The sequence below is a fragment of the Neovison vison genome, chromosome 9, assembly GCF_020171115.1.
Source record: "Neovison vison isolate M4711 chromosome 9, ASM_NN_V1, whole genome shotgun sequence".
NCBI lineage: Eukaryota > Metazoa > Chordata > Mammalia > Carnivora > Mustelidae > Neogale > Neogale vison.
Window position 1 is genome coordinate 18,903,762 of NC_058099.1, and position 70,929 is coordinate 18,974,690.

At 48.4% G+C, this 70,929-nt stretch overlaps 2 protein-coding genes across 4 annotated transcripts; both read right to left on the reverse strand.

Moving 5' to 3' along the window:
• Window positions 1-10,319: 10,319 nt before the first annotated feature.
• On the reverse strand, window positions 10,320-37,411 carry TMEM268 (transmembrane protein 268). 3 transcript variants are annotated; one of them, XM_044265053.1, is made up of 9 exons: window positions 37,380-37,411; window positions 31,879-32,066; window positions 27,050-27,159; window positions 24,521-24,628; window positions 23,072-23,221; window positions 19,455-19,565; window positions 17,373-17,453; window positions 16,299-16,484; window positions 10,320-13,089 (listed from the first exon to the last, which is right to left on the reverse strand). In XM_044265053.1, exons 1-9 carry the CDS (start codon window positions 37,394-37,396, stop codon window positions 12,910-12,912), a joined length of 1,131 nt encoding a protein of 376 aa, XP_044120988.1. In that variant the 5' UTR covers window positions 37,397-37,411; the 3' UTR covers window positions 10,320-12,909. The 3 variants fall into 3 exon arrangements, with proteins under 3 accessions (XP_044120988.1, XP_044120990.1, XP_044120989.1); XM_044265055.1 differs by lacking the exon at window positions 37,380-37,411 and adding an exon at window positions 36,654-36,703; XM_044265054.1 differs by lacking the exon at window positions 37,380-37,411 and adding an exon at window positions 36,349-36,431.
• Window positions 37,412-44,309: 6,898 nt separating this feature from the next.
• Window positions 44,310-52,045, reverse strand: ATP6V1G1 (ATPase H+ transporting V1 subunit G1). The gene is made up of 3 exons (XM_044265056.1): window positions 51,862-52,045; window positions 48,116-48,216; window positions 44,310-45,112 (listed from the first exon to the last, which is right to left on the reverse strand). The coding sequence occupies exons 1-3, from the start codon at window positions 51,941-51,943 to the stop codon at window positions 44,939-44,941; spliced, it is 357 nt and encodes a 118-aa protein (XP_044120991.1). The 5' UTR covers window positions 51,944-52,045; the 3' UTR covers window positions 44,310-44,938.
• Window positions 52,046-70,929: the final 18,884 nt, after the last annotated feature.

Consider the following 70,929-nt stretch of genomic DNA (forward strand, 5'->3'; position numbering starts at 1 on the left):
AAGGTGAATTGGATGCATCCCTGCCTCCCTCACCAGAGAGCGAGAATCTCTCGCTCACATTCACTGCCATGTCCTTCACCTAGTGCCTGGCACCAGTCATCCTCAACAAATACATGCAGGACAAGTTTTAGAATCACAGATTGGAGTCTAGACTCTCACAACTAAGCAGCTAGTGAAAATAGTGTCCAGTCAACAAATATTGATTGAACACCTGCTATGCGCTTATGCAAAGACAGACAATGGCCATGACCCACAGAAGCCCGGGGATCTGTGGGAACACAAGAGAGGCCCCTAATTCCTCCTGGCTGGAAGAGATGGCTTCCAGGAGGAGGGAGCAGCCCCTGAGCTGAGTCTCCAGGGGAAGGGTGAGGGAGTGAGAACACGGAGGTGGAACAGCTTGCGCAAAGGCACAGTGGTGACACACTGAGAGCACATTCGGGGCACTGCCAGAAGCACCTACAGCTGGAGGGCCAGGAGCCAGGCTGGGAGAGAATGAGGCTGGCAGAGCTGGCAAGGCCAGACCACAAAGTAGTTTCAAGTAGTAGAACAGGGGAGCCAGTGAGGGACGGAGGCTGAGGATGATGATGGGATTGGCACAGGAGACAGATCGGCTTGTAGGTGAGCCAGGGGCTGGCAGGGAAGCTGTGTCATGGGGGTCCCAGCCAGGGCAGGGGGCGGAGGTTGGCAGGCAATGGAGGAGATATTCATGAGGTAGGATCACAATGCCTTGATGAATGACTGAATGTGGAAGGAAGAGGAGGGAGGGGTCAGTGGGGGGGTCCCCTTTTCTGACTCCACACAAAGCGAATAGTGGGACCTGATCCCCAAACTGGGGACATGGGAGGGAAAGAAAGAGTTTATTTATTTAGGGGAAATAGGGGAATAAGTAGGGAGAAATAAATAGGGGAGATAGGCCTAAATAGGGGGAGAAGGCCTCACGAGAAAAGGTGACTTGTACTCCAGGCCTTGGAGGAGGGGAGGGATGAGTTCCGTGGATCTCCAGGGAAGGGCATCCCAGGCCAAAGGTGCAGCTGGGACAGAAGGAAGGGGAGGGTGGGAGGAGACAGCAGGGTAGGTGAAGGTAGCTCTGAGATTATAGATTTTTTTCAGGGGAGGATCAGAGAAAGACTTCGACTTTGATTCTATGATCTGCCACGGGGAGACTTCGAGCAGAGGTGAGACATGACGTGACTTACATTAGTGTGCTGACACTAATGAAGACCAGGGCAGAAGAAGCGGGGACACCAGTCAGGAGGCCATTGCAATGACCCAGGTGAGACAGGGTGGTGGCCGGGACAGATGTGAAGTCAGTGCCCAAGGGGGAGGCCCTGGAATGAACCTAACGTGCAGGGAGTAAATACAGCCTCCATGACGGAAATTCCCTGGAGTGAGTCTTTGGCTATAGGGAAAGAAAGATGAGAACAGGAGAGGACCAGAGGACTAGAAGAGAGAAAGAAGTTTGGGAATAAGACAAGGATGTGCAACTTTGGGTCATCAGAGCTTGAAGGTATCCTTAGAGAAATGGTGCAGCCCAATCACTGCTTGTTAGATGGGTGCCTAGGCCCAGAGATAGACATGGATAAGCCCAAAGCCACACAGCAAATTAGTGGCAGAGCCAGGACTTGAACCAGCAAGGTTGAGCGGTGTTATCAGCTGATCTGCTGATTCAACAAGGCACCCCTACAAGTAAAGACTGGCAGGGTCAAGGCTCCAACTCCTTTCTATGGGTAAGACAACCGTGGACAGGAGAGGGAGGCATAGGTGGGCCTGCACATAGCAGCCCCAGGGAGCTACAGGAGGTTTGGGAGGGGAAGGGGCTTGATACCTTGGGAGAGGCTGGCCCTGTATGACCCAGTGCTTAAATAACAATGGGCTTCTGGGACTGGGGCTACAGAGCCAGACGCCGCAATGCCCTTTCCTCTTCCCACAGCCCATCAAGACATGGCATCAAAGATCTTCTGTTGTTGCTGCCAGACCAGCGAGGAGTCCTCTGCTACTATTGTCTCACATAGTACAAGGATATCCCAGCAGCCTCAGCCACGGACCTTCAGTAGGTCCTGGGAGGGGACATGTGGTAGTGGGCGAGAACACCAGACTTCCCTCACCCGGCTTCGGTCTCCCCAACCACCCCCTGCTGGGACACATCAGATTTCTTTCAGTCGTTGAGGGGTGTGGGACTTGTACCCAAGCCCATAGCAGTGTAGCCTAATGATTATTTATTAGATATGAGATATTACTTAAGCCCACTGGTGTTGGTCCTACACACTAGTTAAATTGAACTAGCTGAACTTGAGCATGTCACCGACCCTCTCTCTCTCTGACCTTCAGCACCCTTCTTTACAAACTGGGGAGAATGCGAGTACATTTCCTACCTTTCAGGCTGTTGGGAGGACGAGATGAGCCAACCTATAGACGTGCCTAGAATATGGCCCCACAAGGAGAAGGCACTCCACAGACGCCGACTGGCTATGTTCTGGGCAGGTCCAGCGAGGCTCTGCGAATATAACAAGTAGCCACAAAATCTCGCTCGCTCAACCCAACTTGGGGTGTTTTTAGCTCCAGCAAGCAGAACTTTTTTTCTTTTCTTTTTTAAAGCCATCCATAACATGAGCAGTCCCCACGTGGGATGTGACCCAGACTGTTCATCCACCCGTAACCCAAAGCCTTTACCGAGGATCAACCTTTTCCTTCCCCCTTTCAGATCTGAACACAAATCCTCGCAAGAATGGTCTCCAAAAGAGATACGTACACCACCCCACCAATAAGTGGATGCTGAAAGCGTGCAATCTCAGGAGACCCTGAAGTTTCTAGAAGGCGGCCCCCATGCTGTGCGGCTGCCTGAGCGGCTCCTCCGGGAGGATGAGTGTGGTGAGCAAGAGCTATGAAGATGGATTCGGAAACTCCCCTGGAGGAGAAGACATCTGAGCCACCCCTGGGCCACCACTGAGAGTCACTGCAGCCACTGCATGAGGAGCTGCGTCCAATTAAAATCTCTCGTTGCATCGCAGGACTGTGTCCCTCCTCCTTTCCCTTCCCCCAGCCCTGCTTCCGAGATTCCTTTGAATGTGGAGCAATTAGAACCAGGTATCTCTTGTAAAAGAAATGTGGTCTAATCATTCTCAAACCCGCTTAGTCCCTCCTAACCAACCCAGCAAGGAGGTGCTTAGGAGAGGCCGGGGAGAGCTAACAGGTGGCTCTAAATGGACACTGTAATACATTTTGAGAGCTTGAGGGCACCACGGTCATCTGCTATGTGACTCCACTTGGTGCTCAGAGCCATAGTGAACAGTGGGGCAGGTTGTGCACAACTCTGTTACCGACCAGCAGCCCCGGAGCGATGCATCGCTGGTGCAGAGTGACCGAGATGTTTGTGGAAACACAGAGCTCGCAAACACGAGTCACATGTCGGCAACCCCACGTGGCTCTGACTTCAGCCAGTGAACCGGCACAGAAGCATATCACCTCAACCTAACAGGACAATCGGGGGGAGCAAATGCATGGGCAGCATGTGGCAACCAACTTGGGGTTTGGGGGAAGGTTTCCTGGAAGAAATGGCTGCTTGAGTTTTCTGAGTTGAAAGGGAATTCGCCAAGCAAACGGGAGGGGAGATGGTATTCCAGAAGCGGGGAACAAAATCAACGATGCTGGAGAACAGAGGCAGAACGTGGTAAGGTGTGAGGGTAGCCACCTTCCATGTTTGGAATGACCCGAGTAAAAGCCTGAGCCAGGGTGGGACGGGAGGGGAGCGGGGCAGGGGATCATTAAAAGCTCCCTGGGAAGGAGGTCGGACCCTCTCCTGAACATGATGGGGGCACCAGAGATGAACAAAATGACATAGCCCTAGTTCTGATTTGTGCAACATGGACACGGTGAGTTGTTAAGAAGAGAGCTTCTCTGACTAGTTCTCCCTGGGCTGGCCCCCACTTCAGAGAGGACAGAAAGAAAATGATGTCTTATGCCCTAGCACTGCGGACGAAAATGCACGCCTACAATGGAAAGCCCATCCTGGCTGCAGTTTAAAGGACGGAGATCTGAAGGAGCATGTAAAGTCTGCCATGTCACTGCTTCTTCCAAGTGCTTTATAAATATCCACTCCCCGAGCATGATAACCCAACAAGGTTAGTACAAATAGGGCGCTGGTTTTACAGACTAGGAAACTGAGACCCGAAGAGCTTACAGAAGTCTCTGAAGGCTACACTAAAAGCAGTGGCACAGCTGAACCTCGAGCCCAGGAAGCCTGATTCTGGAGTTGACCCTCTGAACCAGTTATGCTGCCCTTCACAGTGACGGGGGAGAGACATCCAGGCATTTCTCTTGGCTCCCAAATGGACTATTGACATTGCCTGCTCTTCAAATAGAGAGCTGGGCCCTGGAGATCTTTTTCCTTTGGCAACTGGTGCAATGTTAAGCTTTGTCAGTAGGAGGCACTGGGGACACTGGAGGAAGAAGGGCTTTCCCTCCTGGTTCTGGTGCTCATCTTAGCCGGCTCCTGCAGCCCACACTGTGCCTCCAGTCATGTGGTCTTGGTTGTACGTGTGGCTTCCCGAGCACCCAGTTCCTGATGTGCAGAAGGTTCTCCAACATCAGGCACCTGCAGTGACGACAACTTTCCGGCACCCAGATCCTGCATGGTGGTAAGTAGTGCTTAGTAGGTCAACACCTTCTCCCAGTGCCCACCCACAAACTGGGAAGTCCCTCCTCCTCTCTGTGATAGCTTTCCCTGGCCCCTTAAAGTGTAGATTTCTAGAACATTCTATCAACTCAGCAACTCAGAGGTTTCTGTGCACCCAGGAAGCCACAGCTATGTCCTTCCCAACAAGGTCCAGATTTCAGCTGGGGACAGGGTGTGGAGGGCTCTCCCTTCAGGGTTGTTTCCAACCAAGGCGGGGGTGGGGTGCCTAGCTGTTCCTCCCACATGTTCTTCTTTGGCATCTCTTGACTTCTTACCTACCCATCCATTATTCAACTTCCCTGTTACACTTAACCATTCTTTCTACCAAACTTCCCATATTCAAATGACCATGTAGTTTTTGCCTTCTGATTGGACCCCAACTGCCACAAACACCTCAGGAGAGGAGGCCAGGGCAGTCAGCCAGTGACATGGCCTGAACTAGGCCAGCAGCCCCGGGATGGAGAGGAGAGTCGTGAGTGACTGTCAATTTCTCAGGCAAAGCTGGCCAGTTCCTAACTCAGAGCCACACAGAGAAGAAGATTCTGGGAAAGGAGGTTCTGGACTTCTTCTGCCACCCAGAGAACTGAGATGGGAGGTGGGCTTAAGACGAAGTTGACAGCACACGGAAGATCATTTCATCCTGCCCTAGGTCAAGCTGTAGAAGCCTATGGGATGTCTAGGGGGCCACCACCGGAAGGAGGCTGGAAATACATAGCCAGAAAGGATAAAACAACAATGGCGGAAGGAAGCAGGAGGGCTTGCGAACCGTGTGTGCGTAATCAGTTCACTAGGCTGGAGCTCCTGTTCCACTGGGGGAGACTCCCCAGGAGCGGCAGTCGGTGGAAAGTACGCTCCCCTGGGGCCTCTGTATCCCTGGTCCTGTTCCGCTGCCAGTTGTCACACTGCCCACCCAGGACCCACCCTCTGAACCAGATTCTTGTCCTATCCGTTCCTCCCCACCTGCTATGCCAAGGGCTCACCCTCCTTCCCCAGGGAGCCACCAAAGCACTTTCTGCTTTGATCATTTAGAAGTTCTCCCCGGAGGGATGAGAAGGGGCTTACATCTTAGCGGCTTGTCAGAGGGTTCTTGGCCTCAGGGTGATCTCTTTCTTTGAAAGATTTTCAAATAACAGTAAAAATAATAACAGAACCCACAGCTGGATTTGACCTCTGACTGTGGCAGACTAGCTTGTATCAGACCAACCCTCCTGCTGAGAGCAGCTTAAAAAGCTGTAGTTTGCGGGTTTGGTTGTTGTGGGGTTTTTTTGAGTTTTCTTACATCTGTTTGAATGCATCAGAGAGCTCCCAGTGCAGTGAGGAGTTGGACCAACGTCCTGGAGAGAAATACGCACTGAATGTCCTGACCTCCTCGAGGCACCTGCCAATCCTAAGCAGAGCCTAAGAGGCTGAAAAGCTGGGGTGAGCCTTCAGCAGACTCACAGATTGGGGTAACCAAAATTGGAGGTTGAGGGCTCACCCTGCAGGAAGAATTCACTCTAAAGGAGAAGTCCTGGTTATAAAAGTTTAAAGAACAAACAAACAAGGAAGAAAACATGTTTTCAGTTAAAATCCCTGAAGGGGAAGTCAGGGCTATCCAGAAATAGACCCGGCATTACTAAGACTGAAACCCAGAGTCAAATCTATCCCAGCCCTACTTTTCTCAGAAGCAAAAGTAAATCCACTCTAAAAGAATACCCAAATTCTTGTGTATCTCTTCAAATTGTTCAGTTTTTAAAAAGAGTCTAGCACTCAATCAAAAGATACCAAGGACACCATAAGATAAGACCGGGGCGCCTGGGTGGCTCAGTGGGTTAAGCTTCTGCCTTGGGCTCAGGTCATGATCTCAGGGTCCTGGGATCGAGCCCCGCTTCGGACTCTCTGCTCAGCGGGGAGCCTACTTCCCTCTCTCTCTGTCTCTGCCTTCCTCTCTGCCTACTTGTGATCTCTATCTGTCAAATAAATAAATAAAATCTTTGGGAAAAAAAAAAAAAAGAAAAGACCAATTACCTGAAAAGCAAATGAAACACCTTCACCGAACCAGAAACTGAAGTCGGCAAATATCCACTTTAGCATATTGAAGAAAGGGGCACCTGAGTGGCTCAGTCAGTTAAGCATCTGCCTTTGGCTCAGATCATGATCCCAGGGTCCTAGGATCAAGCCCCACATTGGGCTCTCTGCTCAGTGCAGAACCTGCTCTTCCCTTCTAACTCCCCCATGCTTGTGTTGCCTCTCTCCCTCTCTCTCTCATAAATAAATAAAATCTTTTAAAAAGTAACTAACTAAATAAATAACATACTGAAGAGAATAGGTGACAAGATGGGTAATTTCCTCCGAACACTGTAACCTGTATTAAAAAGTCAATTAAACATTTTAGGACTGGATCCCAGGCAAGCTGAAATGAATTCAACTGAAAGGCTTAACAACCAATGGTAACACAAAGGAGGGCGGGAGGAATGAGGTAGAGCAGACCACTAGGTACCACTAGAAGTTCAGACTGAAAAAAAAAAAAAGAAAAAAGAAAAAAAGCCAATGTTCAGGCTGAATCACAAAGAACCAAAAGCATGGGAAACGCCAAGAGCCATTGAGCTTTAGAGAAAAGGTGTCAGACACATGGCAGGAGAGATGAGAGCGAAGGAGGTCAAAGCTACAACAGAAGCAGCCAGGTCAGGAATTCCAGATGCCTGGGGAGCCCCCGCAGGAGAGAGAGAAAGGAAGCTATGCCTGAGTGCAGGTACCACCCCTGCTCAGGCCCCCAGCAGACAGCAGATCTGAACAGCCATGGACAGAGAGCTAAGTTTGCAAATGCAAACAAGGAAAGCCAGGGACATCTTTCAAAGTTGGTGTGGTTGTGGGGCTTTTTTGACATCTTCCAAAGTTTTAAAGAAAATAGCAAAGTGCCCTAGAATTCTTGAGGCACCCAGAATATGTTTCAAAATTCAAGACAAAACAGAGGCTTTCTGGCAAACAGAAACTCCACCTGTCACCCGAGGATCTGTTCTGGAAGGAAAATGCCAAAGGTAGTTCTAAATGTATGCAGTGCTCTCCTGGACTAAAGAAAAATTCCAAAAGTAGCTCCAGGAAAAGGACAAGAGTCACGGATACATATGGGGAAATGCAGAAAGACACAAAGTAAGAAAAAGGTAACATAAAGAGTAATGAAAAGTAAACACACGGATAAATCTAAATGAGTGTTGGCTATGAGCTACGTAATAATGTCTGTGGTGGTGTCAGACAGAGAACCGAGGGGTGTCTGGGTGGCTCAGTCCGGTAAGCATCTGCCTTCAGTTCAGGTCAGGATCCTGGGGTCCCAGAGTTGAGCCCCGTATTGGCTCCCCCCCCCGACCCGCTTGTGCTCCCCCTCTCTTGCTCTCTTTCTCAAATAAATAAATAAAAATTTTTTAAGAAAGAAATATCTATTTTTTTAAAGATTTTATTTATTTATTTGACAGACAGATATCACAAGTAGACAGAGAGGTAGGCAGAGAGAGAGAGGAGGAAGCAGGCTCCCTGTCGAGCAGAGAGCCCGATGCGGGACTCGATCCCAGGACCCTGGGATCATGACCTGAGCCGAAGGCAGAGGCTTAACCCACTGAGCCACCCAGGCGCCCCTCAAATAAATAAATAAAATCTTTTTAAAAAAAAAAGGCAGAGAATTGATTCTTTTTAATCCCACATGTCCACAGGAGGGGCACCTTAACTACAAAAACACAGATAAATTGAAAGTAAAAGATGCACAAATATATACTGTGTAATCTCTAATCCAAAGAAAGCTCATGTGTCAGACACAGTAGATTTTAAGGCAATATAATCTAATAAAGATAAGGAGGGACACTGTATAAAGGCAAAAGGGACAACCCACTGGGAAGTTCTAACAATCCTACATTCGTCTGCATGCGACAACAGAGCGAAACTTGTCGAAGTGAACTAAGAGATATGTTCACCTAAAAACATATACATAATTGTTCACAGCAGCATTATTCACAGAAGCCAAAAAGTAGCAACAACCCTGCTGGAGAAGGATAAACAAAATAGGATATAGCCATGTAATGGAATATTATTCAGGAATAATAAGGAATTAATCATTAACCATAAAGAATGATGACACATGCTATAACATGGAGGGATCTTCAAAATATCGTTACTGATAAAAAAAAAAAAAAAAAGGCTGACACAAAAGGACATAAAGGTGTGATTTCATTTATAGGAAATGTCCACAAGGAGAAAATCCAGAGATAGAAAACAGATCAGTGGTGGTCAGGGCTGAGGAGAGGGGATACGGACGGGGAGTGCCTACTAATGGGTATGGGCTTTGGCGGGGGAGGGGCAAGGAAGGGGATGAAAATGTTGTAGAATTAAATAGTTGTGATGGTCAGGCAATCCTGTGAATATACTGAAAACCACTGAACTGCATACTTTAAAATGGCGAGTTCTGGAGGGCGCCTGGGTGGCTCAGTTAAGTGTCAGACTTTTGGTCTGGGCTCAGCTGGTTCTCAGCGTGATGACATCAAGCCCTGCACTGGGCTGCTCATCGGCATGGAGTCTGCTTGGGATTCTTTTCCTCTGCCCCTCCCCTCACTCATGTGTGTGCCCGTTCTCTCTCTCCTGGAATAAATAAATAGATATTTAAAAGAGTGATTTTTAGGGGCTCCTGGGTGGCTCAGTGACCTGGCCTTCAGCTCAGGTCATGATCTCAGGGTCCTGGGATCAAGCCCCACATTGGGCTCTCTGCTCAGCAGGGAGCCTGCTTCCCACCTCTCTCTCTGCCTGCCTCTCTGCCTGCTCATGATCTGTGTCAAATAAATAAATAAAATCTTTTTTTTTTTAAGATATTTTTTATTTATTTGACACAGAGAGAGAGAACACAAGTAGGCAGAGGGGCAGGCAGAGAGAGGAGGAAGCAGGCTCCCTGCTGAGCAGAGAGCCTGATGCGGGACTCGATCCCAGGATCCTGGGATCATGACCTGAGCCGAAGGCAGAGGCTTTAACCCACTGAGCCACCCAGGTGCCCCAAAATCTTTTTTTTTTTTTAAGTGATTTTTATGCTATGGGAATTATATCTCCCATTTTTTTTTAAACAATGTAATAAAAACAATGTGTCAGAAGTAAAAGGCAAACAATGTACCATTATATTTGGAGATTTCCCTCCCTCAGTCACCGATAGAACAAGCACACCGGAATGGGAAAGGACACAGAGCTGAACAACGTAGGTCTGAGCCTGCTCTGGCAGACACGGGGAGCAAAGAGCACGAAGCAGCGGCAGGGAAACATGATCGCTGACGGAGCCCTGGCTTGCAACCACACTGCGGACCAGACCTTGTACTTCCCAAGCAACACCTAGGTTAATCCCTCTGTTCTCACACCCTCCCTTACCGATGAGGAGCTGGAGGAACGGGAGGATTAGAGACGGTGGGCAGGTGGCCCGAAGTCATCAGCTTGCTGCTACACTGTCTCCCGCCACTGAATTTTCAGAGAAACTGGACTAGAAGCTTTATTCACGTGAACACGCCCCACGGTGCTGGAGTAATTGAGGTCTGATGCAGACCGAATAAACATTAACTGTTAATGACCTAGTACATCAATAAATATACAGCTGGGGCACCTATGGTTTACAAGACACAGTGAGAGATTAAAAATATATACATAGGTATACAGATAGCAACAATTTATTGTGCTCTTACTCAGGCTTGCAACTCAAAGTTGCAAGTACTTTACATTTAATCTTCACAATCCCTGCCTCGGAGGTACACATCCTCATTCCACGCACGAGGAGTGACACCCAAGGCTGGAAGGACGCTGCTCCAAGCGGCAGAACCTGGATCTGAGTCTGTCTAGAATCCAGGCTCCGAGCCACACCCTCTGCTCCCCCGGTGAGACACCGCACCGCCCACACTGCCTCCGTGCCTGTCCTCGGCACACAGCCTTAAAACGGAGCTCACGTCCATTTATGGATTCTGATGCTCACACAACCCTGGGAAGGAGGCAAGCCAGAGATCACAGGATTTTCTGAACAAGGAAACCAAGGGGCAGATGCGGGCAGATGCAAAGGAAGTACGTGGGGACACACCTGAATTCTCCGCCCACCAGGTGAGACCACAAGACACTCTGCAGAGGAAAAGGCAGGAAAGAACCCCTCCAGGCGGGTCTGTAAGTCAGCCTTGAACTGGAAGAACAGCTGTTCTGTTCTTATTTCTTCTTACTTCTTACTTACTTTCTTCTTACTTACTTTCTTACTTCTTACTTACACATTTTTACTCTCTTAGGATATTTACCAGGGTTTTATGGGAGAGCAATAAAGACAGGCTTCAACAGATCCCATTCCCAGCCCGCATCTCCTCTGCAACAGGTGAGAAGGACCGCGATTGCCTGAGCACAGCTGCCCTCAGAGAAATCTCTAAAGAGAAATGTCTACAATGGCCACCTTCCCAGGGTGGGTCTACGTCCATGATTTCTCTTCTCTGGTTCAAAAAAAGCAAATGGTCAGACTGGTCTCTTACACAGCAAGTCCCCACATGATGCATGTTCACCAGATCCACGTGTAAAGGAGTAAACGGGCCCTTGGTCAGTGATATAGCCAATGGTCATGCTTCTAGGAAGCAGCCAATCCGGGATGAGAACCCAGGTCTCCTGCTCGCTAAGCGTGTGTTCTGCCCAAAGGCCCATCAGGTCTGGGCCACCTCAGTCATGCAAAGCTAGAGGACCTTCTACATGTAGATTAAAACATAACAGGCCAAGGGCTAGACTGCAACAGAAGAAGTCAGAACTTTGGCTTTGGAAGGGTAATTAAGGATCATCAACCTGTCCACCATCTACCCATTTTTATGGAGATGGGTAAATTGAGGACAGCTAGAAATGTCAGCCGGAACCAGAACCTAAGTCAGTGCCAACCTCATCATTCAATTGAGTAGAGAGCCCAATCTGCAAATGTTACTATGGAGATGACAAAGCACTCGATCCATGGGATCTTTTTTTTCTTTAGCAGGTCTGGGCCACGCAAAAAAGCTCTAAGGTGAGATCTTTGTCCTTCAGGAGCTTACTCTAGCTCGAAAAATACACATGTGCATAGGAAAACAGAATAACCTAAAATCTCAACAAAGGCAGCAGCTACATTAAGAATTTAAAGGAGGCAAGAATTTAAAGGAGAAGCAGGGCATGCTCTATGTTGAGAGGATTCCTGAAGGAGGGGTAAGTAACGCTAGGCTTTGAAGCATGCATAGGAGTTCAAAAGACACAACAGAATACAGGTATGTTAGTCCAGGAAAGAGTTTCAGCTTAGCAAGAAGTTTTGTGGGAGATGAAGCCAAAGCTACAAATGAGGGCTGGGTCCTGGAGGCTGGGGAACCTTTCCATGCCAGGGCAGGTCTTTGGATTTGGGCCTATGGACTAGTTGGTCTTCAAACTTACTTAGGAGCAGAGAACCTGGAAGCCCCCAAGCTCTTCATGGAACACCAAAAGTGACAGATTTGTGCTTCATTCCAGGACTGTGTTAGTGTCAGAAAACAGAGGACTGTGGCTCTAGGCCTGAAGGACAAACCCACAACCACAAGCATGCATGCCTTTAAACAAAACACACCCTCAAGTCAGACAGAATCGATCTTTTCCAAAGAGTTCTGTCATCAGTCACATGCTGCTGGCTTCTTTGTTGTCCCCTGGACATCTGTAGCAAACAACACAGGACCATTGTTTTTCATAAAATACAGGGCAGGAGAAACTTGAAAGTGGAGAACATTCTGAGAACTGACTTCTTTCCTTCAGATTAGGCATCGTAGAGGGTCAAGGCAATGCTACCAAGAGCAGAGTCCTCTCCAAGGCTCAGTTTCCCCATCTGACATGAAGTAGATGAGGATGGGAAGAGCATCATTGGAGACTGAGCTTTAGACGCATGGTGGGCCCAGTGGGGACCCTCTTCACATTTCCTGGGCTCTCCAAAAAATGAAAGGCCTGGGAGAGTGGCCTTCCGTCTACAGCACTAAGAGTACCAGCTTGGCAACCAGCAGCTTCTGGAAAGGCCATGGGTCAGCCTGGGACGTCAACAGGCCCTTCTGTGCAGAGTCCTGGAGCGAGCATGACACCCTTGCTGCTGACATGAGCGACACTCTTCAGAGTGCTTCTAGATGCTTCTAGATGCTTCTAGATGCTTCTCTCCTCACCTGGGGCTCGCCATCAGCCAGCTGGGGCTCCAAGCCTTCCAGACGTCTCACCTTCGGTCTCACAGGAAGCTGGGTGCCTTCCTCCTTAGGTCACCTGGCCAGAAAGGGGCAGCACCCAGGGCCCAGGATATGGGCTTCTATGAGCTGGCAGGGGCAGGGAATCCTCGCAGAGTCTGTGTGTCGTGTCCCCACGGCCTGGGGGAGTTGCGAGGTCACCAGGAGCCGGATGTAGTAGCCACCAAAAACCGCCAGCAGCTGCTGGGCCATCTCCTGGAAGAGGCAGAGGAACAGAGTGAGGGCCGCCGAGAAGCATCTAATGCACAAGGAGAAAGCCAAGTGGTCCTCACCGCCCCGGAGCAGCAGTGATGCTCATTGGGAAGAACCCTGTCAGGTCCTCACCTGCAGCTCTTAGGAGACGCCGGGAATGGTCTGGACCCCAGCTCCGCTACTCACCCCGTGGGGTGCCTGCAGTCTCAGCTTCCTCACCTCCAAAATGGGTGACCTCACTGCTCAAAGGCAGTAAGAATAAACACAAAAAAGCTATGGAGCCTCAAAGCACTAAAGAAGTGACCGCTGGGGGCGCCTGGGTGGCTCCGTGGGTTAAAGCCTCTGCCTTAGGCTCAGGTCATGATCCCAGGTTTTGGGATCGAGCCCCGCATCAGGCTCTCTGCTCAGCAGGGAACCTGCTCCTCTTCCTCTCTCTCTCTCTCTCTCTCTCTGCCTGCCTCTGCCTACTTGTGATCTCTGTCTGTCAAATAAATAAATAAAATCTTTAAAATTAAAAAAAAAAAAAGAAGTGACCGCTGATTTATACCAACCAATCACACGCACGTGTGCACTGTTCCCAGCTTCAGATGACCGCGGGACTACAAAGTGCACGAGGTCAAAGTGATGCATTTGAAGAAAATCCTTAGCAAATGGGGGTGGGGTGAGGGAATCATCCCCAGGATGGCAGGTCCTTCAATTTATCCCAGGCACCTGCTGGGTTTCTTGGGACAAGCACTCCCACTGTACTTAGAGTTTGCTTTTAAAAAGCAGAGATTTATCACAAGAAAGACAAATATTGTATCTATGAGTCTACTTATATGAAACAGGTAGTCATCCATTCAGAGAGACAGAAGGTAGAATGTGCTTTCCAGGGGCTGGGGGAAGAGGAAATGGGGGAGTCTGTGTTTCCTGGGTAGGCAGTTTCAGTCTGGGGAGATGAAGTTTCCAGAGATGTTTGATGCAGATGCTCACAAAACAAGGCAAATGTATGCAAATGTATGCAAATGTACCCTGAATTGTACATTTAGGAACGTTACGGTGGCAAATTTTCTATTATGTATATTTTACTGTGATTGAAAAAAAAAAAAAAGTAAAAAGAAAAAAAGTTTTTAAATTGGATTTAATGCATGCTCTTATTAACACATTTGATCTCTAAAGTTCTATTTGTTGGACTGGCACCTGGGACCCCACAGGAAATGCTCCGGTCCCGTCGGCCGGGCGCTAAGCGTGTTTCACAATCCCTGAGTCCAGTGTGAAAGTAATAAAGTAAGGTGCGGGTCACATCAGGCTGTTCATGTCAAGGGAGTCAGGATTTCTGAATCAAAGTGGCCATTTCTGCCTGGTACCTTCTAACAGACCCTGACAAGTCACCTCCCCTTGCTGAGCCCTTTTCTTCAACAGTCGAAGAGAGAAAATCACAGCATCCAGCTGGTTTAGCTGGAGGAAGGATTAAAGGAACTAATCAATAAAAAGCCTCCCGCCTCGTGCTCAATGTCGCCAATATCACCATCGTTATCAGTGTTCTAGAAAGCAGAAACTCCACCTCCCTCTGTAGGGTTGCTGGTTCCTTTAAGTCATCCTTGGTGCTAGAAAAATACTGAAAACCCCAAGGAGTCCACCACTCCCTAACTCAGACTGGTCTCCTGGCCAATCTTGTCTAAAATCAAGAGCATCAGAGGCAAAGAACTGCGGCAAGAAAACTGTACTTAGAATTCGCAGGGCTGGCTTTTGTTTGGGGCTTGGCTACCTTCTCCCTTGCTCTCTGACCTTGGGCAGGTCAGCTGACCTCTTGGAATCTTATTTTACCCAGCAGGAAGAAGGAAAAATAATCCATACCCAGGAAGGTACGTTGAAGGATTTTATGCATAAGAAATCTGTTAGGATGTAAGAGGTAAGGATAACTACTTCTCTGTCTTTCACACAGGCTGGTTTCCTTTTGAAATATGACGGTCTGTCTGGCCCATGCTGAGACCTGGGCACTGATTATATTTTCCTTACATAAGTTACAGGGGGAAGCTACTTTAAAAACATGTGCACACACACTCAATATTCATGACAGGATATCGTATTATCATTGCTTTGAATAAATTTGGAAAAAATAATTTAAAAAACCCATCAGATTTAACAGGCTATGTCCTATAAACCCAGGCATGCCACAGCAAAGTATATGACCTTATCAATCTTTTCTGCTCTTTAAAAAAAAGTCAGGGGGCGTGGGGTGCACCTGGGTGGTGCCTGATTTGGCTCAGGTCCTGATCTCAGGGTCCTGGGATCAAGTCCCACACTCCTGCTCTGCATGGAGTCTGTGTGTTGCTTTCCCACTGCCCCTCCCCACCGTTCGTGTGCTCGATCTCTCTCTCCCAAGTAAATAAATAAAATCTTTTAAAAAATAAATTAAGTCAATAAAATGAAAGTTAAAATAAAGTCAATGGGATTCAAGTGAAGAGATTAATATATTTATCACTTTCTCTTTTGAGGAGTCCCATTTGCTGGACGCCCTAGGGGCCCACCAAGGCAAAAGGGAAAGTCTGGGCTGGTTTGGGCCTTTAGTCCAAATCTATTGCCTGAAAAGGAAATGCAAGTGCATCCCTCCATCACAGAATGCCTGAGGGTACCCCTTGGTGTATGTTTCCCAGATAGTGGGTCTGTCCTCATGGAGGACATGAGCTAAAAAAAAAAAAAAAAAAAAAATCAGATCTCTGGTCTACCAGCACTTGGTCATACCCAACAGAGTTGGGTGGCAGGACCTGACAGAACTCTGGGGCTGGGGGCACTGGGATTCAACAGAAATGCATATAAGATTTACATACCCAACTGCAATTTAAGTAGGTGGATGGATAGATGACAGACTGATTGAAAGACAGATTTTTAAAAATGACCCAAATATTCATGAGCACGTTTATGGCTCAGTAGGTTATGACCCATCAACATGCAACTAGACATCCCGTGGAACTACCAAAAAGAATATCCAAGGTATTTAGAAATGTGGGAAAAAGACCAAGAAGTAGAAAGTGATTCCTATAAACTATTTTTAAAGTGCTAGAGTAAGGAAAAAAAAAAATACTGATAACTCGTAGGCTAGAAGATTTGTGTTACCCCTACCGACTCAGCAAAGTCATGTTCTCTGAGATTCACAATTTGAGGCCCCACACGGACTCCACACAGATACCCAGGGAAGGAAGGTGGCCCCGAGCATCCCAGGCGGCCCCTACCTCCGGCTCCGCCTCAGGAACAAGCTGGCGAAGCTCAGTCTGCATAAGGGGTGGCTCCTGGGGATGAGGGCCGCTGGGCAGGAGAGGCGCTTCCTCCAGCAGGTTCTCGGGCCCCTCCCCTGTCTCGGGGCTCACCCCAGTTTCCATGACAACACACAGCTGGCTCAATCTGCTTCTCAGCAAGGACTGCAAAAGAAAGAGAGAGGGGATGTGCATGGTGTCCCAACGGGTGGGGTGTCGGAGGCTGAGTCACTCCCTGCGCTGCAGACCCACAGAGGACGGATGGAGCCATGTACAGACTCAGGACAATCTGGAACTGAGCCACATTCAAGAAATCAGATAACCGCCCTCAAGATTCTCTACGGTCTCTACGAACTTTCAAAACACTCTCCCTTCCATGCTCTCATTTGCTCTTCAAAGCAGCCTGGTTCATGGGTCCCTGCCAATGAGCAAAGCACAGCTCAAAGGCCTTCCCCAAAACCATACAGGGACGAACGGGCTGGGATCAGGCTAAACCACAATCCTGACCTCAAGACTCAGGACAGCCCTTGCAGGGCCCAGGGAAAGGCTGATCCCAGGGAAGGAGCCCGGGACTCGGAGACAGGAGGTCTGTGCTCCAATCCTGAAGTCACCAACCAGCCCTGTGGCTGCCTTCGGTGGGGGCCGCAGGACTTGTCAGAGCTTCAGTGTCCTTGTGTGTGGGATCAGAGCAACAGCACCGTGATCATAAATGGTAGAAGGCATTTCAAACACGGGCAAGTCATCTAACTACCTGGTATTTCCCTCTGCCAGAATCTTTATTATTTGTTATCTTTATATTAGTTATTAATTATTATGCTGTCAATAAATATATGCACACGCTAGGAAATGTAGAAACTGCAATTAGTTGAAAAGGAGGCTAACTAAAATCCAGTTAAGAAGCAACAATTCCCGAGGCAGAAACGACCACTGATTCCATGTAGGCATTCTTCCTTCCAAGTAACGGTTCCTTAGATATTCGTCTAACCTTAGGGAAATACAATCTGCACAATTTGGCCTCCAGGATTATTTTTGTTTTTAACTTATGTATCTTACCTCCTGGCTCATCTTCATCTCTTGAATGTGGTCACACAAAAACTGCACACAGTCCTCCAGGTCGAAGTAGACAAACCAGAGCTGGGGAGAGAAGCCACAATGGCGGAGGCTCAGAGCCAGCCTGACCTTGAACTGCCCGACCTTGAACTCTCCATCCCTGACACTATCCTCCACCTCCTGCCTCCTCACCCGAGGTCCACCCTTTTGTGGATGAGCAAATCTATGCCAGTCTCTGGTGGGACCACGCCTCTCTGCTCTCTCCCAGAGTCTCATGTATAGCAGGGACTCCTTTATAGGGCTGGGAGAAAAAGGCCTCGCATGGGCATTTGGAAAATGTCAAACCCTGTTCAAGATGGCCGCCACTCCATTTGCTCCAAGTCTCTGAGCACCCCAAGAGATGCCAGATCATCCTGGACATCGTGCATTCATCTGGGGCTACAACCTTCATCCTTAGGGGCACCCCGGCCCTAAGTGATGACTCAAGGCTCAAGGAAGGAGATCCAACCTGGGTGCTCTGGGAGGAGGGGAGTGGGATAAATTTTTACCTACCATTACCTCTCCTTCCCCCTCAACCTCAACAGTCTCCAGAAGGTCAGGAGAAACGCACCCAGGCCCAAAGCCTCCACACCACATCACATCACCACGGAAGTTCTGTGAGACACTGGTGGCCCACGCCTCCCGCCTCCAGCCACCCACCACTTCCTCCGGATCCCCGACCTCCCTCCTCCCAGTGACAGACCCATGGGACCCAGGGTAACACCCCTCTTGCTGACTAGTCTCTCTCATTATCTCAGCCCCAAGGGAAGCTTTGTAAAACAGATTTCTTTTTGGTTTTTTATCATGAAATCTTCCAAGCACATATAAGGTGGGGCAGGTGACGTCATTGACTTCCAACCACCCATGAGCTTGGGTCAGGGGCTCTCAGTCCGTGGCTACTCTCGTTTCATCATGACTCACCCCTCAGACCATCCACACCCCTCCCCATCCCGGATACAGTGAACGAAAATCCAAGATATCCTATTAGCTCATCCTAAGACACTACTTTGAAACTGAAGTTATTTCTTCAGTTATTTATTTTGACAGATAGCCCCAATTATTTTCAAGGATATGCCTGTACATTAGTCATCCATCCATCCGTGTGTTCAGCTAACACATGCCAAGGCACTTCGGTGTGACAATCCATAAAAGGGATTCGGGAACAAATGAGACTCAAAGGACCCCCAGATTCCAGGAGCTCCCAGTCTATGATGTCACACTTGAATTACCAGAAATCTTGTGACATCATTGAGCTCAACACACGCATGCACACGCACACACAGGGGGTCAGGCAAGATCCCCTTCTGCCCTACACCATCTCAGGTGTGCTAGACCCCATAACACAGGGATCCACACCTGTCTGTGCTCTGCTGCAGCCTCAGGACCTAGAACAGAGCCTGGCACATTGATAACTATTTGTAGGATGAGGAGGTCACGTGCACAAGGAGCTTGTTCCCAGATCCCGCCCACACGCCCACCCCTGGGCTCCGAGCAGAAGAGGGGGACCAGTGAGAACATGGATGTGGCACTGAGATCCAGCAATCCTACTGGGTAGAGGCCAGCCAGGGTCAGGAGACCTGGACCCCAGCTATGTGCCAGAACCCCTGTGTGACCTCATACTTGTCACTTAAGATATTCCCAGGGCACTTGAACCCAAAAAATGACCAAGCCAGGTGGACAAAGCCTCAGGGTCTGACCTGCCTCTCCAAGAACCTTGCGTGGGCCCCTGAGGGCTCACCGAAGGGCCTGGCCCAGAGGAGGTCCCCTCTGTCACCTGAATAAATGCTGAATGAGGAGCGTGGCTTAGACGATCTCCAAGCCCCCTTCCAGCCCTGCTCTGTGCAGCTTCTAGGCTGTGGGTCACCACCCAGAGATGGGCCTCTGGGAAGAAACGCTGGAGCAGGGCGGAAGGGAAGGGCTGCCCACACTTGTCTCATTAGCAGACTCCAAGATACCATGCAGACGGGGGAATCCGGAGGCCCCCTCTCCCCATCAAGCCAGCCCTAACGCAGGTCTCCAAGCCGAGGTCACTCTTAGACACTGTACCTGAATCACGCTCTGGCAGCCTTCCACTGTGTCCGTCACCCCCAGCAGCACCCGGTGTCGCAGGAGGGCTCCGTTGGCAGCCGCCAGCCTAAGGTCCGTGTTGTTGTTGGCCTGTAAGACAAACACGGGTCTCGTGGTCGGATCTCCACACTGCTGGGGAGCTCTAGGGTCCAGAGCAATACTCACACTGTACTGCCTCTAGACACCATGGGGCAGTCCTGACCTTTGAGATCTATGCATCATATCCCCTATAAATAAATTCCATAGTGTCAGACAGCCCTGGGTTGAAGCCCAGCCCTGTTAATTCCCAGCTGTGTGGCCCTGGACAAGTTATGCTCCTTCCCCAAGTCTTGCTTTCCTCAGTTGCAGAATACGGAGAAAGAGTGTCCCTGACTCCTGGGAACGTGGTGAGCTTGAACTTGACTGTGTGTGAAGCACTTAACCCCGTGCCCAGGACACAGTCCAGTATGCTGACAGAGATCTCTGCAGCGGGAGGGTGGGGGTGGGTTTGAAAGCTGCTTATTTAATGTAAATAAAGCACCCACTTTCCAAAGCACTGAGCACAGTGCCTGGCCCTCGGAAGGAGACTCCGGGAATCCATCCCCTTTTTTCCTACCCAAACCAACCAGACACCAGAGATCTAGTAGACTAAGTAGATGTTCACTAAACAGGCCAAGGTGGGGAGGAGGGAGAGGAGGAACGGTGTCCGGACCCAAATGGTTTGAAGTAGAGACCCCATAAGGATTTAGAGACTCAACAGATTATGACCCCATCATGGACATTTCAGGTCCCTAGGAGGGCAGGACCCCTGTAGGGAGCTTTTGAGAATGCAAGAAGGCCCTGTGGTTGTCACAGGGATGGGAAGAGCAATGCTGGCACTTAGGGACAGGGACCAGGGCTGCCTTCCACTGAAGACCATGGCCCATAAGAGACAATCCTGCACTCAGAAGAACAGTCTCCCACTCGACCCAGACTCCACGCTCCCCACCGCATGTAAACACAGGTAAATCTACTTAACAATTCTGAGCGGCCAACCCAGCTCCGTTTGACATGGAAACCTACAGTGTTTTTATCTTTTAAATGGATCTAAAACAGAGTGAATCTTCCAGGGATGCCAAGACTATGAAAACAAGGGGTTAGTATATTCTGTTTCACCTGGAGACTTAGCAAGGGCTGCACGCCCTTTCTGAATCCTGCGCCTGTGGGAGTTCAGACCCTGACCCTGGCTCTGCCTCTCGCCGCCTGATAACCTTGGCCGAATTACCCCCCACTTCTCTGTCTCCATCTCCTCATCTCCAAAAGGGGAGAAAAACACCCTCACGATAAGGATGAAATGAGCCAACCCACATAGAACGCCTGGAAAAACGAACAGCCAATGCCCGTCAGCTCCTGACATCAGTTTGATGCTGATACTGAGTCGAAGATACCATTTTCCCCAGTCCCTTGTTGGCCACAACTTCCCACATGCTTTAGCAACGTGCTTTTACTGTCCATGATTCAAGGCAGGGTCTTGCAGGCCTTCACGGACCTTCCAACCCTGAGAAGGGCTCATGACCCCCCAACAAGGGGAAAACAAGGCAGTGTATCCAAAATGCTTGGGCTCTCAAGGATGCTACGGTACAAGCAGGACAGGAAGCAGGACAATGGTGGTCAGGAAGCGGGGCGCTGAAAGGTCCAAGTGATGAGGGATCCGAGGAGGAAGAAATCCTCAAGCTGAGGCAAGAGCCAGAAGCCCGTGTGACCACAGACTGGGTACCGAGCCTCTCCACGCAGTGGCTTCCCCACTGGCAAACAGAGTCAATAATCCTAACAGTTAGTACTTACTGAGTATTTCCATTATACCAGGCATGATTGTAAGTACTTGGCACATATTAAGTCACTTAATTTTCCCAAAAAACCTGATGGGGAGCCACTTTTTTTAAAATATAAGTTCTACGCCCAAAGTGGGGTTTGAACTCACAACCATGAGATCAAGAGTCACATGCACTACCACATGGGCGCCCTGTGGGAGCTACGATTACTATCCCATTACACAGACAAAGAAACTAAGGCCCCAAAGGGTCAGTAACTTACCCCAGCTTGCAGAGGTAGCCAACGGCAGAGGCAAATCTGCTGGCAGCCATAGGTAGCAAATGCCAAGCACAGAGCACATAGTAGGTGCTCATTAAATGGTGGTCATTATTGGGAGTGAAAGAACCTCCTTGGGTTCCCTGAACGAGAAAACACGGATGACAGGAGGGCCACCACATTCCCAGGACCTCCATGCTGCCCCTCTGAGTAAAGACACGGGGTCCTCTTCGTCTCGGTGCCGTGAGTACCAGTGAACAAGGCAGGCACAGAAGAGGCCACAAAACAGCCACTGAGGGCATTCTCTGCACTGCCTCCTTGAAGCCCCTGACAGGTGCCACGTGGCTCCCTTGCTCTGGCTAAGGCAGGATGCTTTACTTCTTCCCCTCGCCAAGAGAAGTTTCTCGCTGCAGGCACGGCCAGTTTAATTTATTTTTTATATGCCCAGCACAAGAGCCATGAAAACTGCAACAGAGCCCAAGGGCAGCATCATTTCGTCAGCCTTGTTGCAAAGCCCAACAAAGATCTTTTCAGGATGATTAAGCCATAAAGTTCCTAGCTGTCCCTGTGAGCACAGGAACTAAACGTAATTCATACCCCGAACTCTGACCACACTTCCCAGCGTCCCTCTCCTCCTGAGTCAGGCAGGCACGGATCTCCGAGTCCAACTCCATGCCTGGAGCCGGGGGAGCTTCTCAATCAGCTGGAAAGGCAGTGGTGTGTGGCAGGCAGAGTGATGGCCCCCAGAAGTGCCTGAGTCCTACTCCCCAGAACGTGTGACCAACTCACGTTAACACGGCAAAAGGGAAATTGAGGTCATAGATAGAAATAACGTTGCTAACTCGCTGACCTTAAAAAAGGGAGATTGTCCCAGATAATCCTGGCAGCTCAGTGTAATCACAAGAGGCCTTAAAAGTGGAAGAAGGAGCCCAAGGACTCAGAGTCAAAGATGTGGGGGGAGCTAGACCCACCATTTTGGGCTTTGAAGATGGACAAAGGAGTGCTAAGCCAGAGAATGGAGAGGGAACTCCAGCAGCTGAAAGAGGCAGGAAGTACATTCTCCCCTAGAGGTTCCAGAAAGGACAAATCCCTGAAGTACAGAAGTCTAAGATAACACATTGTGTTGTTTTAAGCCACTGTGTTTCTGGTCATTGGAGATGGCAGCCATCTGCAGATCGCCAATGCCGCAGGATACTGACCGAGAACATGGCCTGGGATCTAAGTGCCCTGGCCTTGAATGCCAGCTTGGCCATTCTTAGCATCAAAGGGCTCAGTGAACCCAAAGTGCCCTCTTCCCCCGCCCCAGATGCTCTCAAACCACAGCCTGCTTCCAGAAAAACAGCCTCCAGAGATTAGACAAGGAAAAACAGAGAGGAATTAGTCACACATGTGATGTCATTTCTTTCACTCACTGGGCACAAGGGCCTGCATGAATTGTCATGGTTGGAGAAATTCACCGAGGCAAGGAGAAGAGAAAGGTGGGAATTGGGATTCTCCTGCCGGCAAGCCCTTTCCGGAGGGTGCATGGCTGGGCTCTCCCAACAGCTCACCTTCTTCTGGTGTCTCTCGAAGATGAGCACGAGGGTCAGGGTCAGGCTCATGGCGAGCAGGGTCACGAGGAGCACACCCACCCAGTGGTTCCCCAGGGCAAACATCTGGCTAGTGGAGTAGATGTTGGCCCACACCACCACATAGAAAACCTGCGAGAAACCGGAGAAAGAGCACGATCAGGAATCCAGTGGTCGAATGAAGCCGCTCCGTTCACAGGGAGACACCTTTGGGACACATCCCACGCCCTCCTCAGAGACCAAGGGCCCACAGGGCCAGGAAGGGACAGATTGGGGTCTGTGAGGTGGAGCCCTTGTTCCTTGTCCATAGCAACAGTAGAGGCGAGGGGTCAGGAAAGCTCCTCTGAATCCCTGCTTACCCTGATTTGAAATAAAGTAGAAGCAGGATGGAGTCCTGGGAGATAATTTGAGTCGGAAACCCACACTGATCCTTCAACCACTACGCGTGGCCTCGGACAAGTTATTAACAATGCTCTGGAGGCGCTTGGGTGGCTCAGTGTGATAAGTATCTGCCTTCAGCTCAGGTCATGATCTCAGGGTCCGGGCATCGAGCCCCATCGGGGTCCCTGCTCAGTGGGAAGCCTGCTTCTCCCTCTCCTTCTCCCACTGCTTGTGTTCCCTCTCTCGCTGTCTCTCTCTGTCAAATAAATAAAATCTTAAAAAAAAAAAAAAAGAACAATGCTCTGAGCCTCAATCTCCTCATCTGTAAAATGGGGATAATAACTGCTTCACAGGTTGTTGTAAGGGTTCATCAGACAATGTGTGGAACAGCCTAGCACTTGTTAGAAAATGATCACATGCCAGGGGCCATTCCTTTCCCTTCCCTAGCAGCAGACATGGGAGTCAAGAGCACAGAGTAGTTAGTGGCAGATCGGAGTGGTTAAGAGCACAGATGCTGAAATCAGACTGCCTGGGTTCAAATGCTGGCTCTGCTCTTTGTACCTCTGTGTGTGTGTGTGTGTGTGTGTGTGTGTGTCTGCAGAGCTATAGGCAGATAGGAGGTTTCTATGCGTGTGTCTTCATGTGCAGACATACATGCACACATACATATAGAGACTTCTACACACTCCTGTATGTACGATCAGAGCTGAAATGGACCTATCAGCTGAACAGATGGGGGAACCAAGTCCCAAGGAGAAGACAAGTCTTAACCAAAGCCAGACTCTGAGCCCAAAGTCTCACTGGGCTCAGTCCCTCTGACTGTCAGTCCCAAACTCTGGCCTCAGTAAGCTCGGCCTCCCGTCCTTCACACGAGGATCTGGTTACGATCCTCTCCCACTGATTTCCTTACACCACATCCAGGTCCGTGCGTCCTGCCATACCTCAGGCAGCTGGACCACCAGCCCCAAGCCCCTTGCCCACACCAGCGAGCTCTGGAACACGCCACAGGGCACCGCAGCAGGGTCGGCATGCTGCCCCCTCCCCCCTTACCACAGCGAAGGCCAGCCGCATGGGCCTAGAGTTGTAGATGATGTATCTTCTCACTTGGGGCTCCAAGAGGGCGCTTTCGGCCAAGCTCCTGTACTGGTCGGCAGGGACCTGCTTGTCCATATGACGGAGAGAGACCAATCAGCCACAGAGAACCACTCCCACCCCCTTCCTGCATGCAAGCAAGTCATTTCCAGTTCATGTGACTGTCAGGTGGAAGGGGGATCAGGCACAGGCCAGGCTAGCCCAAAAGGCAGAACGAGGAGCTCAGAGCACTCAGAATGGCAATCACAGGATGCTGCCCTCAGCTCAGGGAAGGCTGGGCGCCAATGGGGAGGTGGGGCAACTCAAGATCCAAGAGGACAGCCTGGGGGGATCCTGCAGCCCAAGGCTCAGGACCTCGCGGCAGAACCATGATAGCTTAGGTTAAGGCACAGACCCTGGAGTCATGAGTCTGGGTCAGAAATTTGGCCCTTCTATTCATGGGCCATGTGACCTGGAGCAAGGAACCCCACTTCTCTGAGCTTCAGGCTCCTCTTCTGCAAAATGAGGACAATAAGAATATCCACGTTGTGGGGGAGGGGCTTGCATATTAAATAACATGCCACATTTACAGTGCTAACATATATGTTATAAATGTGCATATACATAGGACCTTGGGGGGGAACCTTTGTTCTGCCTACTCCAGCGGTTATGTGCTACTTCAATAGGTGTGTGTATACAGCCCACAGTACTGAAAACTCCCATCTTCCTGCCCCCCCAGCCCCTGAAAAGATGGCACAGCACACAAAGGCCCTACAAGAGTGGACTGCTTTGGGGCGCCTGGGTGGCTCAGCGGGTTAAAGCCTCTGCCTTCGGCTCAGGTCATGATCCTAGGGTCCTGGGATCGAGCCCCGCATCGGGCTCTCTTCTCGGCGGGGAGCCTGCTTCCTCCTCTCTCTACCTGCCTCTCTGCCTGCTTGTGATCTCTGTTGGTCAAATAAATAAATAAAATCTTTAAAAAAAAAAAAAAGTGGACTGCTTAAGAAAACAGAACTTAACCATTAAAGATGATATTTAGAAACATGGTAGAATAATACATAAACTGTTCCCCAGTTCAAAAAAAAAAAACCCCATCTGGGGAGCAGCCGGGTGGCTCAGTCATTGGATGTCTGCCTTCCGCTCAGGTCATGGTCCCAGTGTCCTGGAATCCAGCCCCGCATCAGGCTCCCGGCTCAGTGGGGGACCTGCTTCCCCCTCTCCCATTCCCCCTGCTTTTTGCTCCCTCTCACATCTCTCTCTGTCAAATAAATGAATAAAAACTTAAAAAAAAAAAAAAAGAAAAGAAAAGAAAAAATAAACGAAAAGAAAACCCCATCTACAGACAACGGTTTAAGAAAAATGTTCTTTTGGACAAAGGCTGGAAGGGACTAGGGGGTGATAAACCAGCCACTGTTGCTGATCTGCAGTTAGTACGGTCAATTGGAAAGTTTCCCTTTAAGTGAGAAGATGTTATTGAAACACAAGTGCAATTCAGTTTGAAAGAAGTAAACTTTAAAATCTTCAGGGTCAAATCAACAGTGTATCTTTCCCCTCCACAACCAGTCCTCCCTAGGTGGTGCAGGGGATGGCCTAGTGACCAGGAAGACAGACACCGCACCTCGGGCTACTTTGTAACAACAGCGACACCTACAATGTACAGAACATGTACTACGTTCCAGAGACAGTGCAACTATCCCTCAAGCAGTATTTTCCTTCCTCTTCACTAAAACCCTATGTAATAGGGATGAATATGGCCCTCGTTTTATAAAGGATGGAACAGCCACTCAGAAAAGTTAAGTCACCTGCTGAAAGTAACACAGGCAGGAAGCAGAAGAACTGGATCTGCACCCAGACCTATGGGTCTGAGAAGCCTATGTCTCAAATCACTATGCTTGAAAGCACAGCATTACCATCTAATGAGTTCAGGCAACTTTCCTTTGAATAGACACCACTCCCAATAGACAATGCAATAGACCGTTCCCTCTCCAGAAATGCCCTTCCTCCTGTCTACCCAGCAAACTCCTCTATTTTTCCTTCAAGACCCCAGATCAAGTATCTGTTCCTCCGTGACGCTTTCCAAACCAGGGCTCCCCCAGATGAGTTCATCGTTTTCTCCTGTGAATGGCTTCAGCACCTTGGATGGTCCTCTGCCTGGCACGGGACAGATCCCACTGTCCTGATTTACCCGGCGCGAGGCCATATCCTGCGCTGGGCTCCGTGAACAGTGCGAGCACAGGCGTGGGGTCCTGGTCACCCCCATGGTACCCAGGGCCCAGCTCAGTGCCTGGCAAAGGATGGGTGCCCCAAAACACGTATCCCTTAAGTGAGGTATCGGGGAGGAGGAGACCCTTCTCATACATATTCCTTAGCTGCCCCATCCTACGGAGCACAGAGTCAGTGTTGAGCAATATTTTGTGAACAACTGGCTGAAAGGACAGATGGACGGGCAGACAGGCGGGAGAAGAAAAGGAAGGGAAAACGGCAGAGGCTCTCAAGAAAAGCAGCACGCACCTGAATGCCCCAGGTCTGCAGCTGCTCCTCGGCGGCGCCCAGATCGAAGGAGATGGGTGCACAGGTGTTGTCGATCCGGAGAACCGTGAGGACCTGGCCATTGTGGAGCTCTGAAAGCAGACCAGAAAGCAGACCTGAAAGCAGACCTGGCTGGGTGAGAACTACTGTGCATGAGCCCAGAGCCTGATGGCATCACCTCCTCTGGCCGTGAGGCCCTTCTCATGGCAAGGAGGGACATCATGGCGGTCCCCGAGTCCCTCTGTGGGAAGCACTGAACTTGAGACCCCTGCGAAGGCAGAACTGGGACCAGAGCGTGGAGGCAATCCAGACACAAGGCAAGACCACAGAAGGAAGAACTTGCCGAGAATGGGAGCTGTCCACACAAAGAACTGGAGGTAGTGAGCTCCCCATCACGAAAGAGACTTAAACAGGGACTGAACAACTAACTACTGGAGAAGGTGGTGTATCAGACATTTATATGATCACTGCAAAGGAAGCTCACCCCAATATGACACGCCCAGTGGGCTCCGTCTGACTGAGGCCGGCAGAACAAGGAGCCCCCAAAGATGTCCCCGCCGTACTCTCCAGAGCTTGTGAAATACGTTCCCTCACACGGCAAAGGAGAATGAAGGTTACAGATGGAGTTAGGGTTGCTCATCAGCTGGCCTAAAGTAGGGAGATCCTCCTGGACTGTCTGGGTGAGCCTGAGATCATCAGAGGCTCTTTAAAAAGGGAAAGGTCGGGAGGCGTGTGATGGGGAGAAGAAAAGCCTGGAGATGGACCACCACTGGTCTGGAGGTGGAGGACGGTTCACGGGTTGAGGAGCTGTGCGGATTCTAGAAGCCAGAACAGGAAACAGGCTATCCCCGGGGCTCCTGAAGGAGAGCCTCCTTGCCGACACGCTGACCCCAGGCCTGGGGCTCGGCAACGCCGGTCGCGCTTCCGACCTCCAGAACCATAAGAAGATGGATCTGTGTTTTGCGAGCCACTCTGTGGTGGCAAAAACCCACTCTGGGGATCCAACACCACAGAACTAATTTACTGGTAACCCGTCCCCAGGGTGTCTGCAACGCACTCAACATTTCAAAAGCACCGACTGAATTAAGTCTGACCTCAAGGAACACACCACACATTAGCCCAGCCTAGTCACAACAGCTATCTAAACGCTCCCGCAGGACTGCGAGGATGCAAGGAGGCCAGCGGCGAGGAGGCCAGACCAACGAGGCCAGCTGGGGCAAAAGCTCTGGACTGAAACCCCCTCAGGCCCACGGAGGACTGGCCATGGAATGAAGCCACATCTACCTTCCATTCTGAGTGCAGAGACTCTGGACAGGAGGATCGAGATCTCCTTCCACCCCAGCATGAGGCCCCGAGAGCCGCCCTTCAGGTCAGCAGCCATGGGGCCGGGGATGCCAGTGTTCGGCCTTGCAAGGCTGGGGACTGGATCTGCTGGCAGGTTTTCTGTGGGCACGGCTCGGAAGATAAAGCAGCACAGAAGAGATCAAACCAGAAGTATGTTAGCTGCCGGCCCAAATCTGTCACCTCAGAGGCTAGCTCTGGGCAATCCCTGAGTCTTCAAAGCCAAATAACTAGTCCTACCCACCTGGGAATTCCTGGCCCACGCACTCTCTCTACTCCTTCACGCAGCCCCTCTCTGGGCCCTCCCAGCTGGGCCAACAGAACACCTCTTGGCATGTCCAACACAAGCCTGGGCCAGGCTACCTTCACTCTCCGTTGTGCCCTTGTGGTGGCCTCCTCGTTGGTGTCTCTACACCCACTCCTCCGGCCACTCCTCCGGCCTACACTCCTCCTACTCTCCACACAATGGCCACCCTGCGAACTGGAAGACATCAGTCCTCTAAGGAAAACTTTCAGTAGCTTTAACCTCCTCAATACACTCTCCCAACCCTTAAGGGAAACAACCTCCTGCTAAACTCACCCCAGGCCAGTCAGTTCTGTCACACTACACCAGCCTCCTTTGTTCTTGGAACACGGACTGTTCTCTCCTGCCCCAGGGCCTTTGCATATGCTGTTCCCTTTCCCTGGAACACTTCCATTGGACTTCACACAGTTAAATCCTACTCATCATGGGCATCCCAACTCATTAGCTACTTCCTCAGGGAGTCTGCCCCAACACTATCCTTAACAGGTCAAGTCCTACTAAACCTACTCAGAATGGCTCTTCTCATCAAGGATAAGTACATATATTTGCAATTATTTGCTTACATATTTATTTAATTAGTTGAGTAAAATCTATCTTCCCCACCAGACTATGTACTCCCACACTGGTTCTGCTCATCACTGAATCCCCTGAGCTGAGTAGGCAATAAATAAATGTTTGATGTATAAATGAATTGACAGGACAGAACTCTGGTCCCCAACCCCACAGGGTTCTTTTTTTTATGTTCTGGGTTATCGCCTAGGAGCTCAAGGGTGACAGGATATTCGGACCCGACCCCCCCCCACCCCCGCCAAAAAGAACCTTACTGGCTTTCCCAAGGTCTTTGCAAGAGGTGAGGGGTGTGGAGGCAAGGTGGCAAGGTGGGGGAAGCAAAAGCTAGAGAGCTTTAGGATGCAAAGTGTGGCCCAGCCTCTTGCTCACAGAGGAGCCTTGAAGAAGTGACCTAAATCCCTGGCCGGCTTCCTCACTTGGAGGGGGGTCATATCCACCTCAGAGAGCTTTACAGAGAAGTAAGAGGATGAAAATAAAGGCGGGCACAACACAACTGGCCACTATTGTTGCCCATTCAAAAGCAAGCTTGTCAGGACTCAAAAGTTGCCATAAAGCAAACACACACACACCTGCCCCCCACCCCCAAATGGATTTAGCTGTATTTCTCCTGACCCTCCTCCACCTGCTCCAGGAAGGATTTAAGGTGACTTCATAGAGGTAAAATGAGACGAGATAAAATTATAAAATTAGATTTAAAAAGAAGCAAATGAGAGAAACTGGACAAAAAGGAAATAAGGCTGTAAGAAGACAGAATCAGATGAAGTACGACCAGCTTCCAGATGTCGAGCCCACACATGGCACTGGGCTTGGGTTTCAGGGTCCCAATCTCATCCCATCCTCCGAGAGCCCTCAAAGATGGAAACCATTACCACGGAAAAGGGAACAGAGCCTCTGACGAACAGACCTGCCCAAAGTTACCAGGGAAATGAAAGTGAGAAAGGGAAGCAGCTGGATCCAAGGCAGTGCCCAAAAGACAGGCAGGCAGGCCAGGCAGGACCACAGACTAGCTCTGCATCTCACAGCACAGAAGAGAAAACCCACACGGACCAGGGCAGCAGGCCTACGGAACATCAGCTGCTCCCCCAGCCTGGCTCTGTGCACCCCGAGGACAGTGCCCGGCCCAGCAATGCCGACTTCTTGCAGTGTCTTTGTTTGCCTTTCGAACCAAGTTCCTGGATTCATAGCAATAATCTCTCTCATCTGTTCCTTAGAGTGGGAACAGCAAGTCTCCACTTAGAGATATTTTTTTTTTTTACACCTAGATAAGAACAAGAACTTGAAAAGCTACCAAAGAAGTAGGCACTTGCACAAGTGTTCACGCATGTGGGGCGGGGGGGTGGGGACAGGGAGCAATTTCCTCCAAAGGAGCTCCTTTGCCAAAAACCAGGGGAGCAATGTCTTCCAAGTTCTAAAGGAATATTATTTCACCCCATTTCATTCTACTGGTGTGTGTGCATGTGTGTGTGTGCATGTGGGTGTGTAAACTGCTTTCTCAATACCAGTAGTAGTAAAAGAAACCCTGGGTGTCTCAGTCATTAAGCATCTATCTTTGGCTCAGGTCATGATCCCAGGGTCCTGGGATCAAGCCCCACATCTGGCTCCCTGCTCAGTGGGGAGCCTGCTTCTCCCTCTGCCACTCTCCCTGCTTGTGTTCCCTTTCACACTTGTCTCTCACTCTCTCTCTGTCAAATAAATAAATAAAACCTTTAAAAAAGAAAAAAAGAAAGAAAGAAACCCTTGTTTTTAAGAAGTTTTAAATTGTCTGAGTAACCTAACCAGTCACAATTTAAAATGCCTCCACCTAGCCGCCCATTCATTCTGCTCACTCAACAAAATACTTACTGAGCACCTACAATGGTCCGAGCCTGTGCTAGGTACTACAGATGCAGGGTTGGGCAAGGCAACTCAGAGCCCCTGCCCTCATGGAGTTGACATTCTAGTGGGGAAGCTGGACATTCAACACTTTATGACACAGGTCATTACTTAATTACAGACTAGGATAAGCACTATGGGGAGCAACAGGAATATATCAGGGAGTCCTGACTTAGGATTCCCCATGGAAGGGATATCTGAACTGAGCTCTGAAGCAGGACTAGAAATTAATCAGAGGAAAGGAGGCAAGAAAAGAGCATAACAACCAGAAGAAAGAGCAGATGCAAAGGCCCTGAGGCAGGACTGCATGCCAGGAACGGAGAACAGGGGAGCAAGAACCACTAACACAGGACTTGCAAGCTGTTGATAAACAGATCTTCACACTAAGTCCCGTGGGAAACACTGAAGCAGAAAGTAACAGGGTCTGTTCTGCATTTTTAAAAGGGCTCTCTAATGGCCACATAAATGAAAGAGGCAAGGAGGAGAGATCAGCTAGGAAGATACGGTGGCAGAGGTCCAAGCAGAAGGTGATGGAGACTTGGTCTCCAAGATGAGGATAGACAGAATGGGTAGAAATGACAGACTGGCCTGTAAATGTCCACCCCTAGCTAAAGGTCCTTCTCTACTCTCTACTGCTCTCTACTCCTCTCCCTTCCATCATGATATGTGAGTCCATCTCCAGCATCCTGGGAGAGGGGTTGGGGAAAAAGAGTCATGACCTTACCTTGGCCCCAGCCTGGAGGACTCCCTCCAGGCAAGGCACTCCAGCCAGGGGAGGAGGCAGGCAATGGGCTGGCTGCCCCGCTGGGGCCCATCTGTGGTTCACAGGCCATAGCAGAGAGCCAGCTGGGCTCTACTTCCCCTTCTTGGAGCTGTGGTTCATTCTGGAGCAGCCAATGCAGCTTCGCCTGCCTTCAGAAAATAGCACAAGAAAGAACTTCAGGACTGGGCAGGCTGGGCTCCATGGCCTCTCCAAAGCCAAAGTCATCCCAAGGCCAGAGAGAGCCACCAAGAATCATTCCCCTGACTTTGCTCTTTCCAGTCATGCTGAGGGGTATTCTCAGGAGTGAAGAGAAAGAAATAAAACCCTCCTCCAAGGGAGAACTGAAAACTTCCCTCTGGTCTTGTGTCTTCTCCAGCTCAGACACAACCAGGCACTTACCAGGAGCTTATGACCTGAGCATGCCCTACTCCCAGGCATCTTGGATTTCTGTTCCCTTACTGACAGCACCCAGGCACCCCAGGCAGCCAGGCACAGCACCAGTATATCCATCATGGAAAGCCTTGTTTATTCAAAGGATCTCAAATAGCTTCCCAGAAGTCATCACAAAATACAAATGAAAAAAAAAAAAAAAATCAGGATGGAGGGAAATATAGTTTACAAAAAAATAATAGTAATAACAACCATGAAGAACAAAAAATACCCACATAATGAGGGGATCAGGGTCCCTAGCAGAGGCAACAGATGTCTATGCTGAAGAGCATGGGCTCCAGGTTCGGGCTAATCGATGTAAACAACACTTACACCATCTACTAGTTTCCTAAACTTGGGCAAGTGGTGTAGCCTCCAGGAGATTTAGCTCCCTATCCTTAAACACTGGTATCTTCCCCACAAGGCTGCTCCGAAGAATCAGTGGGAATAGACAAGGGCATCTGGAACAAAGGAGCCATCCCACAACTACTAGTTCTCATTGGTGGTGTTCAGAGGTTTGGTGCAGTTGCCATGCCTGAGCCAAGAACTTGGGTTTGAGCTTCCAGGTGGCCAAAGCTAAAAGAGAAATACTGTCAGTCGAGCAGTAGCAGTTCCCATTCTCTATAAGGAGACAAGAAACAGGACGGTGAGGAAAGCAATGCATCTTCCTGGCATCTAGCTCCGAGAGATCTGGGAAATGCCTTTTCCAAAGCCCTGGGAGCTGGGTCAGGGACAGCACAGCGGCGTGATCATGAGCCTAAGGCACTTTTATCAGTAAAGCAGAAATGTCCTTCATGGGGATTTTCTTGACACCAAAGCAGAGTTTCCAGTGCCACACACTCTGACTGGAGCCTGCCCTCTCATTCTTTCAGCTATGTGTCCACTTGGGACCTTGAGAATTACCCACCACCAAGGAAAACCAGGCCTGAGTCCCTAGGTTGACACTCCGGCCTGGCTAACCGTCTTGGTGAAAAGTCCAGCGGAATTGGGTTTTGCTGCCATGGTTCTTGATGCTGGTGAAAATAAGCATCCAGTCAACCCATGTCTGCTTGGTTCCAAGCTGGCCCGAGGGCTGACCGCCATGGCGCAGGTCCCCTAAAAAGGGGAGCCTAACTCCCATACCCCCAACCGCCCTACATGTCTCTGTCTTTTAAAAAGGACCAGCTACATAATTTATGGGGTCCAGTGCATAATGAAAATGTGGGGTCCCTGGTTCAAAAATGACAAGTTCAAGATGGCGACAGCAAAACATTCCACCAGATAAGGGGGCAGCTTCCTACGCAGGGACCTGTGTGACCCACCAGGCTGCAGGCACCTCAAGCCAGCTGTGACTTTAAGCTCTCAGGAGATCATTTGGGAGCCCCCTCCACCAACCAAGTATGAACCACTGACTAACAAGTATCACACACCGACTAACAAGTATCACACACTTGCCCTGTACCGGGCTGAGGCCAAAAAGCAACAAAATATTATGAAAAAACAAGGACTTGAACACCAAAGAGGCTGGGTCTGAAGCCCGGCTCAGGCACACGCTCTGTGCAAGGTATTTACTTCCTCCCTGAGACTTGCTGTCCTTCCCTGTAACCAGGCTTCAGGGAATCCCACCCAGCCCAGCTGCCCAGGAATGACATCCAGGATTCTGCTCACTCAACAGGCCTCTTGCCTAAGAAGGAGAGAAAACTGAGAGGCAAAGATGTAAAGAAACCTGCCCACGGTGGGGTGGCTGGAAGCTATAGGGCCCAGAGGGGAACCATCTGACTCCAGAGTCCAAGCCCATAATTCCTAGGCTCTGAGCCTTAGGACCCAGGCCTGGCTGTCTCTGAGTCTGTTCTTTAATTCACCTTTAAAAAAAAGAAAAAAAGAAAAAAGGTGGTGATTGGGGCAAACTTCTACTGACTTCTGAGATTGCATCTTCCCCCTCCCCTAGCCCAGCCAGCGGGCAGCAGGGATTCCCAAACACTACTGAGCATTAACTGGTCAATTACACCACCCCTCACTTCCTTCCTCTTAGTTTGCAAACCCTCCACCCCTCCCCCAAGAAGCCTAAAAGCAACAACAACAGCCCAAGGAAGTGAGCCCAGCACTGACAATCTCAACAATCTCTGAAGCCCTTCTCTGCCTCCTCTGGTCACCTCCTGGGCCCAACATCAAACAAGAATCCTTGGGCCCATTTCCCAGACAAGAAAACTCATTTTTCCCAGACATCTCAGGGATGTCAGAGCTAACAGCCTGCAGCCAGCCCAGAGAAGCTGCGCTGGAGTCTGAGAGAGGCCTGTGGGACCCAGCAGCCCACACTCCCTCCTCCAGGCAGGACGAACCACCCACAGGCTGTAGCTGTCCAGAGAGCCCCCCACCCCCACCCCCGGAAAGTTTCCCATAGTTGCAAAATCCCACAAGGAGACATTGCCTTGGAGGAGAAATTCCAGCACCCCAGCTGGCCCAATTAGCCTCCTGCAAAGTCTCAATCAGAATTCATTCATTCATCTGAAATAACGAGTAATAGTTAAATAATAGTTAAAAAGTACCCCTAGGGTCCTGCCATTTCCCACCTGTGTCACCTGGAGCGTGTCACTTCACTCTCCCTGCCTCAGTTTCATTACATGTGAAAGGAGATAATATGGTAACTGAGGCTAAAGGAGTTCAGGCACATACGTCACTCAGAGCAGTACAGATAGGAATTCGAATCTGATTTGATAGGAAATCAGAGCAGGGGCAAATAGGAATCACCCAAGGAATACAGCCGTCTCTATTTTTACTCCACAAACATTCCCTAAGAACCTTGAGGTGTCAGGCCCTGTGCGACCTCAACTCAAACACCAAAAATTAAAGCTAAAGTCCTCGGTTAGCTTTCCCTTGCCGAGAATCCCAGCTGGTGGGAAAGATGAACTCAGAGAGGGGCCCCTGGGTGGCTCAGTGGGTTAAAGCCTCTGCCTCCAACTCAGGTCATGATCTCAGGGTCCTGGGATCAAGCCCTCACAGGGCTCTCTGCTCAGCAGGGAGCCCGCTTCCTCCTCTCTCTCTGCCTGCCTCTCTGCCTACTTGTGATCGATCTCTCTCTCTCTCTCTCTCTCTGTCAAATAAATAAATAAATAAAGATGAACTCAGAGAAAGAGAAAAAAGAGACAATGACCAAACAAGGCAGTCAGAGAAAGCGGGCGGTAGCTTGGGGTGGGAGAAAGGTTTTGCAAAGGTGGAGGTGAGAGAAGGGACTGCCAAGCAGAGACAGGTACAGACTAGAGGCCAGGATGGGCCCAGTGAGGGCCCTCTGCACTCACCCTGCAGCCTTTAGTCCAGCCTGGAAGCTGTAGAGGGGGGAAAGGGGGCTGGCAAACACCAGCCTTGGGCACTAGTGGACCCCATCACCTTCCCGTGTGTCCTGGGCCTGCCATTCTGCTCAGCCCTGCACCAGCCCTAGGCGAACTGGGGAGACAGAGCCAGACACCAGGGCGGAGGCAGAGCCAGCAAGTGAACACAGCCTTGAGGCTCCTGCAACTAACTGGTCATCCACTCCCTGGTTTCCTTAGTTTCCTTTGCTGATTCTGCATTTTAACCAGAACTTCCAGTCATGCTTCTTTTTTAATTAGCTGGTGAGCCCCTGCAAAGGAAGATATCCTTAAGTCACTGAACAAAGGTCTCCATTTCTGGAGACAGAATGCCTGGTCTCCCCAGGAACCGTGTGCCTCCTTGGGATGGACGTGCGAAAGGGAGCGAGAAATAGCTTACAGTTTTCACAGATCAGGTTTTGTTCTTGTTAAATTGGAAAGCCCCAACAAAAGGCCATAAGAGGGCCTGTCACGGAAGTTTTGGGGTGGAAAAGCCTTGAAAGACAATAGGACCTAGCTCTCCATTTTGCAGATGAGGAAAGTAAGACCCAGAAATGAAAGTGAACTATCCAAGGTCAAAGAGCCAGCCCAGGATGGAGTCTGAGCGGTACAGGGTTCACTAGGGCCAGGATGTGCTACCACACCTGGCCCCGGCCTTGGCCTTGGGCAGCTGTCTCACCCGGATCTGTGCCTTCAAGTCCTCTCCGGGGTCGGCTGCCCAGGTCTCTCCTTCTCCCCGGAAATCCCCGCCCCCGGCCCGGGCTCCGGGCCGCCGGGAGCCGCCGCGAGCCGCCGCAGAGCCGCTCCCACGCCCGACACGCGCGGGAACGCAGCCCCAGGCGCCCGGAGAGCCCGGCCTCGCCCGCGCCGCCGACCGCGGGCCGGGAGAGGACGCCCAGGCGGCCGCGTCGCTCCAATCTGGGCTCGCAGCCGCCCGCGCCCGCGCAGCCACCCGGGCGCGCGCCCCGAGCCGCGCACACTCACCGCCGCGCCGCCGCCGCCGCCGCCGCCGCCGCCCGGGGACGCGGAAGGTCGGGGCCGCTGCAGCCCCTCCGCGCCGCAGCCTCCGGCGCCCGCGCCCGCCCCGCCTGCCGCGCTCCCGGGTCCCGCCCCCGGCCGGGCCGCCCGCGCCGTCACCCCACCGGGAGGGGCCGCCCGCCGGGCTGCTGGGGCCCAGAGGGAAACCTGCTCCCTTGCATCAGCCGGGCGCCCGCCGGGAAGCGCCTCCGGGCCCGCCGACCGCGTGCGCGCCTCCGGGCCCGCGGGTCCCGGGGCCGCCTCTCCCGAGCCTCCACACCTGGGGTCTCCCCCCGGTCTAACGCAGGCGGGGCACCCGGCGGATGAGGCGGTCTGGGGACCAGAAACTTCTCGGGGGCTTGTTCTCGAATGAAAAATCCTAGGCGCATCACGATGAAGACCATGTGCCGGGGGTTCGGGCTACCTGAGCTCCAAGCCAATTCCGCCCGCTTTCTAGATCCTCCCCGGCCAAGCAGCTCTCCTCGCGGTGTCTTCGTGTTGTGGACACAACAGATCATTTCACGGGCCTGTGTAAAGCTCTCATGAGACAGTCTATATGCAGCGTTCACAGCCGCAGTCACAGGAGAGCTGCTCCCTCGGCACTGGCTGCCGCCCCCACCTGTACCACTGGGACTCCGAGAGGTCTGCAGCGAGAGGTGCCCTCCCGCCAGCCGCGCCTGGGAAAGCACTGACCTTGCATATAACACCATAGAGAGTTCCCTGGCATCACCTCGTGATGGAACACTCGGCTCTGCCTCCCTTCTCGGGGGCCCATAAACCTCCAAATATTGTAGGAAGGCTCCCTCTTTCCCGGAGGACACATGGGGGTTCCCGCTGGCTTCCTGGCCTTGCTAGGATGGTCACCACAGGGCTGCGGACGTGCCACAGCCTGCATTTCTACAAGTGGACTTGCTGAGTCAGAATGGATGCATTTTTAATTTCAACAGATGTTGCCAAATTGCTGGGGGCCTCTGAGGCCACAAGACTTAGTTGGCTGTGGCCCGGCCAGAGGCAGAGGTGAAGTGCTTGGGGCCAGAGAGCAGGGATTGAGGAACAGAGCCGCAGATGCTGTGCAGGCGTCCTCACTCCCCAGGCGAGTGAGGATCCAGTCAGTAGATGGCTAGAGATTAAGTTCATTCGTTTTTTCGGCAACAGAGGACCCTGGGTGTCTGCTCAGTGGCGGGCATTGTACCAGGCAGCAGTGAACACAGTATACAAGATTCCTACTTAGGTGGCCCAATTTCCTAAAACACAATTTGGGGGTATAGGAGTGAAAGCCCGTGGGATATTGGAGATTTTCTAACTGCTGATGCGACCTCGAAAGGGGTCTTATGACAGGTGTGTGGCCCAGTCAGCACCCATCCAAATCCTGCCTCTCCAGCAAGGCCCACCTCCTCCCCAAGGTCAGATAGCATACTCCTGCCTCTTCTGCCAGGTGACCTTGACTCTGCATTCTCACTGTATGTCACTCTAGCATGAACGCCCATGTGGACCCATCTGTCTCCTGTGCTGGGGAAGCACAGCAGATGTGGGCCTTTGGAACTGGCTCTCCAGGCTCCGGCACTAACTGACACATGAATGTGCACAGGCGGGCTCACCCCTCCCAGCTTTGGTTCCCTCCTTTCTGGAAGGGGAATGGTATCTGCCCAGCTGAGAGATGGTAAGACTTAGAAGATGCAGCGCCTAAGGGGAAGGCTTTGGTGGACGGGAGCGGCATCCTTGGCCAGCCAGGCAAAGCGCTTCTCGCCTTTCTGGAACGTCAGCACGCAGTGAGTGCTGGCACCAGGGCACGAGGCAGTAGGGGCCCCACACGAAGACAGAGAGGTGAAGAAAATCCAGGCAAAGGTGAGTAAAACCCAGTCAAGTTCTCTGGGGAGCAGGCTTCAGTGGCACTGTCCGGACAGATTCACAAGGCTCTATGTGGTGAGCCCAAGCCCGTCCCCACCCCAGCCTACCCTGAACTGTTTACCTGCTCTGCCCCCAACCCCAAAAACCCCGAAGTTCAAAGAACACAGAGCACTTCTCAGTTCCTCCTAAACCCCATGCCCTCTCACTTCCAGTTCTCGCGGTTGCCATTCCTCTCCATCTGGAAAGTAGCCCCAAACCCCGTTCCACCTCAACACCTGATGGACCCATTCTCAGGTCTCAGGTAAAAGAGCACTTCTCTGGGAACCCCGTTCCTGTCCGGACCCCAGCCAGTCACCCCCCCACCAACTTTCTCCTTGTTTAACCCACAGACACACCGAGCATGTAATGTGGTCATTGTTCAACGTTCCCTTCCCCAGAAAGAAGAAACCTTTGGCGCCCACGGTCCCAGCTGTCCCCCGGCCCCCTGCCCTCAGGATGTGCCACGGGCATCTGAAATAGTGAATGGAATCGTCAGGCCTTCAGCCTCAGGTAAATCCAAGTAACCACAAGCTCCAGCCAGAGCCACCATTACTCAGCAGTTGCAACATCTGTTCTGTCGTGTTTGCAAGGGTTACGGACGCAGGTCTGAGGCTGGCTACCAACTCCCTGCCGCCCTGAAGTGAGAAGGAATGCGGCTCTTCCCCACCTGGCGGAGTCCTCAGGTGTGGCAGCAGATGGGGCATGGGGGGCCTCAGAACCGCTGGGTGAGTGAGTAAAAAAAAAAACAAAGCACAGGAATTAGATCTTAGGCTGCATGTTCTAGACTCACCGACTTCCTGACTCTCTTTAGAAACATACCACTTAAGATGTTGCCGTGGCCTAAATAGTTTGAACAACATCACACAGAGATTCAGGTCGGGAAGCCAGGCAGACCCAGGTTCAAATCCAGGCTGTGCCACTAATTGGCTCCATGACCTTGGGCAAGTGATTTTACCGCTTCGCACCTCAGTTTCCTAATGTGTAAAGGGGAATCATACCTACCTCAGAGAGACGGTGGGAAAATTCAAAGTGTATATAAAATGCCTGGAATGCTTGCTGATATAAAACTGATGTTAGTAAATGCAAACTATTTTTTAAATTATTTCCAAAGCCCACCCGACAGAATTTTCATTGGAGAGCGACTCCATTACACTGACTTGAGATCCTGGCTGCCACACTGCACGGTGAGCTCTCCATAACAAGATCTACACAATATAGGTCACCAGCACATGGGTGCTTAGAACTAAACACACAGCTGTCCTTGTCAGAAGGTGTGCGGGCAGTAAGACAAGTCACATGTTGTTGTTGGGAAACTGGGTCGAAAACCAGAAAAAAAAAAAAAAATTACTCTGAATTCCTGTCAGGGAGGCCTGGGTGTCAGGCATCTGTTTCTACACAGCACAGGAAAGCAAAAGCCATGGATGGGTACAAAGAGAATGAAAGAGGGAGAGCGTGCATTTGGCTGGGAGGGGGTGGGGAACAATTCAAAGTATTTGGTCTTTTAACTAGAGATTTCCACCCTCTGGTCTTTACCTTGGAAAACTGCACAACAGTGGCCAACCCAGTCGTGTACTTGGAACAACCAGCCTGGCTTCGCCCCTAATCTTATCTTCAGCTGCTGCCACATGTTCCAGAATGCTGCCACTCTCTTCCCTTTGTAAGTTACTTTCAAGTAGGAGAAGGGGTGGCTGGGGGTGGGGGTGGGCGCTGTGTGCCCCTGGCCCTCCAAGCCCACCCATCCCCCTCACTCATCCCCTCCAAACACAGTGAGCTATGGCCTTGAACTGACCTTTGACCTGCCAGCCAGTGTCCTTTGAAGTTTTTCACAAGCCAGAGATGATAGATGTTGACATGATCTGGCAGCTTCCTCTCCCAGAACCACCGGCCAACTCTTTCAGTAAAGACCGCGCCTCTCCTGCTCTTCAGAGCGGCCTCCGGGGGAAGGGGAGTGGGAGGGAGCAAAACTGGAATTGCCTGCCTGAGTGGAAGCTCTTTTGACAATTTCAGAGCCACTTTAGTGGTAGATCAGTTGAGAGGAGAAAAACACTCTGAGACCTGCCAGATTGTCCTTGAAGAGGAGGAAAAAACAGGAGAGGTCAAAGATGGAAGAGCAAGCCAGACTCGTCAGAGCAGGTCCTTCTCACCAAGCAGCTTCCATGGACTTCTGGCACCATCGATCTCCTGGCATAGAAGACCAAATGTGCAGAGAACGTCGGCTGTAGCCTTAGGAGGCTAAGGCCTCCAACCACTAGTCCCCGGGAAAAGGGTGCGGGCAGAGCAGGGAGAGTTTTCCTTTGCAGCCTTCAGGCTGATCTGATTGGACTTGCTGCCCACTCTGCCACTTCCCTGCTCTGTGACCTTGAGCATGATAGAAGCCTCTCTGGGCCTCAGCTTTCCCATGCCCGGAAGTGGGATCACACACTTGAACTGCGGGGGCGCTGTATGTTGACCAAAGCGCCTGGAACCTAGGCTCCCTCCCTTGAACATCGCAGAGGTTCCACATATGGCCTCTGACAAACAGCATCACCTTTCGGAAACTCAGGGTGTTTTTCCTGCCCATGAAGTGGGAATGGTACATCTTCAGAGAATTTGTAGGTATTACACACAAGGTCTTTCTAGAAGCCATTTTATGCCTTCTACCAAGAATTTAAGTAGGTCTGAGCACTAGCACGGAACGGAACGGCCAGTTTCTGTGCTTGTAATGGGCAGTGCTGAGGGCATCCTGCTCTCTAAACACCAGATTCACGTGACACGAAATTGCCCGGAGGAGGGGCACCTGGCTGACTCGGTCTGTGGAGCACAAACTCTTGATTTCAGAGTCGTGATTTCAAGCCCCACGCTGGGCGAGGAGCCTACTTAAAATAAAATTTAGAAAAAGAAGAAATTGCCCCGAGGAGCAATTAATCTGGGATGTGAGAGGTCAAGGGAAAAGGACCACACAGGTGAGAAGCATAAAGTGGAACTCGGTCTGCTTGGTGCCGAGCGCAGGCTGGGGTGGCACAGATGCTCAGTGAGACCGCCAGGCTCGGTCTGGGCTCCAGCACCACTCATCCTTGCAACCTGCCTCACAGCCCACAAAATAAAGTCGCTATGTGGATTAGGTAATACCAGTGCAGTTCTCGGACATCAGCCGGCATGGAGAAAGCTGTTAACAACTGTAGCATTGTTTATTCACTGAATATCCAAATATCCCTGGGCTCTCCCTTCTTAGACCCCTTGCAGTTAGGTCGGCTCATGGACCCCTGCTGGTCAACGGGCTGAGAACAAGTGTCACGTGTCATTTCAGGACCGGGGCGTGTAAAAGCTGGTGCTTATTTGCCAACTTCTCCTTCCCCTGCCTCTGCCATCATGGAAATCATGTGCTAAGATGGTAGAGTGGCAAAGTGGAAGTAAACTGAGTCACTGACACCCCCAGAACAGCTGCCCTGCAGTCATCCAACAGTGTAAGAAATAGACCTTTGTATTAACCACTGGGATTTCAGCATATCCTATAGGGACCAGTAATGGCTAGTAATAGACATGCAAATCAAGGATGATTAAGAGGGAAAAGGAAAAATTTTATAAAAATCAGAAAATTTTTGCTGAGTACCTGGAGTGTTCCAGGAATCACAGTGGTACTTTAAGAATTACTCTAGGACATGGTTCTTAACTGGGGGGTGGTCTGGGCCCCCAGGGGATACCTGACAACAGAGGTGTTCTTGGTTGTCACAGCTGAAGGGATACTACTGGCAACCAGTGGGTAGAGGCCAGGGACACCACTGAGGGACCCTGGAAATAAAAAGTCAAAAAAAAAAAAAAAACACCCTCCCATCACAGCCCAGACCATTCTTCTGAGATTAACAACTAGCACTTATTTCTTCTATCCTCTGTATATATTCAAGTACAGGCATGTGAATATCCTTTTTTATGTTCAATGGGAACAAATCACACACCGTTCTACATGTACGTGTGTATTAGTTCATTCCACGTCAGAACCATCATCTGCCTTAGTGGCCAAAGAACCAAAGAGATGCTAGTTTCTCATATCGGGCCACAATGGAAGGCCCTCCCCAAGGGAGATTTTAAAACATCTGTCCTGGCCCCACTCCCAGAGACGGTTTCAACTGGCCTAGCAGGACGCAAACACCCACCATTTTCCCTGAGTTCCACCAAGCTTGAAGGCTAGAACTAGTTCCCCTCATCTGTGCTCCAGCTCCAGCAACCTCCGGACCTCTCCGGGCTCACTCTCCAACCGGAAGACCTTCTCCAGTCTCACTCCCTCTATTCGCTTCCCTACCCTCTCTAAACATGTTCTCACCTCCCTTAAACCACCTCCGCCATCCACCACTACTGCCCCTCTTCCCCCTGCCCTTCACGGCCAAGTCTTTCCACTCACTTGACATTCCATCACTCTTCAGACCATTTAAGTTCCTCTCTCCCAAACCACCAAGCTCTTTTCAGATCTTATCTCTCAACTGACCCTGGACCACACTCCTAAAGGACTTATGTTGCTTCTTCAACTTTACCAACACTCAGCTGGTCAGCTGGAAGTGAAGAGTCAGGCAGAAAGGTAGGTTAAGTAGAACCCTATGAACCCAGGATGAAAATACTGGTGGCAAACAGGTTAGATACTGCATCTGAACTGGTGAATGCAGGTGTTGCTCCTTCATGCTCCTCCAGTTTGGGAAATCCGAATTTGCAGCAGGCAGAGATGGACTTTGCGGCACTCAGCAACACCAGGAAGTCAAGTCCCAACCAACCCTGGTACCACGTGGATGACATTACGATGGAGATGTTTACTAGATATCCAAACCAAAATAGCAAAGACGCAATTGACAGCTTGAGTTCAGGGGAGAGAAGCTGAATATAAACTCGAGTCTTCAACAGAGATGGTGTTTAAATCCAAGAGAAGGTGGGTTTCAACAAGGGAACGAGCACAGAGACGTTCAAGAACAAAGCCCTGGGAAAAGAGGAGTTAGAACTAAAGCAAGAGAACTAAAGCTACGGAAGTGCCTCAAGAAGAACTGATCGACCCTGTCAAACAGGACTGAAAGTCAAGGCCGAGGAAGACTGTACCTCTCACTGCAGTCATCACTGCTGACCTTGGCACTCACTTTCAGTGGCATGGCAAGCCTGACTAGAGTGTTTTCAGTCAAAACTGGAAAAGCTCACATGGAACTCTTTTGAGGAATCCTACTATAAAAAGAAACAGTAACTAGAGACAGACACAGCCTAAAATCAACCCATGCTGGGCCTCATAAAATGTGATTTCTTTAAAGGGCATCTAATGCTCTCGTCCTTTCTCAAAATGAGCGAGGAAATCCCAGGTTCTCTTCCAACTGTTCTTATCTACTAGAAATTATTTTGCATCTAAAGACTTTAGGCTAACGGAGAGTCACAGAGCATTTAACTTTTAAGAGTTTAGTGTGAAGTTCCTATAGGTATTACACATATCATGTAGCCCACCAGGGAAGACATATGCTTGATAACTTGCCCAAGGCTATCCCAGTCCAGGGTGCTCTAGAGAAAAGGCAAACTGCAGGCTTACTACTGGTCGGATGCTGTTTTTTGAACCAATTGCTGGGTGAAATCACAAGTGACTTCCTTCCTGCTCAGATACATACCACAAATATCTTGTGTATGCATGCAAATTGTATGTGCTGCATGTGCTAATTTAATTTCCTAAGAAGTTCTGCAGAACATCTGGGTCAAAATGCAGTCTGCATTACCAAAAAGAAAGAACCAGAGCGGGGGAAATGCATGACAATGTCTTTACTTTTAAATGATTATCAGTACACCAAGTAATAACATGTAACAAGTTCTTGAATTCTATCATCTAATAATTTTGATTAAGAGAAACTAAAAGCAGCCTGAACAATATATCCTAGTATTCGTTGTTCTACCCTTAGCCAGAAAGGACTATTTTAAGGCTGGCTGCTGCTTCACACAAGTTACAAATAACTATTTACTACTTTTTCATAGATAAAGCCCCTGACCTTCAAGAAAGCTTTAGGGAAAAAAAAATTTAATCCCTTTCTTTCTTTTTAAAAAAAAAAAAAAAAAAAATTTTTTTTCTACATCTAAGAAAGAAAAGTACTGATATATATGTTGCTTGAGCTAAAAGGCATAGGAAAACAAACCACGTATACACATTAAATTTCTAAGAAATATGAGGTAAAAGGAGAAAATCTTTGGATAAGCTCTACGTTTGTACAAAGAAGCTAGATTTGCTATTCTCCAAAAAGTGAAGGGACCTAAAACATAATATACAGAAATAATTTAATGCCTTTTCCCAAGGATGTAGTTACTCAAGCTTTGCTGAAGCTTCGTTTTCCATGAAGGTATCTAACATGCCAATCTGCACGCAGAGCTGCTCTTTCCTCCCCTTATCCATTGATGCGGTAGTTTTCATGGATTTCCGGCCGGATGTCACAGACAAAGGCCAGGAGGTTATCCAGGACTTCATCCCTGTTCTGCTGGAAGTAGGTCTGCAGGATGGTCATCTTCTCCTGGGTCTCCTTCTCCACTTCAGTGCTGCAGCTGCCGTGGGATCCCAGAGCCTGGAGTTGGGGGGGTAAGGACACACAGGGAAGGTCAGGTCAGAGCTTGGACTGGCGCCTCCTCCTTAGTTCTGGAGAAACCAAGTCTCAGCAGGGGATACAAATAATCAGCAGTGGGCCATATTACCTCGTGACTGACGAGCACGTGGGGAAGGTGGTGTTCCTGGTTAACGGAAACAAAAACTGAGGCAATCACTTTGGTGGCCAACCTTCAACGATCTATCAAAAGGTAAACTGCACAGCATTTCCATGGCTCAGAAATTCCCCTGGAGAACAATATATTCACATGCTCCAGAGTCTAATGTACAGCCCTAACCAAGACTGGAATAAACCCAAAGATCCCATACCTGAGAACATAACAAATTATGGTGCATCTCTACCAGAGAACGTCCTCGGCTATAAAGAAAGATAAAGTAGACATGTGCAGCAAAATGGAATGAACTGTAAAATACGCAGTTTAAGGAGGAAAAAAAGCAAGATACAAAATGGTGTCAGTGTGGTTAGTAAATGTGTCTCTTTGTGTGGTTTTAAAAGGGAGAGATAAATCATGGTATATTAAGAAAGAAAGAAAACCGCTTAAAAATAAAAAAAAATAAAAATAAAACAAAAAATAAAATAAAATAAAACACAAGAGAATGCAGTTTTGGAGGAACAGTTTCTGCATAACTGGTTCATGTTCCAGCTCTGACATTAAGCAGCAGGTTCCCCAGTATTATCAATACACGACACCTATTCTTTCAAATATAAATATTCTAGCAGAATATGCTAGAAACTATTAATAGTGACGGTTTCTGAGGAAAACTGAAGGTCTGGGTGGGAGGGAGACTATCTTCATTGTCACCCTGTTTTACTGCTTCAATTTTTAATCATGTCTAACTCTTTCGATCTCCATTCACAATTTAACACACACTTTAACACACAGTGATGGATAAATTTTCTTTTATCCTGGGTCTTCATGGTATGGCTGGCTTTCTGTCAAGTATAGGCCTACTTTGTTAAAATGAGAACTATCAGGTTCTTCTTCTTACTAAAAGTCTTTATTAACAGGTCAATAACAGAAGGAGAAAGCCATAAAAAATACTTTTCTTGGAGGCCCCAGGAGAGGCAGGCCCTGTTGGAACTTACCAGACCAGAGAAGGCAACCCAGCCAGAGGCAGAATGGAGGTCAGGGCCCTGTCCAGGGAGCAGCTGACCCAGGGTGCTGAAAGAGGGGATGGCTCGGACCTCAAGGAGGGATTGCGCAAATGCTGAGGCCACACAGGGAGTGATGGGGTGAAGGGTTTCCACAGGAAGCCCAGAGCACCGTGTTCCCCTGCATAGGCAGACAGGCCTCCACGCAACTTACATACAGAGCAGAAGGAGGGGTCCCCCGGAAGGAATGGAGGTGGGGAGAGTTCATCCCGGAGCTTGAGGAAATAGCTTAAGGAAGTCTCCCTATCAGGATCTTGAAGACAAACTTTTTTGTGTCTGACCGCTTCTATCTTCTAACTTGCTCCTGCCTCTTTCCGTGTGCATTAACTCTAGCCCTCCCTAGCTGTACACACGTGACCGTGCACAAGGGGAAAGCCTTCTCTCGCATGTCACCTAGTCCTCCATAACCTGCACAGAGGCCATCACTCTCTTTCTCACAGATGAGAAAACCGAGGCTCAAAGAGCTCGAAGTGAACATGTAAAGACTCTAACCCGCGTTTCCTGAATCCACACTTGGGAGTCTTCGCATTTTATTGTAACTATTCATACTGGCAGAATAGAGAATTAGCTCAGTTGCTAATTAGCTCAGTTGCTAATTCTTATTTTTAAAGGTCCATAACCCTACTGGGGGTGGGGGTAGGGAAAGGGGGACATGATCTCTGTTCTGTGACTATAAACCACAAGCCAGGCCTCAGTCAGCTGTGTCCAAGCTGAAGGGGTTACACTGAACACTGCTAGGAAACCTCAGAGCTCATGCCTGCCCCACAGCACTGCTCCTGTCTCTATGAGCAACGACGGCATCGACGTACAAATAAGCCGAGGCAGGTGCCCTAACATGAGGACTGCTGCAATGTTTTGTCGACAGTCTGACCACTGACAGCACCAATCTGCCTCAGTTCAAGAGTCAGGGACACTTCAAGTTTGAATATCACTGGGGCAGTCCAAAGATGGAGGACACTTTTGCTATTTACTGCAACAAGGGAGGCATGTGCCTTTCATCACTGGACTTGGGCATGGGATGGTGTGTGCCTGAAACCAGTGAAGGTCACAAGGGAGAACTTGAGAATGAAGCCCACAAAGACAAGGGCAGAGCTGAGAGATGGAAATAATGTCCTGAGAGCATTATTGAAGCTCCTGGATCAAAACAGAGTTAGCCCTTCACCTGGCTCTTTAATTACATAAGCCAATAAATTCCATTTTGTGGAAACTAGTTTGAATTGTTTCCTGCCACTTGTATCCAAGAGTCCTGATAAGAGTTTCTTTCCTCTGTGAAACCCTCCTCCAGCCTTTCCCCTTTCCAGAATTCTCCCTGCTTCGTGATCTGTTGTTGTACTACTATTGCATGCCATCTTCTGCTTCGTAGCCCAGCCCACACTGTTGCTAAGTGTCTCTACCACACTGGAGTGGGCTCCAGCTAATGGACATTATGACTGCCACAGCCCCTCTCACAGCTGTAGGTCTGCATGACTCGCACTTTATTACTGTCTCCCTGACCATGAGACTGTAAGCTAAGCTCCATGAGGGGGGGACCATGTCTATTTCTGTTCACAGCTGGTTCCCTAACATCGGGCACAGGTTAACAAGCTCAACAGGTATTCGTGAAATGATCTGAGTAAGTGAAGACTAGGATTCAAAGTTAGTTAAAAACTGATCACCTAGCAACTCAGCCTGGACATTTAATAGTCAAAATTTCAATTTTCAACCAGAATCACAATCTCCCAGCTCTGATGCATATTTTGAGAACCTGGGAAAAAAAGGAGAAGAGGAAAGCCTCAAGACACGAAAGCAGTAATGAATATAAACCAGGCCCACCGCAGCTTCCTTGGCCTTGAACTCCTTCTCTCTTTGCAGGCGGTATTGTTCAATTTCAGCCTGAGCTTCTTCTTTGGCCTGCTTCAGCCTCCGGTTCTTTCCTGTTTTCAAAGGAAAAATCTACATCAAGAAGTGGTTAAAGACAAGGAGAAGAGGAAGCAGAGACTAAGATGGTAAATTCTAACAGTAAACAAGGAAAAACTTTTATTAAAGGTACAGTCCCAAGAGACATGCATAGAAGAGGGAATTCAGAGATAACTCAAGAGTATAGGTTCCTGCCCTCTCCAGGCTGTACTTGTGATTAGGTAAAAAGGACCATCTTCCGTAACTACAGACTATAAATGATGGGAAAGAATCTGCAATGTGTCAGAATATTCTCTCAATCTCCACTACTCAAAACCAAGACAAAATGGGGGATTTAGCCATCTGGGAAACTCTTCCTCTTCCCAAGAAGTAAACACGTAAGGATCCTGCTGATTACAACTGGCGCTCTCCTTAGAAGCTGAGCAAGGAGACTAATATGCTCCCAAGGGACATCAACCTAAAATGTAACTAATGAAACAGATGATGTAATATTGGAAAGGAAAAACCATGCCTGTGTGCAAGGAAATAAGTAAGGAAAGTAGTTCTGAGAAGGAATCCGGAATGGGGGATCCTGGACAGTTAAGACAAGCATCTAAGTGAGGAAATACAGGTACTCTGATTTCTTGAAGAGAATAAACATACAGTTTGAAAAATTCTCTAGATGCCATCAGAGCCTGTATGAAAACAGACCACAAGGCCAAACAGCATAGAGTCTTTGCTTTGAATCTTTGCTCACTGGATCAAACTTCTCTGACACTCAAATGGAGAGGGGGAGAAGAGTCTTAGATGATCAACCTGGGCATTTACTTAATTTAGAACATAAACCATCCTGTATCTAAGAGTAAGCTTTATTAGACATCATTGTATATCAACTTCTCAAATCCCACTCAAACCATGTAGGCAAATGAAACTAAATTTTATCTCCCACCTCCTAATGAAGAACAGGATGTATAATGACTCCACAACATCAACACTCCATGAAATTTCTGGTAAAAACAATCAACAGATGTCTCCGAGCACCCAGAGACTGCTTCTGCAAGTGTATTTTACTCCAGTCTTATTTAGGGCCTACTGCTATCCACGTGAGCCTAGTTCTACCCCTCTTCTCCACAGGCCATCCTCAACAGCTACATTCAATGCCATTATTACAAAGCCAAAGATCTTTTCCAATCTACAAATAACATTTATGGTTCAAACATTAGGCTAGCTCCACATAACTTCACAAAACCACTCTCCTCATCACTCCCAATCCCCACAGCTCTCTGAATTCTCTGCCCGTCAGGTATCTTCAAAGTTCAATTCTGATAGGCTTCTTTGAAAACCAAAAATAAATATTCCAACAGGAAATCACGTTTCTAAGTTTATTTTTCAGGGAGCCAATTTTTTTTTAAGATTTTTTATTTATTTATTCGACAGAGATCACGAGTAGGCAGAGAGGCAGGCAGACAGAGAGGAAGGGAAGCAGGCTCCCTGCTGAGCAGAGAGCCCGATGCGGGGCTTGATCCCAGGACCCTGGGATCATGATCTGAGCCGAAGGCAGAGGCTTTAACCCACTGAGCCACCCAGGCGCCCCCCAATATTTTGTTTTATTCCAATAAAATAAACAGTAACACAATTCAGTTTTGTGGTCCAAAGCAACGATTTCACAAAAAATGTAGGCTGGACCATTCTGTCACATCAATTCCTAAATGGACAAGTTAACTCTAACTACAGATCAAGAAAGGCAGTGATTCTTTTCAAACTGTAGTTCTTGTCAATACTTCCGTTCCTAGTTACTGCAAATTCTGTTATGTACACTAGCTATAAACTCACTCCTTTAAAACAGAGTCATTCAGTAAACACCTAATAGCTATCGGAGATATACAAGACCTTGCACCAAGCTTGATGAGAGAGAAAAATGTAAAAGGTGATCCCCACCTCCAAGACACTCAGAATTATTCTTACCATACTCCAAGTGTTTGTTCCTGCACCTCCCCCAAATTATCTCACATGCTTCTCAACAGACACAACTTCTGTTACTAATAAGTCATCACGGGACAAAGGCTAAGTCATTCTGGAAATACTTTATAAAGAGCATGATGAGAAACAGTCTATAAAGAACAGAGAACTTTCCAGTTACCAGAGCAAGAGTAAAAGGCTCATTCCCATCTCTGGTTCCCTCAATGAAAGCTTTTCCTGTGAAACACAGAGTATCACACAACCCCTCATCCAGAAATTACAAGAAATGCTTGAAATCTGCTTGGGAGTGGAATAAAAGTTTAAGTCTTTTAACAGGAGAAAGACGGAGACCGAGGAATTACTAAGAGTAACAGTTCTTGCTATTTTATCCTTGCATGGAAAACGAAGCCTCTAGGCTACTAGGCTGCTTCCCAGGATATGGTCAAATCCTTTCTCTAAGCCTCACTTCACCCATCTGTATAAAAGGGATAAAAATACCTATCCCGCCAGATGGGAAAATGAATACATACAACTGAATTTGCACATAGTCCCTCCAATCCAGGAGCTTAGTCTAGTGACTGAGCCACATAAAAAAAAAAAGTTATTGCACAGCGATGACAAAATAAGGTCTTAGGAAGGAATCCTGGCCTAGCCCGAGAGGAGAAGGACAAAGCAGGGATGGCTTCCTGGAAGAACCGCTGCCTACATTTTGAGATCTGAAGGACAAGTTAAGTGTTAGATAAAAGAGAGTAGAAACTAGAAAAGAGCATTTCCAAACAGAGAAGAGAGCTGTGCAAAGGCTGGCAGGTCACACAGGCATCACAGCGGTTCAGGATGCCTGGAGGAGAGAACCTAAAAATGAAATAAGGGGAGAAAGCTAGACCCAGGACCAAAAAACGCGGCCTACACCCTCTGAAGGAATCTGAGCTTTATTCTTCCGCACAAGTTTGCTGACTGTGATGTGCATCCCAGGGAGGGCTCTGACTGCAGTAAGGAAAATGGACTTGAAGGAGGTGGCCTTCTCCCACGCACCAGTCTAGATCAGAACCACCTGTGAAGTTCTTGAGCAACCTTACATTTCTCAACTCTAGCCTTCATGTCACCTGCTACTAACCCACCCAGTTATCTGCTTCCTTCTCTGGGACTCTGAATACCGTGTTGATAGAGACACTGGAGCACAGCGCCAAGGCGTCTGGCACATATTAACCACATTTAAAAAAAAAAAAACCTTTTTTAAAGAAATTAACGCACCAGGCTGGTACCGGAGCCTCAGAAAATCTAATGTCTCGGATTAAGATGCTAACCGTAGGGAGGGGGGAAAGCGAACAGCCATAATAAACATCTAGGCGACTGACTAAACGTGGCGAGGAGGAAGAGACGTGGCAAGAGGACTGTTTCCAGCCTGAGCAACAGCATGGACGGCAGCTCTGCACACTGAGACAGAGCAACACAAAGGGGCAAAGACGACGATTTCCCTTTGAACACCCCATTCCACACCCCTCCCAGATCCCAAGAAGGTCATCTACTATTGTTTCTTCGTCCTATCCACTACCCCACATCACAGCTTCCAGTCGGCCTACAAGCCTTCCGGAGTCTCACGTCCAGACAGCTTCGAGACTCACAAGCTTCCGCGACGGTCACCACCCCTCCACGCCTCAGTTTTGGGGCCTCATCCACGATCTCTGCACCCACGCCACGCCTGGCCGCCCCGCCCCGTAACTCACGCTTGCGGGCCTCCGACACCTTCTCGGCAGCCCGCTTCTCGGCCTGCAGCAGCTGCTGGATCCCCTGCGACTGGCTGGCCATGGCGGTGGCGACTCTAAGGCCGAGGGAAGCGGCCTAAATCGGTTCGAGCGGGTCCCTCGGGTCAGCTGACCCAGCCGCCTAAGATCTGCGCCTGCGCTCTGAGCCAGCGCCCCGCCCACCATCACGTGATGACCGCAGCGCAGCGTCAGCTGATTGCACTCGGCGTCTAGTGACTGGAGAGGGAAGGGGTGGGGCGGGCAAGGAAGGGCAGAGCGTCGCGGCTGCGCCTGCGCAGGATCTGTCTTCTGCCTTTCACCCATCCCCCACTCGGCCTCGTCCTGCTCCAACGTGTGGCTGTTCCTTCCCCGGTTCAGTTGGGGCGCCACGTCGTTATTGCTGTAATCCCTTACTTTGCAACATGCCCGCATTAAGGTCGGGAGAGAAGGAGTCAGGTCAAAACACAAATAGCTTCCCGTTTTGCACCCTGCTTCACCCTCTCCCCCTTTCTGGAAGGTTCCTTGGCACTTGAATACATTAGGAGGCATGTTAAGAAAAGTTTTACCAGGCTCAGGGCATAGAGCGTGGACTGGGAATAGGGTACTTGGGGACAGATCTAACATTAATATGCTGTGTGATTTGGGGGAGGATGCTTTCCTTCGCTGTATCCCAGTTAGGGACAAGCTGGACTATTTTCCATAAATATTTAATGAATGCCTGCTGTGATCCTAGACCACTGTTGGTACTGAGGAAATAGCAGAGAGCAAGATAAAGTCTCTGGTAGAGTGCAGGGTTGATGGAGAGAAAAAAAAAATTGCAAACTGATAAAGTCATGAAGGAAAACCAGAACACTTTAAGAAAGGGGGATGTGGAGGTGTCCATGAGGACTTTCCCACGGAAGTGGCATTTAAAATAAGATCAAAAGAGGGGCGCCTGTGTGGCTCAGTGGGTTAAAGCCTCTGCCTTCAGCTCAGGTCATGATCCCAGGGTCCTGGGATGGAGCCACACATCTGGCTCTCTGCTCAACGGGGAGCCTGCTTCCTCCTCTCTCTCTCTCTCTGCCTGCTTGTGATCTCTGTCTGTCAAATAAATAAATAAAATCTTTAAAAAAAAAATAAAATCAAAAGAGTAAAAAGGTAGCCAGGAAAAGATAGTGGGGATTAGTGTTAGAGAAAGATAAGGTTGATTAGTGGGAAAGGACCAGCATGTGTGGATTTAGGGGAAGCAATTTGGCACAGAGATATCCTCTAGCACAGATAGGTAGATAGGAAGCCAATAGTTGAGTTTACAATATGACGGATTCTGTCTGAAGACTTGATTTTCTCCTGACAGCAACTCTAAGGTAATATTATTAACTCCTTTCTATATTAACCAAACTGAAGCTCAGGCGGGTTAAGTTAACTTGCCCAAAGTCACTCCCCTATTAACTGTCAGATGGGGTATTTGAATGGACCCAGGCTTACAGAGTGGAACATCTGATCCACTGTGCTCTTCTGCAAGAGTCTGGTGGGTTGTGGGAAAAACAGGATGGTCTCCTGGAGTCCGCCAAGCAATGGGAACAAAGGAATACCAGAACTTTTCCATAGAAGCATCTTCGCACTGGAGGAGGAGCTGGGTTCAGGGCTCAGGACATTTTCCTTTGATGGAAGTTAGAGCTGAAGGCTGGAAAGAAGGCTAAAATCCAGAACACCTGTTCTTTCCTGATAGAAGAAGCAGTGCTTGACTGGTCTCTGGAACTTTAAGTTCAGCCAAGGATTCCCGGGGAAGATTTGTCATTTTCAGTGTTCTATGAAAATGTAATTCATTCAAGCAATCCACAGAGGACAACACATACTTCTAAGAGTGGCAAAAGGATTAAGAGATGATAGAAGCCCAAAAGTGGAAATAACCCAAATGCTTACCAGCCAATGAGTAGATAAACAAAATGTGGCATATCTGCAAGATGAGATACTATTTGATCACAAACAGAAGTACTGATACTTGTAGCAATACGGATGGACCTTGGTAACATTATGCTAAGTGAAAGAATGCAGGCACAAAGACCACATGTTGTGCAGTTCCATTGATGTGAAAAGTTCATAATAGGCAAATGTATGGGGACAGAAAGCAGGTTAGTGGCTAGACAGGAGCTGGGGAGAGGGAAGGAGGAGTGAAGGCTAACTGATATGGGGTTCCTTTTGGGATCCTTATGGGATCCCCTTTTGGGATCGTGAAACTGTAACAGAATGAGGTAGCAGTGACAGTTGCACATCTTGTGAATGAATATACTTAAAATACGAAATTTCTGATGGCACAGTATGTGAACTATGTCACAATAAAACTGTTAGGAAAAGAGAGAGAGAGAGATGGGGGGAATGGATGTGAAGCCCTTGCAGGTTTCTCCTCTGTTGTAAATGTCAGGAAATGAAAGCTGTTGTTTTTATCTGGCTGGGGGGTAATTGTTTGATTTACAAATCTAGTCCTCCATTTAGCAAAAGCCTTCACATTAGGGTTCCACTAACAGCCAGCTTCCTGAAAGCATGGAAATATCTACACATTCCAGATTTTTTTCTCTTCTCTTTTTTTTTAAATTTCTTTGCTTGCAACATTTCAAGTTCATTATATAAAGAGAGCAATACTAGACAATCCATCTTCTGAAATTTTCAGACTGCTTTGTATTTTCTGGTTATCTGAGTGGGTGTTAGTTGTCAGGACTTGGGCACTCCGGGGAGATGTCCCAAAATAACCAGGAAATGAGGGTGAAGCAATTGCTTTCCAAGGGAAGCCTTGAAGTCTTGAGCCTGCATTCCAGAGGAAAAATTCACAAGGTCATCTGGAACTTTAAGTTCCAGAAGGATCCCCAGCGGATCCCAGACTTTGTACCCCAGATGAGTGAAAGTATTAGCACATCTAAGAAAAGACTGCCCGTTTAGATGTGTGGCTTTTCAAACACAACTGGACACAAGGTGATGGAGTAATGATGACCTTCACAGGCTCCAGGTCAGCAATGACTCAGGGAACTGGGCCTGTCATTGCCTTGCCTAAGGAAACTAGACAACTGGGTTCAAATCCAGCTCTGTCATTTACTTGCTGGGTGACCTTGAGCAGATTACTTGACCACTATGAGCGTCAGACTCCTCATATGTTAAAAATGGGAGTTGAGGGGCACCTGGGTGGCTCAGTGGGTTAAAGTCTCCACCTTCGGCTCAGGTCATGATCCCAGAGTCCTGGGATGGAGCCCTACATCGGGCTCTCTGCTCAGCAGGGAACCCGCTTCCTCCTCTCTCTCTGCCTGCCTCTCTGCCCACTTGTGATCTCTATCTGTCAAATAAATAAATAAAATCTTTTTTTTAAAAATGGGAGTTGATCACCGTTGAATAGGATAATTGTGAGGGTTAAATTAGTTAATACATGTAACTAGCTTAGAGTGTACTCACCACTCCTAGTAACAGAGGTATCTGAATCCTGGTGATAGTGGCTTCTCAACATAATCAATGGGCCTTTTACTTTTATCTTTCAACCTAGTGTACTTAGTGGATGGAAATTTGCCCCAGACAAAGTGACTGCTCGAGAGAGACTTTGCAGGACTGGCTATGGTTGAATAGGTTGTTCACTGCACAAGGAAGTGAGACTATGCTCAAATCCAGCCCATGCTGTGCCTACTCTTCCCAGAGGGAGCGGCTTTCTCTAATTCATTCGAAGGCTCCATGTAGCCAAGCAGGAGTCCTGCAACAAAATCCAGGGTGGGCAGCCTGACTTGCCCCATGGGAAACTCATAAAGGAATTAAATGCCCCAGCTCCACTCCCAACCCCACGTAGGGCCTCCTATGAGACAGCTTCCTGACCTCTTCATATACATTTTGCACATTGGAATGCTGATGATTAATAGTTAACCCTTACTCTTCCTTGACTAATACTGAAAATAATTCTCAAGAGACTAAGATTACATTCTCAAATCTTACTGGTGTTAGAGAGATAATATTTATCCTTCAATGAACTCAGTTATCCGTGTGTTGCTGTGACAGTGATAGGGTTCAGGACATGCCAACCCCAAATATGGCATCTTGCCATATTGAATATTTTAAACTGAAAGAAGTTGAGAATCAACAGGGGCAGGAAGGACTCTTTGACCCTCCCTTGAAGCAGGTCATGAGACCCTCATGTGAGAAACGCCCTTCCTCCTCTGGAGGAAAGGAACATCCTTATCTCCAGGACCCCAAGAGACTCCCAGAGGGATCAGGACAAAGGGACCTTGCTAAGTTTTCTCCAGTTTCCTACTCTTAGTTCGTACCCCTTTTGTCTTAGCACATTTGCCGTGACTTTCCACTCTTCATCAAAACTAGTGTAAAAACACTCAGGTTTAAACACTTCCTCTGGTCTTCATTTCCTTATGAAATTTCCCATGCCACATAGAACTTAAATAAATCTGGATGCTTCTCTCTTGTAAATCTGTCTTTTATTACAAAGACCCAGCCAAAAACCTAAGTTGGGTAGAAGAAAGATATTTTCCTCCCTCCCAATAGCATTTACTTGCCATTTCCATCTCTTCACAGACACAGATCTAGGATCTACTTGGGTAAAATTCATTCCTCTGTTTTCCTGGAGCTAAGTAGCATGTCTGGAAAGTGGATCAAGGAACAAAGCATTGAAAGTTATTCCTAATAATTAATTACAAATGAGTCTGAACAAAGTCACAGGCAAAGAGATATGAATAGTGACACCTCATTAATTCATTCATTTGAAAATGTTTATTGAGCACCTGGTTTGTGCCAGACTTCAGCAAGCTACTGTATATGAACAAAACAGACACATTCCTTATCCTTCTGGAGTTTGGAATTCATGGAGGAGACAGCCAAACAGAAATGCCTACCAATGAGCACCTAATTTTGAACCGAGTTAAATGTACTACAGTTGGGCTATCCAATATGGGAGCCACCAAACACACATGGCTCTTGAGAAATTAAAATGTATCTAGTCTTAATTAAAATATGTTCTCAGTATAAAATACATACCAGATTTCAAAGGCTTTGTATCACAAAAATATAAAATATCTCATGATATTGATTATAAGTAGACTTGATAATATTTAGGTATACTGGAAAAAATAAAATGTCTTTTTAAAATTAATTTTACCACCTCACGCCCATTAGGATGGCTACTCTAAAAAAATAACGAGTGTTAGCAAGGATGAGAAGAAATGGGAACCCTTGTGTGACGTTGGTGGGAAGATCAAATGGTGCAGCTATGGACATATGTCCAGCCGCTTGTCAAAAAAAATGAAAAGTGAAATTACCGTATGATCCAGCAATTCTATTTCTGTGTATATATCCCACAGGAATGGAAAGCAGGGTCTTGAAGAAATATTTGTACATCCCCGTTCGTAGCAGCGCTATTCATAATAGCTAAAATGGGGAAGCAAGCCAAAGGTCCCCGAATGGATACACAAACCATACCAAAAAAATGTTATCCAGCCTTCCAAAGGAAGGAAATGCAGCTACCATTACAACAAGGATGACACTTGAGGACATTCTTCAGTGAAAGAAGTCAGTAAAAAAGACAAATACTGTGTGATTCCACTTATTTAAGGTACTTAATCAAACTCCTAGAGACAGAAAGTAGGACGGTGGTTGCCAGAGGCTGGGGATGTTGGGAATGGGGAGTTGTTTAATGGGGAGAGAGTTTGGGTTTTCCAAAATGGGAAAAGCTCTGGAGATTGGTTGCACCATGATGTGAGTGGGCTCAACACCTCGGAGCTGTGCACTTGAAAATGGCTCAGATGGTACGTTTTATGTGATGTACATTTCACTGCAGTGAAGAATTACAAAATTACAACACAAAAATCTTGAATTTCACCTTTCTTTTTACTTTTTTTTTTTTTCAAATTTGCCGATAGGTAAATTTGGTATTACACATATGGCTCGCATCGTATTTCTATGGTGCTACTCAGAAGGAAAAGAATTTTGATCTCCATGGATTTTTGTTTTTAGGGAAAGGAGGAACCATTCATTAAAGTAGGGACAGAACACTTGTTTGCTCAAAATTTAATAGTGCTTCACAGGTTATGTTTGTGAAACAATTTCTGTTATAATGTTTATTACCCCAAATTTGAACAGATTATAGGTTTATGTAACACTCACTTGTCAAACACACAGTTGACGATCTTGAGGAGAAGATATATTGAAGACAAATATATATTCTATATTATGGAAGTTCTTATTGTATGTATATCACGGAAGATACATTTATCACTTTTTACATATTCTAGAAGACATTCTAAGGAAGATAAGTCATTTTGAAGTAGTCTGTAAACCTTTGGTGGTCAAGGAATCTCCGGGGGTTTTTAACTAAGGAAGCTGATCGGTACTGAAGAGGAAGAAGTAACCAGACAAGCCTGAAGTGTCTATACAGGGGTGGGGTTCAGGTCAGGTGGGTGGAGAGCTTTCCAGGCAGAGAAAACGACTCAGGCAACAGTTTTCAGGCAACAGGCATCGTGGAACATTCCAGAAAGAGCAACGAAGGCTGGAATGCACAGATGGAAATACAGAAGACATCTCCAGGTGAGGTGAGGCCCAGAGGGGCACAGCAGGCCGGAGCCAGATCAAGTGGGGCCTGGAGGCCTTGCTCAGGACTTTGATCTTTATTTCAAAACCAACAGGAAGCCAGCAGAGAGGGGACAGGGCTGCATTTGTCTTTGGAAAAGGCTGCTCTTGCTCCCTCTGTGTGCATATGTGTGTTTTTACTTATTTATGTACTTACTTGTTTTGAAGACTTTATTTTTATGTGTGTTTTTACTTATTTATGTATTTATTTATTTTGAAGACTTTATTTTTAAGTAATTGCTGCACCCTACGTGGGGCTCATTCTTACGAGCTCGAGACCAAGAGTTGCACCCTCCATCAACTGACCCCGCTTTTACTTTTTAAGTAACTGAGGCATAATACGTAATTAAATGTAGTTTAATGTTTATATTTTGTGTGGGTGAAATTGACCATGTCAAACATTCTCTGAATCCTGTGATCCTGGAAGACAGCAGCAGTTCAGAAATCTCCCCAACCTTTGTTTTCCAAAATTTCCCAACCTTGTGTGTTCCTAGAAATGACTTACCCAAAAGAACCGCTCTTCCCCCCCCACCAACGAGATTCAGATAAGACCCGCTGCACACTCGTTGTCATGACTACCACAAATTCACAGATGACTCCATCCTTTACCTGTGACAAAGCTGAACACAGTCGACCCTCCCACCTCCCATTCTTTGTCTCACCAATAATTAAGATTAGAATTGTTTGTCCCTCCAAAACCAGCCAGACACAAGGATAAACATTTCTTGTTCAGCTGGCTGAGACTTCCTCTGACTGCAAAACAGTTCTAGCTCTACAGTCACCCTACCTGCAACTTGTCTATTCCTCCCTCCAGGTCTAAGGTAAAGCTACCCTGCCAGGGCACTTTGATCTTCACACCTGGATGGCTCTCTCTATTGTGATAACTTGAACAAAAATGTCTTCTTAATTCTCCCGTGCATTTTGTCTCTGACAAGATCTTTCCGATAAACATTCATAAACCAGAACTTCTTGGTTTGGAAACTATGATTTTTTTTTTTTTAAGATTTTATTTATTTGACAGAGAGACACCACGAGAGAGGAAACACAAGCCAGGGGAGTGGGAGAGGGAGAAGCAGTCTTCTTGCTGAGCAGGGAGCCCCATACAGGGCTCAATCCCAGGACCATAGGATCATGACCAAAGCCAAAGGCAGACGCTTAATGATTGAGCCACCCAGGCGCCCCTGGAAACTATGGTCTTATGTACATGTATGTACAATGCAGCAATGATGGATTCATTTTGGTTGAACATAGCATTCATTGAGCATCTTCTATGTGCAAAGCACTTTGTGAGGCTTGAGACTGTGGGATGAATAAACCTGCCAGGAGCCATATATAATTACCTCGTAAGTAAATTGTTATCACCACAATTTTGACTGAGCACTTATAACAGCCTTTTGGGAAAATGATATCCTCAAGGGGCACCTGGGTGGCTCAGATGTTTAAGTGGTTGCCTTCACCTCTGGTCAACATCTCAAGGTCCCGGCATCAGTCCCTGCATCGGGCTCCCTACTCAGTGAGGAGTCTGCCTGTCCCTCTGCTTCTCCCTCTGCCTGTCCCCCTGCTCATGCACTCGCTCACTCTCTCAAATAAATAAAATATTTTTTAAAGATTCCTTTTTTTAATGATATTTTTTATTTGTCAGGGAGAGCCCATGCAGAGGGAGAAGCAGTCTCCCTGCCGAGCAAGGAGCCCCTTGTGGGACCCAATCCCAGGACTCTGGGATCATGACCCGAGCTGAAGACAGATGTTTAACTGACTGAGCCACCGAGGCGTCCCATCAGTAAAATATTTTTTCAAAAAAGAGGATAATTATATCCTCAGGCGTTATTATCTGTTTTCCTGGCCTTCGTTTTCTCTTCTGTGAAAAGAAAATAATAGCCCTCCCCTAGAGGAGTGTGATGGGGGTGGGGTTAGGTGGTCGATGAGATAACGCATGAAATGTTAGCCTGTTATTATGGACTATGTGGGAAAAACAGTTTGGTCTTCTGGAAGGAGTGGTCATAATCTACAAGAAGGACCTAGATCATATTCAGTGAGTGTCTGCCACTCTCAAAGCTCCCTTTGTGAGCCAAGCAGCCAGAGGCACGTCCTGGCACACAGGTCATCACGCTTTTGCTCATATAGTCTTGCAACCCTGGTCTAGCAGAGCTGTTGTTGCCCCCATCCAGTTCCCTGTGACCTTTTAGGGGGCTCTAGCCCATTTCTAGCTATCAGTATCTGCATCTCTCAGCCTAAGACTTTTTTCTTTCCAGAATTGAGGAACCATGGCTCTCCCCACGTACAGAGTCAGCTGAAAAGGACTAGGAATTGCCATCCCCTGGAAGCAGCCCTCATCCAGTGACACTGGGCAGCTGGAGTATAAAGACTCCTTATTCCTTGACCTTTCAGTGGAACAATTCCGAGGCAAATGTTTTGTGTTGGGTTTTCCCTAGGGAAGTCACTCTAGTCTCTCAATGCAGTAGCCACCTCCATAATGGACCTCCCCTTCTTTGGGTCACTTCTGCCCTCCCCTACCACTCTGCCCCACACCTTCCCAAGGAAATCTTGTGCTCAAATCACTGCTTCAGGGTCTGCTTCCCAGAGGACCCCCACTAACTCTCAGGTTCAACTGGTTAGGCAAAGATTTAGCCTTGATCCAAGACAGCCACCAGCCGTTGGCCAGAATGCTACTCTGCACGAGATTATGATTAAGCAAAGCCACCTGATTCTTTTTCTTGCAGAGCAGAGAAGGAAGAAACTAAAGGACGACAAAGAAGACAACAACAGATGGGCTGGATCCTGGAAATAGTGACCTGTGGCACCCTGAGGGAGGCTGGTGACAACTGTGCCATACCCCAGTGATGCGATTTCCTGGGTATGTGTTTGTCTTTGTGCAGTTTTTGCCAACTTCCACCCCCCGAGTCAAAGCATGGTGATCCTCACAGTTCTGAGAAGTCTGATTCACACAGATGTCAGGGTTAAATGGACCTGAGTTCAGATCCATTCTGCATGGTTTTCAGCAGATGGTCTAGAGCCTCTGAGCCTCAGTTTCCTTAGTTCTGCATGGGATTAATACTAACCCTCTTGCAGGTTTTTGTGAGGGTTAGATAAACAGATGCTAAGCAAGCTGGTACATAGTTTATTGTCAGTAAACATAGCCTTGTCCCTTACCTGAGATCTTATAGAGGTACTGGCATCCACAAACAGTGCCTGTCTTCTGGTCACCATGGCGACCCTAGACAAGTTCATAAATTTCCTCTAATGAAGCTGAGATATTTTCACTTTTCCCTGCTGTGCTTGTCTGTGTCTTGGATAGATTAAAAACTCCCAGAGGAGTCACATTTTAGAGTATGCAGCCAGGCCATTTATAATCCCTATCATCTACTGAGATATGGGCGAAAACAGTCAAATAGGGAAAACAGAAAAAGGTTCCATTTAGTCTTCCCTGAGCACAGAGGTGCCTCTGTATTTTAGATGGTTTAGGGAACATCTAGAGGGTGGAAAGGAGAGCAACTGTTGGTTGGTTTTAGAAGGAAGAGCAACCTTTGGCCAGTTGGTGTAATTCAAGAGGCCACCAAGCTCGCTGCCTGCCTTGATGCCTTTCACTCTGCCTTCCCTTCGAAGGCAGTTTATAATTCATCTCGAATACATGATCACAGCAGATCCTGAACTAAGCAGGAGGGTCCCGGCTAGGACGCTGGCCTCGGACTGGACCCAAGGAGCTCACTATCAGCAACGTCATTTTCCTTCTTCGTAAGATAAAAGCATTGGACCAAGTGATTTTTAAATCCCCTCTCATCTTGAAATTCTGCTATTTTTTATGAAGATGAGGCAATGCTAGGAGGAAGCCCTGTGAAGAGAGGCTTTACTTGAAGATAAAGATCAGGATGGGAAATGATGGAAATATCATGGGTTTTTGCAACGGATCTAAAATATTACCAGAATCTTCCCCTCAGTTTTAAAGACTATCACATAACTGGGACCCTAGCATGTGAATAAGCTGCAACCACCACTGAGATTCGGAATGTCTGGGCCAGACCTCCCTAGTCAGCTCAGCTTTCACATTCACTTTGAAATAGGAATTTGTCCCAATGCCACTGACATACTGGAGGACAATTTGAACATAATACAAATGTTTATTTCATCCACAAGGGTGAAGGCAGAACTCTGGCACCCTCCTGAACCAACTTTGTGTATCAAATAAGACAAAAATCAGGATGGAGACAAGGAGACACTTTATCTGAAAGGTTTTGCAAGGTGGGAGGAGGAACAATGGCGTTAGAGAGGACACTCCCACTGTGAGATCTGCAAGGCTTTCAAAGATTAAGCAAAAGGATTTTTCTTTTACGGAGAGAAGTAATCAAGGCCCACAAGAGACAAGCATAAAGAGAAGGATGAAAGGCTGGCATGATCAGACAGAGAAGCTCAGAGGACGTCAGCCTACACTCAGGAGGACCCAAAGGAGGGGTTGTAATGCTGACTCAGGTTGCAAGTGAGCCAACAAAGCTCAGGGACTGGGGGAAGGAGAGAAAGCTTAACCATAGTTTGGTTAACAACCGTTGTGTTCCAGTGGGACAAAACAACTCAGCTAATCATTTATAAGGCAAAAAAAAAAAAAAAAAAAAAAAAACCACACAGAATTTGGAGAGTCTGTGTCTGGTCTTACCATAGGTTAACAAGGGGTCCTCTGTGAGTCTTACCTAAGTCACATGGGAAGTGTGGTTTTCTGCAGCAAGCTGCTACCAGAACACAAAAAGGAGAAGGGGGTTCTCTCGTCTTCCCTGGATCATAGGACTCCAGTTAAATTCAACATTGTCAGTAGGATTACACAAAACACACACATACATACACCTCAAATGTCACCAGCTGCCTGAGTTCTTTCCCCCATCTGGAGTTACAGCTGTCTCTCTGACTTCAGATACCCCTTCCCACCACTTCACCATAACTCACAAGCTGTAACCTTCCCCCACTTGTACAAGCAAATTTCAGGTCTTTCTCAAGGTAAGGGGCCATGTGTATTGTGGTATTGATGTATTTCTTCACCATTTAACATGTGCAAGGTTGTGACATTGTTTTTATTAGATTCCTTTCTTCTTCTTTTTTTTTCAATGTGTTACCGAAAAAGGTTTTGAGTATGGTACCCTAAGTCCATCTCCCCCATCAGTCTGTGGTTCATCATTGGATCATTTTAAATCACACGATGGTTTTCAGGAGCTCAGGTAGTGTTAGAGCATAACTGACCATATTGGCAGCGGGTCCAAAGAGCTTCCTAGGAGGTAAGCACCCAGAGCCATGCTCTGGAGTGAATGAAGCACACTCCAGGGTCTCCTACACTGTCTGTGGTGCGGATTCAGGGGAGCCGCACTCCACCCTTGAAGGCTGTCATGATTTAAGACAGTCCAGTCGGGTGGCGGCTGAGATCCAGAGCTTGCTCTGTTTGCCAAGCCCATGGCTCTGTCTGCTCAGAGGGAGTTCCCTGAAAAAGCAGGAAGGAGAGTGTGAAAAAGCTGGAGGAGAGTTTTTAATTGCATTTGGAATTGGAGTGAGTTAATTAAATGAACAAGATTGTATCTTAAACACCCAAATGAGACCCTGCTAATAACCTAAAGAAGCACTTCCAAACCCCGTAGAGTTAATTCCTAGTCTTCTCAAACTGTTCCCAAGAAGATGGTATTTATTAATCACTCGTGGCCTCAGGTAACTCGTGACCAGGAGCTCTGACTGCCTCAGACCCTACCCAGGCGGCTCTGAGGCTTCAGGGGACCCAGTGTGTCTGCACCTTCAGAGTCCAGGGTGCCACGATGGCTCTGACTGAAAGAGAAGGTAAAATCAAAGAATCTCACCACAGTGAAATCACGGGTATGTGACAGTTGGAGAGCCTATTCGAAGAACTAAAGCTGTTTCTGTATTAAGGTAACCACACATCCCAAGGCAGCCAGGATAGATCTGGTTAAGGTGACCTGGTTAACGTGACCCCCAATAGGCAACAGGGCTGCCATATTGTACCCCTCCTTGGGCACCATTCCCCATGTTTCATGTGAAGGTGTGGATGCCATCTTCTTTAGCTCCGAGGAAGGAGGAACTCAGGACCACTTTTCTGACACCCTCTCTGATCACTCATTCCGGACTCCGCATCTCTTAATGATTTTCTTTTCCCCTGTTCAGGTAGTAGATGAGAAGTTTTGCAAACCAGCTGGCTAAACAGATGTCAAACTGTGCAACAAAATGCCAGTGCCCTTTGTTGCAAACACTCCAAATGGAGCCCTGGGCTTGTCTTAGTCTTTGAGAGGGAACGAGAGGGTCTCCCTGTCTGAATGTAACACTGTCCACAAGGCCAAACACCTCCTCCTCCCTCAGTCTCCTGAACTGAAGTACCCATTCATTCATAAGCATAGTTGTGTGTTCATTCAACAAATAGTTATGGAGCACGTGCCTGTGTTAGGCACCAGTGATTTCAGTCTAATCTAATGAAAGAGGAGGAAGAGGTGATCTTTTTGGCCTGGTCAAAGGTATTGCCTACTTTGAGCCTTTCTCAATCCCTCATTCACCAGAAGCTAGAGTAGATCACCTCCTTCTCCAAGCCCTGGTGGTAGTCCAGGTTCATACATACCCCTAAGAGAGACCCAAGACTTCAGGGCTTCACTTTCAGCCCTTAGGCATACTTTTTTGGCTACAAGTAACAGAAAACCCACCCAGCAGTGGCTTCAATAAAGCAGACATTGACTACTGTACCTAGAAAGACAAGGGGTCTGAGAAGCCAGGGCAGGTCAGAGGCCCAGTGAAGTCCTTCAAGGTCCCAGTTTCTTCCTAACTTTTGGTTCCTCCTTCTTAAGTTGTTAGAGTATTTTTATTGTTGTTTTTTTGTTCTTCATTTTCACACTCATCATCTCAAGTTCCCACTATGGCCATAACAGGCATAAATCCTTATACTGACATCCCAAGGAAGAAAGAAGGTGCATAAGCAAAAACCCTTTTCCTTCTGGGGCTCTGCCTTTTTTCTAGAAAATAAGGGCTGTAAGCAGACCTTCCTTTTGGTCTTTTTGGCCAGAGACACTCAGAAAGAGGGATGGGATTGCCAGGGCTGCCTTAGACATATGGTGACTCACCTCAGGGCTGGGGAGGGATCTCTTCCCTTCCTACTCCCCAGGGAAGGAGGTGGAGGGTGGGGAGCAACCACTAGGCTCTCAGGGCGGCCAACATTGACCATGTGTTTTGTCTCAAAGCTGGTCAGTCCCTCAGGGCCTCTGCCTCTGCCATGCCTGCACCCATCTTGCAGACATCCAAAATGGCGGCCCCTCGTCTCCTGTCTCTCCCAGGAGTACGGCACTTCCCATGGGAGCTGGATAGCCCTTGGTAAATGTTTGTAAGGAAATGACAACCCAAAAGAAAAAAAAAAACTGGTTTTATGGAGGGCTTGGGGAGAAAAATTTGGAAGGAAAGTGTTTCATAGACTTAGTGAACAAATAGAACCCATAGACTAGGAGTCCTTTGTCAGGAGACCATGACTGAGTGTCCAAGGGTTCCATGAACCCCTGAAACTGCATGAAGCATCTGCATAAATGAATTGGGGGGGGGGCTTTGGTTTCTATGAAATCCTGAAAGGTTCTGTAACCACCAAAAGACTTGGAAGCCCCACCCTGAATGGCACATGACGACACTCTCTAATCCCCCACAGCGTCTCCGGAGAACTGTAACCTGACTGGGCAGAACACCCAGAGCACCCAGGACACCTCTGGATTCCTACAACCTCTCTTCCCAGGTCACAGACTCCATCTGCTCTATTTTTAAGAGGCCAGTCCAAGTGGCATTATTATTCTGCCTTCCAGCACAGCCTGGAAAGAGTCTCTCACCGTGACTCACCACCATCCTCCCCTGAACAATCGTCTGCGAGCTCCGCCACTCACTCTTGCTGACACACTGGACTGGAAAGAGCTGATTCTAGGTGAGTGGTAGTGTGGGTATACGGAATACTGAGGACAGGGGCAGAGGGAGGGAGGCGGGGTAGATGTAGAGGGCTGATACCCACCAGCCAGATTTACCCTCCCCATTCGAAGAGAAAAGAAATTTACTTATAGGGGCTGGAGGCTGGTGAGCCACCCATTAAGTTCCAAGCAGCCTCTGCAAGGCCCAAAGCTGGTATGTGGGAATGGGGAACTAAAAGAAGCCCCTCTCCTTCCCTCCCTCAGTGGGCAGCTCCTTCCCACTGATCACGATGTAGAACAGGCTGTTGCTGAGTCCACTTTAGGGGCTGAGTGAGATAACTAGAGGATAACAGCCCCATAATTCAGAGCAAGACCAGACTGAGGAGTTTCCCCTGTTCAGCTGTCCTGATTTGCACCCCGGTTAAGCCCAGAACTTGTTATACAGTCTTGGGACGCATGTCTGGTTCTTGGTTGGTTTCCTTCAAGAGAAAGTTACACGGCTGGTTTTTACTGTTGTTTCCAACAGCCTCTGACCACATGAGGTAACTCTGGGAGGGTTTCAGTGAGGATCCTGAGAGGCCAGGAGGAGAAGCACCTTGGAGGACTCACAGGAAGCCCCCAAGGAGGAAGAAAGAGACAGACCCTGGCCTCTGGACATCTCATTGCAATGGTTTTCTACTCAGGCAGCTCTCTCCATTCGGAGAGCATTGTCCACACCAGGATTGCTTACTCTTACCTACGGACTCAGAATCTCGCAGAGGATGGGACCAGCTCCGTGACTTTTAGAAAGCTCTCCATGAAATGTGGAGGCAGCTGGTGTTGGAGATCCAAGATCTGAGCCAATCCCACTATGCTGCTGATCATCCTTTTCCAGCCACTCCACTGTCTGCTCTGGAGATGCCCATTCCATGGGCGGTCCTCACTTCGAAAGGAAAGAAAAAGACTTCCAAAGTCAGGAATCTCTCAAAACAATGGGCTCCAGACCTCTGCCAGGTCCTCTGGGGGCAGCGCATCTCCTGCTTCTAGTAACTCCAAGCCCACTGAGCGCATGCCCATCTTTTGCCCTGCACTGCCAGTCCCCTCCGAGAGGCATCATTCCCAGAGCCACAAGTCTATCAAGACCCTGAATGGAAACACATCTGTCATTTAGCTGGTGATAGACACAATACCAAGGACAGTGTAATTATTGTCACTGGAGGAAAAAAATTGAATGGGTTTCTGAATAACCACGGAATGGCTCACACAGTGTGCAGGAATTCATTATCAAAGTTGGCTCTGCTCCTCTCAGATGTGTCCCTGGCACTCTTGGTTCTGAAATTTGCATTCCTAGATGGAGGATGGGGCTGCAGATAGCAGACGGCTGAGATGGTGTGGGGAAGGGAAGGATTCAGAAGTGGGCTGGTGGTGGTTGCCTAGGAAAACACCAATATCAGCTGGAATTGTTGAGTTATAATGGCAGAGTCTATGTGGTTTCAGAAAAACAAAGGTATTTATTAGTATTCATGGAATGGCCTGGAGTTATATTTGATTCAATGTCATAAAGAATCTTTCTTCGGCTCTTGGTTCTGCTTTCCTCCGAGGGGCTCGGTCTTGGCTAGGTCTGTCCAGTATGGCGGAAGGAATGGTCCCTGTGGCTCCAGGAAGATGGGCTACCAGTTTAGGGAAAGAATTCCTCTTTGTCCTAGAACACCCAGCAACAGACTGAAGGTGGGATCTCATTGGCAGGTGTGTCATCTGGACGTCTCAGAACAAAGCACAGCGGTCAGGCCTGACATTGAAAGGTGAGGTCAATTCCACTCAAACGACATGAATTGGCAGAATGGCAATGGCTTCTTAAAGGAAAATCAGTTTACTGTTATTAAAAAAGATGGGAGACCAGATGTTGGGAAGGTACTCAGGAGCAGGAATGAAAACACATTCTTTGCCTCCTCTCACATACAGTGCTCATTTCTACTATAGATTTTTCTAGATGGTTATTTCTTTACTCTTATGCACTGGTAATGAGCTTTGAGGATATCATCTTGACATAGTCGTTTAATAAATCCTAGTAGAATAGAGTAAATAACACAGAAACCGGGATTTAAGAATCCTGGTGTTTTTGTCTCGATCCTGTCCCTAACTTGTGTGTAGACTTTGACCAGTGCCTTCTCCTTGGGCCTCTTTCTGATACACCAGAGGAGGGGTCAGCAACCTTTCTTTGCAGAGGAGCAGAGAGTAAATATTTTAGGCTTTGCGGGCCACCAGGTTCCCAACTACTCAGCTCTGCATTAAAGCACAAAAGCAGAAAAAGGCCATATGTGAGTGTACAGACATTGCTGTGTTCCAACCACATTTCGTTAACAAAAACAGGTGGTGGCCCACGTTTGGCTATCTAGCCTTATTTTGGCACCTCTCTAATACCTGGTTCTTTCTTTGCTTTCCCTATTGCTGTGTGACAGTCCACTCAAACGTCTAGCAGCTTCAAATAACAGCGAACATTTATTTTGCCCGTGAACCTGTGATCTGGGAGATGCCCCCTCTCTGCTCCAGGCACTTTCAGCAGAGGACGCTCCCTGGAGGCTGGAGGAGCCACTTCAAGGCAGTTCACTCACATGCTTGGCAAGCTGGTGCTGGCCATCGGCTGGGAACTCGCTGGGACTTGATACTGTTTCATGTCAGCTTCTTTGTGGGGCTGCGTGGGCCCCCACGGCTGTTCTCATCCAATAGATGGGAAGTAGAAGCGGTCAGAGTCTCAAGGCCCAAGTTCAGAAGCTGGCACAGTGGTGGACTCTTGGTCAAGCAGCCCCAGAGCCCACCTAGATTCAAGTGAAGGGCACACAGTTACTTCTTCTCGTAGGAAGAATGTCAAAGAATGTGCAGCCATTGACAATCTGCCGTCGTGAACTCTAAGGGCTCTGCTAGTTCAGATGTCCGTGGTTTGAGGGCTTCGGCTGACCTTGGATTCCAGGAACCCCTGTCCAGTTCCCTAAACTGACTCTGTAAGAGCATCACCCTCCCCCATACCTGAATCCCTCAGGTCCTTCAATCCTTATAATGTCCCTGAGATCTGTCGCTCTTCTCCATCCCCGCCACCATGGCTCAGAGCAGCCTGAATGTTGCAGTAGCCTCTTAACTGGTCTCTTGGTTCCCAGACTATCCATATCTGCTTCCAGAATTACCCTCCTAAAGCACTTCTCTAGTGCTCCCTAGTAAAAAGGGTCAGTGACTGCCTCCTACCACACTGGGTTCCGCTTGCTTTTCTAGCCTTCCTTCAGAATACAGTCTTTCAGGCTGAAAAGAGCCAACTTCTGGAAGCCCCTTGATGCTTTTCCTAAGTCTTAGACTCTAATTGCATGGTCCTTACCATACAGTACGGGCCCTTCACGATCCAGCCCTCGCCTACTCGTCTCTTTGTTGCTGTCAAATCTCTGTCTGTGGATGAGCTCCCCCATCCCATCATATCACACACTTCCGTCGCTCTGAATTATTTGGAAATCTCTGAAACGATGGAACCTTTTGTTGCCTTGGGACCTTTGCCTGTGTTCTTTCCTCTTCCTAGAATGCCCTCCTTGCTCTCTCTAATTGAGACTCGGCTCTAACGCCACCACCTCCATGAAGCCTTCCCTCAATCCTTTTCTCCCCTCCCAACTGGTTAGGATGCCCTTACTCGGCACCCAGGAACCTCAGGGCTTCCCTCGGCCAGAGCAACTATCACACCGTGCTCATGGCACCTTTATAGAAATAACTGTTTTCCACTAGACTCGGATCTCTTAGAGGGTAGAAATTTGGGCTTTTTTTCCCCCTCTTGTAATGCCAATGCCTGGCACAGAGCCTGGCATATAGTTGGCATTCAGCAAGTGTTTATTGGGTGGATAAATGTTTGCTCATTACTTTTTAGGCAGTTTTGAAAAACAGACTAATAAACCTTAAAAGTCAAATAACACACTGGGGAAAAAAAACAAACAGTCATTATAGATATGATAAGGAGCCACTATATCTATATTACAAAGATCCTTTATAAGCCCTTAAGGAAAAACTTAACCTCTGGGGAACATTAGACTCAAAACACTAACGGAAAAAGAACGAATACAAGCAGCCAATAAATATATGGGAAAAAGGTCCAACAGAGCCTTACAAATTAAACATTATACCATTTTAGGTTTCATATTAGTAAACACAAAAAGTAGCAACACTTGGTTGGCATGAGGTTTTGAAGAAGGGAGCATTTTCGTCCACTGCTTGTAGAATATTCCCAGGCTCATTTTCACATGCTCTGCAAGTCTTTCAGACGTGCAGCCCTTCATAACCAACTATTCTACTTCTAGAATTTTAATTCCAAGGAGTTAATTAGTAATACCTGTGCCTCTTCACATACAGGTCCCATTAATTCCTTGGTGTGTTCAGATGGATTGCTCTGCCTCTGAGAACACACCGATATGAACCCAGGAGCTGATAGAATCTTACGCTTGAGAGTATCACACCAATTTAGGGCCAAGAGCAGACACTCCCTGAGTTTGGTTCAATGATTGGACACCAGCCCAGAGGAAGCATTTCTAGGGTTGCTATAAGAAAGTTGCTCATGATTTATATA

Bases quoted from the DNA above. Each gene is read 5' to 3' on its own strand.
- ATP6V1G1 (XM_044265056.1), bottom strand. From the start codon at position 51,943: ATGGCCAGCCAGTCGCAGGGGATCCAGCAGCTGCTGCAGGCCGAGAAG. The intron at 48,217-51,861 runs GTGAGTTACGGG...CTTTGAAAACAG, and splicing joins GGTGTCGGAGGCCCGCAAGC to GAAAGAACCGGAGGCTGAAG. The intron at 45,113-48,115 runs GTGGGCCTGGTT...CCCCAACTCCAG, and splicing joins TCAAGGCCAAGGAAGCTGCG to GCTCTGGGATCCCACGGCAG.
- TMEM268 (XM_044265053.1), bottom strand. The intron at 27,160-31,878 runs GTAAGGTCATGA...GTCTGCTTTCAG, and splicing joins TCCTCCAGGCTGGGGCCAAG to AGCTCCACAATGGCCAGGTC. The intron at 13,090-16,298 runs GTAGGGGCCGCC...TGCCTCTTCCAG, and splicing joins TTCCTGAGGCGGAGCCGGAG to GAGATGGCCCAGCAGCTGCT.